At 43.3% G+C, this 72,089-nt stretch overlaps 1 protein-coding gene across 1 annotated transcript; it reads right to left on the reverse strand.

The window, feature by feature from the left end:
* Positions 1-3,044: 3,044 nt before the first annotated feature.
* On the reverse strand, positions 3,045-27,454 carry spata17 (spermatogenesis associated 17). The gene is made up of 10 exons (XM_028820311.2): positions 27,333-27,454; positions 25,306-25,395; positions 22,877-22,958; positions 21,396-21,446; positions 20,415-20,518; positions 17,776-17,899; positions 15,906-16,103; positions 9,259-9,407; positions 6,037-6,172; positions 3,045-4,266 (listed from the first exon to the last, which is right to left on the reverse strand). The coding sequence occupies exons 1-10, from the start codon at positions 27,440-27,442 to the stop codon at positions 4,186-4,188; spliced, it is 1,125 nt and encodes a 374-aa protein (XP_028676144.2). The 5' UTR covers positions 27,443-27,454; the 3' UTR covers positions 3,045-4,185.
* Positions 27,455-72,089: the final 44,635 nt, after the last annotated feature.

Raw genomic sequence — 72,089 nt, forward strand, 5'->3', positions numbered from 1 at the left:
CAGTCCTCATTTCCTTCATAATCAAGTCACCTCTTTGTCTCCTTTTGCTTAAACTCCAAAGGTTCCTTTCCTTTGGTCCTTCTCCTCGTAGCTTAAACCTCCCATAAATAGGCCTAGACGCTCTTCTCTGGACTTACTCTAGTGCTGCTTTGTCTTTTCTAAATTATGGAGACCAAAATGGCACACAGCACTGAGGTTATAAAGCTCTAGGATAAGCTCCCTTGACTCCGCACATCCTATTTTCCTTCTTAATGGCTTCTGCCCAATGTCTGGATATAAACAGTGACCAGTCCACAGCGACTCCAAGGTCCTTGTCTGGTGAGTCTGGTTTTGGCCTGGGGGTCTTATAGTGGCTGAACAATACAAAGCACAATTCGTTGACTCTTTAAGAATTACACGACTCTCCTCGGCTCACGACTTGTGCTTAGTGTTGAACGTTTACTAGAAAGAGGCTTTAGCTCAGCAGTGATGAACGGCAGCCATTTCTTTTAAATGCACACAGCACTCTGCCAATGTAAATGGGAAGTGAATTGAAGGATTGTTATTTTGCATTTTTCTCCTCGGTGGCTATGGAGCCCGGCAGTAACCTTGTGCGATGCTGGCGTGTGTCGCTGGTCTCAGCACCTCGCTCGAGCTGTGATTCTTCACCAGCCAGGATCGCATGATGTATCACGGTGGGTGGCTGATGGCGCAATTACTCACCGACGACTGCTGACACCTGCGCTTGCCTGACACCCGGCCCCAGCGGACACGACGGCAAACTCCGGTCCTGAACCAACTTCTTCCACTTTTCTTTTCACTCAGCTGCTGACCGTGCTGTGTACTGTTCATTATTTAGATAATCAATTTGGCTTAGAAATGATTTGCTGTTTCAAAAGTCTTTGTGTTTTAGAAATTCAATCACATCGACAAGCGTTGCAGAGTCTTGAGGCAGCCATTCTAGTTGAGCGAGTTTATCATCGTGGTGCATTCTTCTCTTCCTTCAGGTTCCCTTCCAGCCTAGCTGATCACTGCTGTTGTTTTAATTACAATAAGACACGGGATATCAACTTTACAAATTTTAAGTGACTAATATGAAGCAATTTTTATACAAATAACCCTCTGGCTAAAAACATTTCACATGTTTTCATAAAGGGAATTCTGCGGGCAGCTCTGTGTACCCTAAAAACTACCAAAGAGCCACAAATGAAAAATAACGTATGCCTCTGTTAAGAAAAAACACTCAAAGGATGGACAAATAAAGAGAAAAGCAAGTCCAAAATGCAGAGTTAAATGCCAGGCCCTCTGGACTCTTGAACCCCTATCATCTGGAGGATCCTCTTCCTCATCCTCAGTCTCTTTATGTAGGCCTCTCAGCCTCCCAGTTCCATGCTCAGTTAGCCTCTGGCTCAAATATCCAGCCCAGGGTCGTTTCTGGCTCAGTCTCGGCCCCACATTTACTCAAACACAACAAATCGGGCCTGTCGTGTTCCACTGTCTTTGTATTTCTTATGTGTTTTGATTTGCCACTAAATTAGCATCTTCTTGCTTGTGAGTGAATTCTGCTCCAGTCCTTTCAGCTGACTCTGTGCTACCTTCTTATCCACATGCTTTAGAGTTACCTGCAAGTTTATCTCACAGCTCAGTCTCTCACACCCCCATTGTTGAGCTCGTTTAATCCTTAAAGGGTTCCTCACCATGCAAAAGACACTGCGTCTCAAAACAAGCCACTTAAAGTCGGAGATGTTTATCAACAGCCTTTGGATTTCGACCGTGCACGCGTTTGCAGTGCATGCTGTACCAGCAAATCACCTGGCTGGCCATTTGGTGTTTTTGTGAAGCGTATCACAGGGCAAGGTGCCCACACTAGATGTGCAAAGCAAATCCGGCTGTACGTCAAGCTCGCTGATATCCAAGTTATGTCACAGACACCTCATGACTATCATAAAGAGAAAGGCTTTTTGTCTTTTACCTTTCTTACCATCTGTTCCTGCTGCTTGAGCAGTCTTCCTTCCCTTGGCCCCGCGGGACTCGTCTAAGCAGAAAGGTCTAAGAGCCATTGATGAGGAAGGCCTGAGGCCCTCCATCACTCTTAGCCACAAGGAACATACCAGCTGTCTGGCTTCATTTGCATTTCATCTCTGAAATAATAAAATTAGTCACACATTTCCTGAGGTGATGCAATACACAAATTCAGGCTGGATGTATTGGAGTCTACAGGAGGGAGCAGGAAAGGTCACAGAAGCAACTGGAAACTGCTAATCACAAGAATGAAGAGGAATTCAAACTAATGGCACCTACTGCACAGAACGCACCCGTAACTCACTGGCTGTGTACACGTCTTTGCGGCACCAGTGTTGTAGTACATATACGGTTTAGCACTGAATTCATAAAAGATGAGAATAACAACCACAAAGGTGGCAGAAATAGTAAAAAAAAAAAAGGACATCTGCGCGTGTGTGTGTGTGGTGTGTCACAAACCACTAAAGATACCGAATAAAGAATTGTAACAACAAAAGACGGCGAGCACCACTGGGCAGAGTGAAGCAAAATGGGAACGAGTGAGCTGAGCCCAAGCAGAAGTGAACTGATTAACAATGTTTGAACAATGTGGACAAGAAGCTCGTTGATGCTCATCGCTTCATTCCTCCATGTTCAGCAGATGTCTGTTAGGACACGACGAGTCATCAAGCAGTTTAGGTGGACTGGTGATGTTAAACTGGCCTTAGTGTGTGTTTGTGTGTGTGATACAACTGTTCGTTAGGGGTGTTCCTCAGAGATCATCAACGCCATTGTGGTGAAGGTATTTATACTGTGAGCGTGCGACTCCGAGCTAAAACCAAATTTGGTGTGAGCTGTTGACTTACAGGCGACATTTGGTTCAGATTTGTGCCTACTTAGGACTTGGCTTTGTATGTGGATTTTGGAATTTCTGGCTTTAAATGATCCCCTGGTTTTGACCCTGCCTGTTACGGATTCACACTTCCTTCTCTTACTGTGTTTATTCTGCCCATGTGGCCTGCTGCTGTCACCACTGGAAGGTCAAATAAAAAATGAAGACAAGCTGAGTAAGTTCAGGTTTACTGCTATGAGTATGCACATGACGTTCTTCCCTGCATGGCCCCACAGACCAGTGACGACAGAAGGAAAAAGACAATAAATACAACGTCAGACATTAAATGAAACATCAGACAAGAGACTGAATCAAGTCAGTATGAGAGGCTCTTCAGTAGCCCTGTGACCGGTGGATATAAACTGTCCTGGAATCTGATAGGCCAAGAGCTACTGGTCCTGAACGAGGAGGGAGACCACCGACAGTATAAAACCATTTATTCTTGTTTATAAGTAAATGTGCACTATCTGTGTCCTGGACAGATGGGAACTGTGAGCTAATGGTATTCGGTGCCAACATCACCTCCCTTGCTAGTGTCCTGCAGCCCCGGACTGAGCAGGTACCAAAACAGGACGTTATATAGCCAGTAAGGATGGACCCCTCTGTGAGCCTGTGTCATTTGGTAAGACTCGCTGAAGACATCCAGACATGCTTGAAACATCCGAGGAAGTGAAGGCTGGATAGCAGAGCAGAGCTCAAAGAGTTGGGGGGCATCTATCAGACACCTGCAGGGAGACCCTGGATACCCAACTGCTACCCTGGCCCCAAGAATACAGGAATATGTGAATGCATTGTGATAATAAACAGTTTATGGCTTTCTTTATGAGTCTCACTAAATGACATGGAAGAAAGAATTCCGGATAATCCAGAAGGCACAAATTGCCAATGTATTGTACAAAGTGCTTGATTCACCATTACTTCATGCACAAATGCAGGCCTGTGTCCGGCTACTGACTGTACAGCTGACCTTGAACTTCACACATTTGGATTTGAATTTGCTGTCCGAGTTCAGTTCCAGTATCTGTGGGTGTCTGCATGCCAAACATTTTCAGTGCTGTGCTTTGGACGGGCTCATCATCTGCCATATGCAGCACGTAAACCTTCATGATCCACTTGACTTGCCATCTCTTTGGCCTCTTCATTTGTTCAAGTTGGGTCAATTCGTTAATCGATTCGTAAACCTTAATCAGCGAGGATGCACTTGTAACATTATCTTGTAATACACAGTCGGGATTTGAGGAAGAACACTTCGGCAGCCACTTGCTTTTGCTTCACTTGTGTTTCTTCTGCCTAATAATTCCATTTGGGGGTCGTCACACAACATTTCCATTGCTTGAATACGTTTTTCCATATTTTTCAAAGAGCTGTATTGGTGTAAACACTGTTTTAAAGGCCTAGAGTAGAAAAACAACAACAAGCAGTTTTAGTCTCGCATCAGTCACATGATGGTATGGTGATTGTTTCAATGTCGACACTTTCATTTTAAAGCACAGCAGCACAATAACAAACCGTTCACTCCCACTGTGAGTAACAAGAAAGACTCATCTAGCATCTTCGACAAAGAATTACACAATAAAACATTTTGATAAACAATTAACTGGCTGAGTTTGCTTCAGGCACTAAGGGTTCAAACGTGATTAGGTCAACTTTAGAACATTACAAATATTTCAGAGAGGGGCAGCACATGTCGCCAGTGACTGCTAAAGCTGACCCAAGCCTCTCAGACTCTCATTTGTACTTTAAGCGTCTACGACATGGCAGTTGACCTCAACACTGAGCAAAACCAAAATGACCAGCTGGTTGTCTTTTTACACGTGTTGCTCCTGCGATGGCTCGCCTTGCAGATCCTCAATCAAAGTGCCATTCTCTTCAGCCAGATCACTCAACGTCGTACTGAGACAGTTAGGTCAGATCTCCACTGCCTTCATTCTCCTCTTCTCCAGAATTTAGTCAGCTGCTCACAAACTATAGGCTATTGTGTGATGGCATGGATTGTGAATCATCAAGCCAGTGACCCCCATGTCAGTCACTTCACCTGCCAGAACGTAGACATATGGGGGGAGTTAAAGTGTTTGGAGTGCGACCTGAAATATCAAAGTTTTGCGTTCGAATCATGAGGCTCAACTCCCTCTGCATTGATCTTCTTGATCCCACCACTGCCTTTGACATCGTTGACCACTACGCCCTACTAAGGCAGTCACCGGACTCCATTGTCCTCACTGGACCATGCTGCTCTCCATGTGTTCCTACCTCTTTGTGTTCAGGTATGAGTCATGATCTCCAGGGCCTCTCTCTGTCCTGGGTTGGTCCATTTCTTTTCAATAATTTGACCACAAGTCCACATGTTTTATTGCTATGCCAACAATACCCAGCACTACATGACAGACTGCCTGTCTATCCAAATGACCTGAATGTCCACTAATGTTCTACATGTCAAGCTGCTTCTTGTAGGATTCCCAGCTGAACTCAGCAGCCTGTTGCCACAACACTTGACCAGGGTTCCTGTGAACTTCTATCTTCACACTCTGCCATCCGCATTGGTGTTATTCTGGACGGTTCCCATCTCTACAGTCATCATGATATCTTCTGTCAGTTCTCTGTTACCCCTCACCTGGATTATGGCAGTCCATCTTTGAACGACCTTCCTGTTTGAAGTATAGCCAAGTTGGACTTGCCAATTAAATAATAATGAAGAACACCTCCTAGGACTCTGCGTACGGACAGAATGGCATGCAGAGGTGCCTGTCATTCTGTTGGGACCTCGCATTTGGAATGGCACTGTAATTGTATTTCTTTATTTCTGGACACTTGAAGCGGGTGTAAGATTTAATTCCAGTGATCACATTCACCGGCCCTCCATTACACTTCACGAGAGGCAAGTTTTCAGGATTCACTTCTGTCACTTTGCAGTTTTCTTTCCTTTTCTTCTCACTGACGCCCACATGGCTTTATTCATGCTGAGTATGACCCATCACCAGTTATGTTAGAGCTTCCCATTTTATGACTTCTATGTTATTCAGTGTTGATTTACATTGGATTTAAATGTACACTTTACTATCTAAAATGAAGGAAAAATGTGACTGAATACAAAGGAAAACCAAACTGAATATTGACAGAAACTTCATGATCTTTCGTCCAATCATGGACTATCTTGATAAGCTCACCTTTTTGCTTTGTAACAACTCCAGGTTTTCATCTCTAAAATGTTTACTGCCATAGGCAATCGGCTCAGGCGACACTGAAGAATGAATAGATGGCTCATATTTTGGATTCTTGTCTGCTTTAGAGAAAGGATAGAATCTGAAAAAGAGAACAAAGAATGAACAACTTCAAAACCAAATGACAGGAGATCAAACCGGTGAATCCTGCCCCATCAGTCCATGACACCAAATGGGGTCACAGTAGACATGGGTAGAGTTAGAAAAGGGGATGAAGGTTCTGATGTCATCTGAGGGGTGTGGTTACCTGCCAAGATGATGTTTGTCATGTTCATGCAAAGGAGAAATAACGTTGCTGTGAGAGCCTTCTTTTGTTTCTAATTTTTATTTTCTTTTCCTGGAGGAATTTTGTGTAATAGAAGTCAATAAACATCGGGGTTAGAAGCACTGAATTCAATTGTGATATTCATTTTTACTTTCTCTTAAATGAAGTATAGGGAAAGTATTGTAATCGTCCAAAGACTTGATGTCGAGATTTTAATGAATCTTGATGTTTTAGACCTCCCTGAGTCAGAAAATACTATTTTTGGAATTATGTCCATGTGTCTGTGTGTGTCTGAGTGTCTGTGTGTGTAAACATGATAACTTGAGTTCGCTTTCACTTAGGTCAACCAAATTTTGCAAACAAGTATACACAGTGGAACCTCAGTTTGCGAGCATAATTCGTTCTGGAAACGTGCTCGCAGTCCAAAGCACTTGTATATCAAAGCGAATTTCCCCATAAGAAATAATGGAAACTCAGATGATTCGTTCCACAACCCAAAACTATTTATATAAAAAATGATTAATACAAAATATAAAGTAAAAATACATAAAACAAATTAACCTGCACTTTACCTTTAAAAAGAATCATGGCTGGTGTGAGTGAGTTTCTAAACTCTTGTGGGATTCCACCCAACGGGACGACACGCGGAAGAGCGTCCCAAAGCAATCGCAGTCTCCCAGCGCTGTAGCAGTTCGCCGTAAAAGTGAATTCGAAAAGATCGCGGACATGCTATAAGTGCCTGCCGTCGATGGGTGATACAAGGAACAAGGAACATTATAAATGTGCAGGGCACAGTATTACTTGGCACACGGTCCTGCCTGACTGCTGTGTCTGTGTATAGGAGAGCTGCAGATCTCAGATAAATAATCGCGCTGTTGCTGTTTCAAGCTGAATAAAGCTGGTGTTGCTAAAGTACTGAGACTCAGCTTCGTGTTTTAGGGTGCAAGATGGGGTCTCGCACGTCACAGCGCACACACACACAGTCACAATGCTGTAGTAAACAGTACACACTCGTACGGATGTTGACTATATGAATGAGGCACGCCGACTAAGACGGAGAATAGGAGACGATTGCCCACAATCCCGCAGCGAGAGAGAGAGAGAAGAACCATCAGCTCAGTTGTGATCACGTGACACTCAGCAGACAAAGCGTACACATTCTACTCGTATTGCAAGACCTCGCTCGTTTATCAAGTCAAAATTTATTAAAAATTTTAGTTCGTCTTGCAAAACACTCGTAAACCAAGTTACTCGCAAACCGAGGTTCCACTGTATTAGGTACGAAACATGGAATTCTATCAATTTTTGGGCTATTTATGTTAACTGGAAGTGGGGCTTTACCTTTTATTCATGCAGCTGCTTTATAATAATTGTTCCATATATTATAAATTTGATTTGATTTGTTGTTGATGGTTCTTTAATGTACATAATATACAAATATAACATTGTCTTGCGGTTTGCTCCTCAAATATCCATACCCATATCTGAATAAACGAGAAAGTCACAGGGAGACCACTCCCGATGTTTTGATATGAAGTCATTTTCTAGTGACTTTACATTATTTCCTTCTTTTTTCAATGCTATCTTGTTTTTTTTTCTGGTGCCACCTTCATGTGGTGTAGTTGCTGGTTGTTGGTATATAATTAGTGCGCCGGTTGGCATGTCAGCATAAAAGGTCACCCCAAATGTTCTGGGTCATTTGAAATTTGAATAACAACTGTGAAAGTTATGTATGCTTTTGCTTTTTGTCTGATTTCTGGCTTTTAGGTGTGAACTTCAACTATGACTTAGGATTTTGCCTTGTGATTTGGCAAACAATCAGTTAGTCTTCTCAGTAACGAACTCCCTTTTGTTTTTGACATGCGTTTATTCTTCTGGTCCCTCTTCATCCCGTCGGCTCCACAGAACAGAGAGATCTTAAAGAAGGTCTGTGGTAAACAAGCCCCAGGCTGAATCTACCGAAAATCCAACCTCAAAGACAAAAAGCTACACACGTTAGACAGTTACACTAACACCGAAGCAAGCCAGCCAATCAGAGCTCATATAAAAATGGTGCCTCCCGGAGAGCACCCGTGTTTTCTGAGGATTCTGGTCTCCTGTGTGAGTTTGGTAAGCCGGCGCCATGTGAGTGTGGAGGTGCGTCCACTCCCGAGCTCGGAGACAGAACAAGATCTGGAAATGAAAGCGTTAGGCTTAGGGTTACAGAGATTTAGGGCTAAAACCTAACGCATGAAATCAAAGCTCATTTTAGATATTTATAAATGATAAGTCAGGTGCATTTGGTTTAACTTTACAGTGCAGACTGTGATTTCCAGATGTGCTGTCTGTGTAACAATATGGCACATACTGTGACTTTGCCAGTGCAGGTGTATGAGTGAGCTGGCGCAGGAGGGCCGAAGCAGGCACACAGAAGAGCACAGCTTACATCGAGAGCAGAAGGAAGGGTGGCATGAACATTCAGGAAAGCAACAGGTGTAGAACTTGTGGTTCTGCTCATGAAAGTGCTCTAAATTACCTTCAGCGTTGACAAAGAGGACGACATCGGCCTTTGTTCCCTAAAGTCAGTGATTTATCAGCAATCACAAAACACTTCCATCTTTCAGGTTTCTTGTTCTGCTTTATTTTTCTTAGGTAATTTCATAGACTGGATGACTGAATCAAACATAAAGAGAAAGTGTTGCATTTCGATGACTCATTTGTGGTCATCTGGCTATACAAGAGTCAGCAGAGCTGCCATAAGACAAATGGCCAGGCTTAAGACTTTTACTCATTTGCCATTACGAGGAAAGTCAGTTCTGTATATGTGCATACCAATATGTGTGAGGACAAAAAAAAATCAAAGATCTATTTTCAGTCGACCACCTTGCAGAATGTTAAAGTGCACCTCAAAGACATGAACTTACAACTTGTTATTCACCCGGCCTCTCTCTTCCTCTCTTTTCAGCTCCTTTCTCGATTCTTCCACGGACGTGATTGATGTTGTGACTCTCAGGGTTGGCTCCAGAGGTTTGAGGCGCTGCTGCAATACTTCAGCAGGATCTCGGAATGGTCCCTGACAGATATAGGATAAGGGGAATGTTTTATTGTGGAGCCTTCTGACACCTTATTGATGACATGGAAAACAGTGAGGCCTTGGAAATCTCCACCAGTTCTCCTGGCCTTAAATTATTCATAAAATCAATTTGTTCCATAAACCAAACTTAATGAACACTTTGTAGAAGTTTATTTACAATGTTTGCCCACCTCCATGAAGTTAACATTCTATACTGGACTTTAGCACACCATCATAGGAGCGAGCTACATTCCAGTTTAATTATATTTATTAAGACTTAACAACATTTAAACATAATAATAATGTGCATAGCCCTACTGCATACCTATACACTAATTATTAAATACAGAAAAGAAAATGCTACAGATACGAGACATTTCACACCCCCCCCCCCCCCCCCCCCCCCCCAAAAAAGTATTAACTTTAAGGCCGAGAAAGTCAATCACACGGCCGTACGATCAACCGCATATCTGTCTCAATGGCAGCTTCACCAGCTTGAGCAAAATGGACAAAATCATCAGAAAACTGGACGGGGCCTTAAACTGCACGTACGAGCAGAAGACATGGCGCCTTCTATTAGTCCCACACCACACGCCAGCAGTCTCGGCAAAACCTCAGCGACCTGTGAAAGGCCGTCCATATCGCTGGACATTTAGATGGTAGTGACAGATTACTCTTTGGGCCCAAAAGCTCCTAATCATATGAGAGGACTGCAGACAAATGACCATTATGCTTCCTCTTGGGCTGTTTCTTTATTTAAAATATTTACAGACTCAAGAGTGTTAGGCTCACTCCTCAAATGCTGACGTTACCTTGTGTTTAAGGCTGATGACAGTGACCGTCATTAAATGAGGCAGCATTTCAGCATTGAGTTTAGGACAGCAGATGCAGAAACTTGTGGGCTGCCATAGCGGTTACTCTGCACTGTTCTGAGTAAGGAGCTTGATACACCAGAATATTATTCATATTGTCTGAATTTCATGTTAATAAAGTCAGTCTCCTGATGTTTAAAAAAAGGCGCTGGTCCACTGCTGGTGGCTCTCGATGCACTAATGAGCTGAATTTGTTTCAATTATAAAGGATATTTCTTTTTCATTTTTTGTGTGATCTATAGTAGGGACAAAATTCCTTCTGCCATCCCTCTGGAAGTTTCAGACCCAAGGAATTCAATGCTGCAATTTCTTTTGTGATCAAAGACCTGGTCATTTCTTTATACCGTTTTCACGGCCATTTTAGGATCATTTGCTTGGTCATCGCTGAGGTGATGAATCCTGTGATGACAGGAGTGGCGTCATTGGTGCAACTCTATAAAGGTCACTGCTTGTATTTCTGGGGGGTTATCTGAGTTGCACTTTGATTTCTGGTTAGCATTTTTGACTTCTATTTTTGACCCTTGCTTAGATTTTTGACCACGTCCCTTTCTCCTGGTCACTGCTCATAATCTTTTTAACTGACTGCCTTTTTTCTGTGTAAAGTGCAATTGTTAGTCAATATAACCTGCATATTTGAAACACTTGATAATATGACAGAAAGAAAGAAAGAAAGAAAGAAAGAAAGAAAGAAAGAAAGAAAGAAAGAAAGAAAGAAAGAAAGAAAGAAAGAAAGAAAGAAAAAAGAAAGAAAGCATAAGAGCTGTCAGAAAAGGATGAACAACGGCAGAGGTGCACAATATATACGGTCAAAAAATGCTTAGTATCCTGTTTTAAAACTTTCACATGGAGCCATCACTGTATAGAGATATATTTCCAGCTGCCAAAATACAAAAGAAAAACATGTGGACGATACAGTACAGTATGTGTCAATAAAAAGTGCAGAGGCAGACAATTAACAGCACAGACCACTTAGAAGTCCACCAAAGTATCCTACTTTGCTCTAGCGCTACCTTAATTGTCTGATCTTACAAAGATAATTGTTACAGTCTCTTCTGTTTGGCAATAGAGGTCATTTCCCACTCTTTAGAGGGTTTGGAAGTTTGTACTAAAATAAAAATAAGAGAACACACACATGAAGGGAGATATACAGCAACATCTACTGGGATTCAACAGAACTGCACATGAATTATTGAATTTAAGGGCTTTTTAGATTATAAGTAATACAGACTGAAAAATTGGACAACACAATTTAAGATCTTAATAGGCTGCCAATAACTTTATTTAAATAGCAAGTTTAAAATTAATATATCAGTTGTACCATAATGCAAAGTCATGGCAGTTAAAATACAGAGATGAAACAATGCAAACCCATGTTGCTTACGGACTCCATTCGTGATCTTTCTTCTGTCATTACTCGCACTCAATCCTACGACTCCCCGGATGCTCCTTTTCCCAACTACACTTTGTTTTCTCTTTTGAGAATCCAATGCTCTTCACGTTTTATTTTTCTAATTTACGCGTCTTTTGCGGTTGTCCCCAACACATCATAATGTTTGCTGATTTCAGAGCCCACGCTACTCTTTACTAGTCTCTAATCACATGCACATTTTGTGCTGATTGGTATATCAAGTAAGAATTTCTGTACACGAGACAATAAGGGTCCTGTAAAACTATTATATAGCACCTTTCACATCTACTGATCTATCATATAGTGCCATATCCCCTTGGAGATTAATAAAGTATCTATCTATCTATCTATCTATCTATCTATCTATCTATCTATCTATCTATCTATCTATCTATCTATCTATCTATCTATCTATCTATCTATCTATCTATCTATCTATCTATCTATCTATCTATCTATCTGTGTCCTTTGTATCCATCTGTCATTCATAATAGTACATTTAATCCTTCTTTTCCATAGTGCCTTACACATCTATCATCTCACTTGCTCTATTCATTGAGGTTGGTGCCAGAGAGAGATGACGTGTGCCAGGTTGGTTTGCACATTCATATAGGACACGCCACAATAAGGACCCTACAAACCTCCAGTAGAATCAGCCTTCTAGGTTAACCAAAACCAACCTTCACGCATAATCACGAAGACATGAAGCTTCCACTGAGTGACCTGTGCTGTTTTTACCTTTTTTGTCAGCTGGTGGGCTGTCATTTTTTCCTAAGGATGTAAGATGGCTGCTACAAGGTGATGTCACAGGGGGCGTGGTCGGGGAGTTGGCATGTCATGTCACGGCAGCCATTTTCTCCACTATAAAAGCAGGGCTGCTGCCATTGTCAGCTCTCCTGACCATACTCTTGTCAGTTTGATATTTTTGGCTTCACTTTTCACGTTTGCTTCATTAACTTTGTGTGATTTTTTCTTTTTTTGCTGAATCATTTATTGTTTTGGCACACTGGGGTCTTTTTTGGGGTCTTAATTATGTAGGTTGACACTGTTGAAGCTGTTTTTATAAGTTTTAATTGCTGTAAGCATTTTGAAAGTTAAGCACCCCACAGTGAGGCAGGTCAAAGTTTCGCATCACTCGGAGAGTTTCAGGACATTTGTCTCCATCTTCCAGTTGCTGTGTAAACCAAAGCAACTCAACGGCATATTGTCAGGCCACTGAAAAATGATTTTACTTTTATTTCTATGGTCCTGTATGGCTGAATCATGATATTATTTTATAATGATACTGATATTAAAAAGACCTTCTCAACGTGTGGTGTATTGACAACCAAAAATAAACCAAAGAAAAAAAAAGGGGAACACAACAAATGGAAGAAGAAGATGCATTCAAGACCTGACCATAATACAGACAGTCCTCCATCTTGGATAGGCCTTGGAACGCTGAAGTACCGCCTATTCACTGAAAATTATCGGCCTGGCATAAAGTACGTTTAAAGCTGGGTTTGTTTAATGGGAGACTCCTTCACATTGCTTTTTATAAATATAATATCCTGGCAGGAAAGAAAGGTATTTGTCACCCCGACTGACTCCTTTCCTCATCTTTGTTTGCAGAAGATGCAGTCATCTTCAATATTCTCAGCCATCTCACTCCTTTAGTGTCTCCCCAGGTCTCCTGCATTGCTCAGCACAAACAAACTCAATCTGCTGATTGTCAGGAAGAAAAATCATTTCCAAGGCCTACGGAACGAGGGAGTGCAGACTCCGGAGCACAGAGCTGTCAGCCGATGTGGAGTGTCGAGTCGCATTTCAATCTCGGCCCACACTGAACCTCGTGAATATCTGACCTGAACAGACGAGGTCTGCTTTTAGGGATCTTTGTGATAGCATTAGTAAAATCAAGTGTGGTACTCAAGCACCAAAAAAAGACAGAAATGAAATCCCTTTTGCAGTGGCGCTCATCAAAGGCAGATGCCACTTAAAAATGGAACACCCAAATATCAAGAGATCTGTTCCAACGCCCTTATATAATTCTGGATAATTTTGTTAAACAGACGTTCACGTCTTTGTGTATCCGATTTTCCTCAGTAGACTTTGTTCATACCTTTAATGTGTCCACTTTGTATTTAGGTGACAGCACTGGTGGCATTTGTGAGCTGATTGTTGGCTGTCATTCTCTGTCTGGGACAATAATTGTGCAAAATGAGATGAAGATAGCAAAGTGAGATAAATGGTCAATTAGTCTTAAAAAATGTCTCTGAGTCTCTGACTTCACATTATCCTGTGATGTGCGAACATTAAAGAGATGCCAACAAGTGGTGCCCACAGCATTTTGTGTGCAAACACTTTTTAACAATCCTAGCAGCTGAGGCAGCAGCACTAGAGAGTTTGAAGGTCGTAGCTCAAAAAGCCTGATCAAAATTAAAAAGCTGGGCTCTGCTCCAATGGCTTCTTACAAAAGAACGCTTTGTTTTGGTGATTTTGGTCTGGACTTCGGAGACCTTCTTGGCATCAGTATCATTTACATCACAGGGGAATCAACGTGGACTTTAAATTGATCTTCCACTCAGAAAGATGATAAAGACTGTGGAGGATTATTTACCTGGCAGTGGGGCTGCTGAGGCAGAGGGGCACAACCCTGGCACAGGAAAGTTCTGCAAAATCTGTGGCAAAGAAGGGTCCTCAGAAATTCCTGCAGGTAAACAGGAGTCACCTGCAGCTGATTATTTTCTCACAGCCCAGCTAAGACCCTTCTGTCACTCCACAAATATGAGGTAACACACATCAAGAAGAGGCCATACAGTATCTGGGGCAGCCTAAAGGTTGTCTTACAGACATCTCCACTTGCTCAGAGACAGGAATGGGACCACTGAGGGGCTTTCTACGCTGGCATCTTTGAGCCACCTAGTGAGTAAGGGGCATTATCAGAAAGAAGCTATGCACATCAATTCAGCGTGGCCATGTTCCTCAATTCTGCTTATGGGTTCATGAAACTCTCGTGTTACGCTTAAGCCTGACACAAACTCACAAGACATGAAAATGCTCATGAGAGGCCAGTCTGGAAAAATTGTCGAAAAATCCAAACTACCACTCAAGCGCAGCAAGAAAAGCAGTGCAATCGGAGCATCGACACATTGAAATGCGCTGATGTTTAACGTGACTTTCAAACTTATTAAAGATTTGTTCCTTGGTCGACTGCTGGTTACGCATGCTGTACACGACGAGATGTAAACGGCTGTTACCATGACTGTCTGTCACTATAAAGCAGAGAAACATCTTACTGGTTATACTATCAATTATGGAGAATCCACTACATCCATTAAACAGTGTCATCTCCAGACAGAGGAGCAGTTTCAGCGACAGACTGCTGTCACTGTCCTGCTCCACTGACAGACTGAGAAGATCATTCCTCCCCCAAACTATGCGACTCTTCAATTCCACCAGAGGGGGTAAACGTTGAACATTATTCAAGTTATTGTCTGTTTTTTACCTGCATTTTTTTATTACTCTTTAATTTAATATTTTTTGCTGCTGGAGTATGTGAATTTCCCCCTGGGATTAATAAAGTATCTATCTATCTATCTATCTATCTATCTATCTATCTATCTATCTATCTATCTATCTATCTATCTATCTATCTATCTATCTATCTATCTATCTATCTATCTATCTATCTATCTATCTATCTATCTATCTATCTATCTATCTATCTATCTATCTATCTATCTATCTATCTATCTATACTCACGTTTCCCATTTGTTATCAAACCCACTTAACTTGCAGCCCCGGGCAGGAATGGGAAGCCCCTTTGTTGCCCAGCTTAGTCCTGCCTGCCCTGCCACTCACTCATACTGGGCCAGTTTAAGGTCACCAGTTGCCACACACTTGCTTGGCATGTGGTACGGAAACTGGACAACAGAGGACAAAGTAAATCCCACACTGCCCGTAACTGTCCAGAGTGTTGATATATTTTTGAAGACCCCAAGGAAAGCCCAAATGCATTTAACATTGTAAGAGTGCAGGAAAGGCTAACATACTTGAAGCATAGATACGCCATCTTTAGCTCCCAGTATCTGTCTTACCTTACCATAGTATAAACTCTAGAAGTCATCCTGTACTTGTGTCCTCTATACTGGAGGCTACGGCTCTTATTCAGAAGGATTATCCTCATTTGCATAATTGTTCACAAAATGTACTTAAAGCACGAGGACATCACTTACTTGTAGTTTCTTTTTCGAGATTGGAGGTAAACGCTGCATTGGAGTCGATGTAAAGGAAGCTGCTGATCCAGATGCTCTTGTCTCGTGATCTGTCGCACAGACCGGAAGTGCAGAGTGGATCTGAGGTCGGCAACGCTGCAACCGGAATTCCATTTCATCAGGGAAAAGTCTGAATGGAGAGTTAAAGACACCTGGGCGCTGAGGGTGGAACAAAAATACGGAGTTAGGCCTGGTGCTCGAAGGTCCTGCGAATTATTATGAGTTAAAACACAGGCATCTGAACTATTAAAGTGAACATCTAAAGTGAATTCAATATCCAGCAATTCTCAATCAATTCAATTTACTGTAATACTGCTCATGTTTCCCTGGCAAACAGAGACCATTGTACACATTTGCAGCTATAATAAATATAAATGTCTTATTTATTGACAAACAAAGCATCACACAATAAAAGACCACACAATATGCGTATACAAGTACAAATACTGGTCTAGATAGATGCAGTATGCATTTTTAGGTTAAGTTTTTACAGATTCTGATAGCAGTAATATACTGTAAATGTAAAATGTTGTACATTACTGTAACATCAGCCTTTGTAGATTATAAACTTTAATGATAAGATGCTATGATAATAAAGCTTGAAGCCCCAACATCCTAATCAATGGATCAACTTCAGCTTCAAAGGTGACAGGCAGCTTAGGCTGCCACCACAATGCATCAAAAAACACTCGGGGTAGCTACTTCAAGTTTTCAGAGTTGTTTCAGGAACAAAGAACAGAAAGGTCACTTCAAGATGAGCTGGAACACACACTCATAAGCTGAAAATGGGGGAGGACCGGAATATTCACTAATGAGGACTACGGTGTAAGATAAGCATAAAATGAGCTCTGAACAAAATTCAAGTCAAAATGCTCTCCTCTACTCACACTCTCCCGTTTAAACTCCATATTGATGGAGATGAGACAACGGATTGAGTCTGCATTCCGTGAAAAGAGTTACACAAAAAACAAATTGATTTGGCTCCACTCGGACACCAAGGCTGGGCTACAACACACCCTACAGGAGGCGGCCTCCCCAGTCCTTCATTAAAGTAACACCAGTGAACAACACAAATCGGAGTCTGGCACAACACATCAAGGACACTAGCAGTACTGGTGCCTCCAGTTCTGAGCCATCCCCTCAAAGGTCAAGTCCGCTTGCGTAGTTTCTACTTAAAACTGTAGGTTGAGGGGATGAGAGTCACATTCTGCACAAAATGTCACTGGGTGCCAAGGTGTGACCCAATTAATTGCATTTTGTGTGATGTTTTCTGTAATGTACCCGTGGAAGCCCATGATGCATGGATTTAGCTACATGATAGGCAAGGAGTTTCTAATAAGATGTTACAGAGGTATCGTTAAAGTCTGTGATTTTAGTGGTCAGTCACTTCTGGGGCAAGGACACCTGGACATCCAAGTTATAAAGTTTGATTCTAGTCAGCTGGTAGAAGTGGAGTGTGCAGTTTGAAACCGGAAAAATTAGGCCTACGACTTAAAGTTTGAAAGAATGAACAAAAAGGAGTTTATGGGAAGCAGGAAACAGAAATTTGAATGTGCAGATTGTGCTTTAATTCACATGTGATATTTGTGCTTGGTGAGGCTTCACCTTTTCATTCATTATTCAATCCTTTTTAGTCTTTCTTGTGTGTCTTGGTCATCCACAGAGAACATGCTGTGCCTCAGTGATGGCTTCATCAGAGCACAAAGTTATTTCTTTTAAAAGAGTACACTACAAACCTAAAGAACTACAACACTCTGAGGCCCTCAAACCTGAACGTCACTCTCATAAGAAAACCTTTCACAAAGCAGGCCTGCGACTTTTGTGTACTCACGAGCTCGGTGCTGATAAGGTAATGCATTCTCTGTGCCTGGTAGTCTTTTCTCCTCTCTTCATTTTCAAGGGCCATTTCTTCCTGCCTCTTCAGTGTTGTCTCTACATACTCATCCAGCTTCTCTCTGTAAGAAAGGTGTTTTTTAATATTCATATTTGTGCTGGGTTTCAAATTATATGTTCTGTATTCTTCTCTGATATTTTGTCTACTTTTTGTTCATGTTTTCCTGTCATGTATTTCTCCATCTAGTAGCAAACCCACCTAACCCACTTATTCATTTAAAAAATACCTCGACAAGTTATTTGGCATCCATTCTGCCTTTGACAGCCATCCATGCTTTCTCCCAGTATTGCAGTGATCCAATATAATAATAATAATAATAATAATAATAATAATAATAATAATAATAATAATAATTCATTACATTTATATAGCGCTTTTTTCAGTACTCAAAGCGCTATCCACACAGGGAGGAACCGGCAACTGAACCCACAATCTTCCACAATCTCCTTACTGCAAAGCAGCAGCACTACCACTGCGCCACCTGTGAGGACAACATCCAACAAGGACTCACTGAGCTATGACTTGCTGTACCAAAGCCCACTACCTTGTTTACTTTCCAAAGTCTCACTGAGTCTATTAAACATTTGTAAATGTCACAAAGCATAAGAAAACAACTGGGATCTCAAAATTCATCGAGAAAAAATAAACCCTGGCAGCCCTTTGCTTCCATTTGGATGCAGGAGCAGGTAGAGCTGGAGAGGCGATGGACGAGCGACTTTGACATCAAATGACTTTGCTGTTATTTTGTGTATTTAAGTTCCTTTTTGTCAAACTCAGTGGACTGATGTTAAACAGCAAGGCAACACTGTTCCAAAAAAGACTCCCGGCACTTCCATACAGTGCATTGCACCTCAGAGGTAGGTGTTGCTCTGATGGTTCCAGAAGGTACCTTACACACGACTCAACACAGACTCCACCCACACATGACTCAACACAGACTCCACCCACACATGACTCAACACAGACTCCACCCACACATGACTCAACACAGACTCCACCCACACCCACTCACACACACTACTGGCTTGTAACCACTGGGTTTGATCGTCCCAATGTGCACACACAGCTCAGGCGCTAGGGACACAAGCCTACATTTGGAGAGGCCGCTGGATTCACCTTCACAGTTTCAGGAACTAACAAGGTTTCAGAAAAGGCGTTCAAATTCCTGTTATCAGTAGTTAGTGGTAATTTTATGTGTGACCATGGGTGACAAGCGGCACTACAAACAGATCTGTGGGTCTCCTTTCATTCTGATGATCCTGATGAAGGTGACAGTGACAACACGCTCCTCAGGAACTTCTTCTTCCTTCTCCTGGAGAATTCCCAGACACTCCTAGGCCAGCTGAAAGAGGTGATCACTCCAGTGTGTCCTGGGCCTGTTCCTTGGTCATCTCCCAGTGGGCTGTGCTTTGTATACCTATTGAAGGAGGCACCTTGGGGACATCAGAGCTACATGCCCAAACCACCTCAGCTGGCTTCTCCAAAGTCCTACCGCACTACTAAGCTCTTCATCCTGTCATGCAATGTGAGCCCAGCAACACTGCATGAGGACCTCATCTTGGCACATGGCAACATAGCAGCTACAACAACAATTCTGTCTTTACACTCGCTCCATATGAACTATTTCTGCTGTGCCACTTTCTAGTAATGTGTAGCAGGGGCGCCATATTTTACTTAAGGCCAAATACAGTATAAACTTGAAACGTTCAAGTTCTGGGGTTCACCAAATCTTACATTTGTACTTGCTTTGAATGTTTTCACACACACATTATCCAGTTCCCCTCAGACACATCTTGGCACTAAGTGAACCATTCCATGTAATGAAAATGAAAGTAATTTAGAATTACAACAAGAAGAAGCCTGTGCCTTTTTAATGATGAAAAGGCGATTCCAAAGCATTTTTAGTCTAAATGCAAAATCTAACGCAGAGCTGGAAAGGGAAGGGATTTCATTCTTGGTTTGGATATTTGCTCAAAGTTCTTATAGATGAGGGGCTCGGATGCGCACCATACACCGTGATCCATCATGAGGCCTTGTGTAAAAGTGTCCGCTGGACATAAAGCTCTGGGACTACAAACTGACTGTTTGAAGGGTTTGGGGGTCTCAAGCAAAAGTGCACAGAGCTGCTATGGTTGAACTCTACATTTCATGTTAAATGTAAATTCTTAGCTACAACATCTGAACCATTTTCAGGAGAACAGGCCATTCTGCCCAATAAGCTTGTCATTCTGTTGTGTGTGTGTGTGTGTGTCCCATTCCTACAAATAATCTGATTGCTCCTATTGCCTTTGGTGTCACAAATGAAGCAGGAAGGGTGAGTGTGAGACGCATGAGGAGGACTCAAAACGTAGGAGGCACACTGAGAGACTCCTTCATGGATGGAGAGTGTAAAAGCGGACCAGAGGAAGTGCCAGTCAAGAGAGCTAGAGGAATACTGAGGAAAGGCACTGATGGTAAACTTAGGGCAAGAGACATCTAATATTTTTACATTCATTTTATTACCTGTCTTCAAAAGATCACATGGCTAGTACATATTCATATATTACAATTTTATTTTTCTTGTTTAGTCTTCTTACCTGATAATTGCATTCTTTACAGTCAGGCCCTTCAAGTAACTCTTAATTGCATAATAATTATGAATGTATTTTCGTACATAGTATGATCTCCATCGTTTTTGAATCTAAAAATTGAATAAGAAAGACAGCACAATTGTAAACTTCCTTTGCAGATACTAAAGTGAAGAACAACATTTACATTAAACTAAACATTTTCCTGGTAGAAAACAATATGCAGCATTTCTCCGCTTGTTCATTGAGTTTGCCTGCCTCCTTGTCAAAAATTCAAAACAACATCTGTTCACCTCGATGTCCATGTCTTCTTATAATGGATGATGAAATCTTTTGTATAAAATCAATTTCAGTTTTATGGTTAACAAATCACATTCTTTACCCCTGTAGTTCATGATGGTACACGTTATCACAATGCAGTATAAAACATTTTTTGACAGACATGCAATCCAAATGTCCACACTGCTCTGAATTCTGGGACACATCATCTAGACAATCGTCAATGCTGTTACCAGAAAATGGTGGCACCCACAAGTAAAACCAAATTGGCATCACTGCGTGATGTTAAAAATAATAAACTTTCTTTGGACATCTTGAATTACAAACTAAACATCAAATTGAGTTCCTTGAGTGTCAAAAGCCCTCAAAAGACATGTCGATTGTTCCAGTCACTTCACAATTAAATAATGAAAGCAGTCATGAGACCAAGACTCCAAGTCAGGCAGATTTGAACAATTTTTTCATGTTTGAAGGAGCAGCTCCATCAGTGATGAAGCCTGACTGGCATTGTGATGGCCAGCCGCAGCACCCTTTGTATTGTGATTGGGAATTGCACCTTCAATGCCGAGTTTATAAGTCACATTCAAGTATAAATTAAAAACTAAGTGCTTGAAGATATTTTGTCCATTCTGTCACAAAGTGAATGTCCACATTACCCACTTATAGCTGTGCCATCTTAACATTCACCCACTGGAATTCAGAAATATTTACCCTAACTGCCATTTCATTGTAGAAATTCATCTTCACAACAAAATATTCGGTCTGGAAAAGAAAGAGGAGAAAAACAAATGTTAGGGTGACATTTGAGATGAATATTCTGTCCCTGAACAAACGTTTGAATGTTTTAAATTAGCATCAGCAACTTTAGGAAATATTTGATGACAGCTCGAGGCCACATAACTCAGTCTTGCCAGGATCAGGGCCTACATGTACAAAATGTCAGGCAATTGTGATAAAAGCAAATTTAAGGAGTAAGGAAGTCTCCCTGAGAGTGACTGGCAGGATCAAAGTGACCTTTGATGACAGCCAAGAGCAACTATGGGACGAGCCCCATAAATGGCGGTCCTACAGCACCTTTATGTGTTCAAGGGACATGTACCGTGTACTCTGTTTGGAATTTAAATCAAGAAAAAAAATCAACGTAAAGACGCCTTAAAGATATTGGTCACCACCGTGTCTTTGAACTCTTCATATTACGACATGACTTTGGACCCCTGGAGTCATGTGTGTGCTGTGACAGTGCATGGGGGATCACAAAACAGATGGGTGGAGGAATGGCTGGGCTGGAAGAATGAAATTAAAAAAACAGAAATCCTCAAATGGCTTTGAACGATCACCAAGCATCTTTCCACATGGCACCTCGCTTAGCCTCTTGAGATTACAAGAGAAAAGCCTCTAAATGATGTAAACGTTTGCATGAAACGCCTGTGACTACAAATTGCCTTCATTATTTGGTTTAATGTAAGGCAGCACAGCGGTGCAGGTGTTAGTGCTGCTGCCCCCGGGTCAGAGCCCTGGGTTCCGATTCCACTCTGAAGTCCCCGTGTGGGTTTTGTTGAGTGCTATGGTGTCCTCTTATGCACGTTTACTAAGTTGGTGTCTCCTAACTCCTCATGGTGGCAATGTGATGAACTGGTACACCATCCAGGGCCTTAGTGTGCCCGATCTCAGTGTGATGTAGTGACTGAAAAAGCAAACTACAAAGGGGAGGAACATTTATCTAAACTTTACTATAAAGTTGTGCCTGGTCAATGCTGAGGAACACCTCTCCAGTGAAAGAGCACAGGCTGCTTTGTTTCTTTCAGCTGATTTCAGTTAAATAGATTTCTGTTAACAAAGGCCGACTGTGACATCTGAGGACTGCATGAAGGACGGCTGATGGCCTAAACATGGCTTCAGAATGACCAGTGTTAAATAAACTCTGACACTGTCAAAGAACACTGAAGTGTGCACACGGAAAGAATGGTGCCATATAAAGACTTAAAGTGGTCATTTAACACCGACAGGACAATGGATGCCTGACCTCAGTTTTTACCTTCATCTATTTATTTGGATTTACGTATTTGTGAGTTTGGGATGCAATCCCTAAGAAGGACTGCAAGTACACAAGCAGGTACATGGCAGGGCACGCGTGCGCACACAGGCACACTCTCCCTCACACATTCCTGCAGTAGCCCAGTACAGATTCATACCTTCATCATTTTCCTGAAATACTTTCTTCCCAGATATCCTCGCCAATTCTTCTGAATGATTATAGCCATTCTGTTTAGATACCTTCAGAAGAGACACAATTAAATTATAACCGATTTAATAATGAAAACGAAAAAAACAAAAGAGTGTGTTTAAATCACAGTCTAAACACAGCAGGCATCCACATTCATTTTGAGCATTACAAAAAAGTGTCAAGTGGCACTTGATATTCTTTCACTTCCATCTTTGTTCTGTTCTGCACAGTCTTTAGAAGAGAAATTGGCCTTTAGTCCACAACAAAAGCCACTGAATCTGCTGCCTGTTGGTTTTATTCAATCATCATTGTATTCTCCAGCCTCTCGAGGTTTTTGTAGTTCTCTCCTCTGTGGCTGTTTGACTGCAGCGTTGGTTATTAGCCATCCTAACTATTTGAGACTTATCAGCTGTCTAAAATCAAGAGCAGTTTTAATTCATGTTTAATTTATATTTATGTGTTTATTACTTTTGCAATTTTAATTTTTCTTTCACTTCTTGTTGTATTGACAGAGGCAGTATGTGAGTTGATAATGACCAGGAGATTCAAACAGAAGCCAAAGTCAGAGCTGTAAGTCAAACTGATCTTTCTTCCAAAATAGAAATGCCAACCAAACATCGAAAATCAAAAACACAGCAAAGCAAAAAGTCAAAAGCAAAAAAGGTATTTGCAAAGCATGAGAGTTAGGTTTATCCGCAAATTCAGATACCCTGGGATTGCAATGGACAACATTTAGACCGTTGCTATTGATGACAAAATAGTGTGCAAACCAGAGAATGCTGGGTAATGTTACAATGGAGACAACAGATGCAAATATTTAGAAATAATGTTACAATGGAGACAACAGATGCAAATATTTTGAAATGGTGGCATCCATAAGTAAACAAAGATGACATTGCGGCAAATCGCTACAAAATTACAACTTGGTCAATGTGCTTTAAATGCTAATGTAAAATTTTAAATCCTTGGGTTCCAAAACCTTTAATTAGATGTTATAGATCACTGAAATCCATACTGGAATTCTCACAAAAAAATGTGTAAACACTGCGGTCATTTGCTTGAAGTGCACTTCTTATCATGTGTACAGAGACCAGTGACATTTTTAATTGCATGTCTTAATCAACATGTAATACTCTGGCATCATTACTCATCAGTAGAACTACCTTTGTGCTAGAGAAATAAATGTTAATGTCATTGTTCTTGTGTCCCAGAAATCTAGCGGTGGATGACCATGCTAATTGATTGCTACCAGTTTTAAATTGGATATTTTCAATGTTAAGAAGTGATTTGTAAGTAAATTACACTAGCCTTACCCCATGGGCACTTGGCATGGGGTCACCATTAACAGGTGCCACAGCTCACTCCTCCTCAGGTTAAAGCATCAATGAGGCTGTAGAGAAGGGGGCAGAGGCGCCTGGCGCCTCCTACTGAGTGCTGTAAACTGTTGATCAGCATAGCTGCCATGGCAGGGTGTGCTATGGTCATAGTTTGACCAGGGCTCCATTCGTGGCTTTACTTTCTTTTCTGTTTATCTTGTTGTAGTTTTTTTTAATACTTTTTTTTCTGTTATATGACACTTTTCTCTTTTCTCTTCTATTGTATTGTACCTGACTGGTGTTTTATTATTCATTTTACTTTGTCTTCTTATGTTAATTCTCTTAATTATATTCCTTATTTCTTATGTGTTGAGCCAAAGGGGTGGGACCCTGATTGTTCAGCTGTTGACTGTCTTTGGCCTTTATGAGGCCCGAGATGCCTCAGCCTTATGCTTTACGGATATCCTCTCCCTTTTGGGGCCGCAAGCTGACAACCTACGGCAGTCTCCTGGCCAAGCCTAATTTGTCCTGCTTTTGGAGTTTTCATATTTAAAGTACTATCTGTCTATTTGTATATCAACAATATAGTGCCTTTCATCTATCTATCTATCTATCTATCTATCTATCTATCTATCTATCTATCTATCTATCTATCTATCTATCTATCTATCTATCTATCTATCTATCTATCTATCTATCTATTTCTGTACAGAGCATTGAAGTGTTTGTGTTAAAGCCTCCTGGAATTGTAGTGGTCTTATAAATAGAAATGAACTTTATAATCAAAATTCAAGTTGAACTGAATTGAGAGAAAAAGCGAGAGTTGAAACAAAGTCTGTAAGCCTTGGAGAGAAGCCGTTAAGGCCGAAGCTCAGTGAGGCTCTCGGCTTTGGCTTTTGTCATTTTATTTTTTTTCCTCCCCCGACCACCAGGAGGCGCTCCTTCAACATGATCACATCCACAGATTTCCATTCTTAGTTCTGACACATTTCAGTCCTCCGTGCTGAAGGCACTGATATCATTTCTGTACTTTTTACACCTTAAAGGCTAAGAAGGTCTGAATGAATTTCAGGAAGGGTACCTAAGGTATCCATGCACTCTGCATCCTCGGTACCAGGCCTGGATCATGATGGCTGCCTTCACCTCCTTTGCTCTGTCCTCTTCAGCAATCCTGTAATGAAATTAAACACTTCATTATCTTTTCTTTGTATATACTGTAAGCGGCTGGTTTATTATTATCCTACAGTTAAATTCTCCATTCATTCTCAAACCTGCGTAATCCAGTTGCAGTTTGAGGAGGCCAGGGTGTATCCAGGCAGCATCGGGTTTAAGGTAAGGGCTGATCCTCCTGAAAGCCCACTGAGACCCTGAGGCAGGTAAGGCTCACCAGGTAACAAAACCAGCAAGCCCAAAGAACCAGCAGGAAAAACTCGAAAGAGAGATGGGAAGGACATGCAGCCTCGCCACAGACCACAGCCAGGTGCTACATGGAGTTTGGGTGGGGTGGCAGCATTAACCTCTGTGCCACTCTACATTTCACTTGAATATTTATTTCCTTAACCAAAACATTGAGCCAGCTAATTGCTTCAGGCACACAGGCAGCTCAAAGCAATGCCAGGCTATGGTGGAATAAACGTCAGATTGTAACCTTGGCATCTTTGGGGTGTTGGACAAGTACGTTTAGTGTGGCACTGTATGCGGTGGCTGGGATGGACCACTGCTTTCAATGTATCTTTGTGCCTTCTTGTCAAACACTCAAAATCCTAACTTGTGCAGGTTGCGGTTAAACGTGTGGAGTTTGCGTGCTGTACCTGTGTCCACATGGACCATCTCTGGCTTCTTCCCTCATTCCACAGTCAGGCAATCCGGGGTCAGCGCTGCCTGTGCCGGATGCTGCCCAGAGAGGCCCGAGCTGCCTGTGACCGTAAACATGGAGACTGCCAGCTCGATTCATGGATGGAAGGAATAATCAGAAATACAATTAGAAAACAAAAACCTTTGTGATGGAATCGATCCAATTAGATCTGCAACAAATCCAATATTTTATCTTGAACAGAATGTGCCCGCTCTCAACTAGCAGAGCCCATGGGTTCACCTTTAGTCTTGGCTCTGCCCTCTTCCGCTGGCACTGATGGTCCTTTGTAGTGCATTGGTCTGCCCAAAACTGTAATTAAAATGTTTTAAAAGCTAAACTCTTTCACTTTTCTGAATTACAAAGAAACAAATTGAGTGCCACCAGTTTCATAATTCCTAATTTGAACTGAGTGGCGCACAGCATTAGCGGGTAGCATGTTCTCTCCGTGTCTGTGTAGGTTTTCTTCCCATTAAACTGCACATGTCACATTCAGTCCCGATGACATGTCGCCCCGTCCAGTGCCACTTCCTGCCTCGTGCGCAGTGCTGTCAGCATTGGCTCCTTGAGCTCCAAGGACCAGGCGGCTTTCCAGCTGCTCTATTTGGACGCGCACTGCACCTGTCGCACCCCACCGTAATGTTCAACAGGGCGCCCCACCGTCGGGGGACAACTCTTCTCGTTCGTTTTTTTTCTTCATTCTTCAACTTTCTTGGCTACTTGGACTTTTCGACTCGTCAGGGTGTTTCAGGCACACATCTTGGCGTTTTATTGATTTAAGAGACCGACGCGCCGGTGCAGTTCGCAGGGCTCAGACGTCAAACAGAAAACGAAAGGAGATGTGAGGAACTCATGGGGACAGGCGGTAAAAGCGGAAGAGTTAATGCGGCAAATAACGAAATTAACGTCTAGAAGTTAAGGGGCTTTTTAAACGACAAGAAGGGGACCCTGGCCGATTGTCCATGCCGCGTGAGTCACGAGTGTCACCTTAAGCGTCGTCCGTGTTGACACGGGCTGCCATCGCGTGGGCAGAATTTACAAACGTGACATCCAGCAGCGGCGGCTCCAAATGAAGACAACAAACCGGAGCCCCGAGTAACCGCGCCGGTGTCCGGTCGACTACTACATCTGGGTTTCAGTCACTCAGGTCGGTCACCTTATCGCCAAGGAACAAACCAAGTGGCGGCCGCTCGATGTTAGTGGTCACAGCCCCAATCTCGATCGCACACGTTTTCAGGAACAACGCTGCACGGTACCTGTTTCTCTTAAAATACTCTTCTTGGATGTCCTCCACCCGCTTCAGTAGTTTCTCTAGCGTGGCCATGTTTCGGAGTGTGTGATGGCGTAACCATGGAGACGCGTCCATGTGGGCCGGCAAAAGCGGAGGCGGGACCGCGGAGGGTGGGTTTTGGGTGGAGCTAAGGTTGGAGGTGAAATCCGGCGACCGGTAACAGAAAAGAAAGGAATCGCGTCCCAGGCTAAGATCCAGCAAGCCCGGCGACCTCGCGGTTCTCACGGGGGTTCAGACACGAGGAACACGCACGACCACCGCCGGGGCGTCAGTAAAAAAAAAGAAACAAAACGAGCAGACGCTGCAGGGGAGCTGAGAGCCTCGCAGCAACGCGGATCGCATCGGGGCTGAGCTACTGGCCGGCAAAACCCCGGGGTCCCGACCACCCGTGTGCTGATTCGAAAAGAACTGGACCGTGCATGTGCGGTTATGGAGCGAAAAGAAAAGGCACGTTTAGAGCGTTTAATGAAATGTTAAAGTCAGATAGGGACTATCATTTCACTAATTATATGGGGATTAACATCTATCTATCTATCTATCTATCTATCTATCTATCTATCTATCTATCTATCTATCTATCTATCTATCTATCTATCTATCTATCTATCTATCTATCTATCTATCTATCTATCTATCTATCTATCGCGCCTTTCTTATTCGTAATTCAGTTCCTTTCACACACTGTTAGAAGAGACAGGGAGAGTTGCTTTATTGTCTTTATACTTCTGCACAATGAAGTCCAGTTGCCATTTCCGTCTTTATAGCCAAGCATATATAAAAAGTAGACACAGCAAGCAGCACGGAGATTACAGGAAGATGGCTGTTGAAAAGAGTTGCATAAATAATATTCATAATGTGTAAGAAACATTAGATAGATAGATAGATAGATAGATAGATAGATAGATAGATAGATAGATAGATAGATAGATAGATAGATAGATAGATATTATGTAAAGGTTCTTATTTTTATGCAATATATATAGACAAAGCAACATGTGTGACAGACAGTGTGTAACGATTCGGATGTGATGCTCAGAAGTAATAAATCAGTAAATCAATAAACAGAATTTACTTAAGAAGTTGAAGTGTGTGTGTGTGTGTGTGTGTGAGCTGCCCATAGCGAGACCGAAGGGTGTGTCTGGTCGTCTTCGAGGCAGCCAAGCTGACATGGACAACACGGCTCTTGCAGTTCCTCAGTCTGCTGGTCTCATGGCCCACCTGAAGCGCTTTCCTGATTTATTTATTCATATTTGTCTTTATCTTTTCTCAATATAATATTTGAACTATTTCTTCTACACATTTTATATGACAATGTGGTAAATAAAAATGTGGATGATTGTGTAGTGAACGTCGATTATCTAGCGCCTTTCCTATCTATTGTATCTCTTCTGTTTTGGCACCTTCAGATGTATGTGTCTGATAAAGTGTCGAGTCTTTGCTCTTTTGGGTGCCTTCTCTGCTCCTCGCCCTCACACATCTGAATGTCCTCACAGACTCGGTGCCCATTGAGCAGGTCTTTGCCCACAAGTGGTACTCATAAGTAATCCTTTCAATAAATCTGATTGTCTTCAAATTAAAACACAAGTTGGTGTCTTTGCAGTTCAAGTTGTCTTTCTACTCCCGGCTTCTTGTCACTAAGCTCCAACCTTTGTTGAGACTGTCACTTGATGTGCTAATCGACATGCCACACGTCACCACTGTCCAACGCCACTGATGGCATACCTGACTGCATCGTCCTCTAGTGTCCAATCTCTGTTATAGGGTTGTGATTGTCCTGTGAAATTCTTACTGGCATGTGCCAACCAACATGCCACACTCCAGAGCCTCGTAGAGGACTTTGTGCACCTGAGCGTTGAGCTTACATTTCAAAGTTGAAGAGAATGCCAAAGACTGAATGAAAATTCAGCAGTAAGACTTCTGTAACGTGACATTCTCAAATGTCTTTAATCCAAAGCAGGGTGCCAGGCTCTTGAAGTGCCCCCTCAGCCCTGAGGCTTATCTGGACCTCAGACGCAGGAGGGCCGCTGTGGTGGTGGGTTTTCAGACCGGGTATTTTCTTGCTCGGTGACCCCTGCCTGCTACTACTGAGACAGATGCCTTTTGCCTTCATTTCTGCTGACTGCATTTTGACATTCAGACCCCCTTCATTGTTTCTTATTTCCATAATCGATGGGCAAACAATAAAGAAGCTGCCAGCTACCCTGATCCTGTTTGTTCCCATGTCCATCATCTGATATCTGCTTTAATTAAAGAAAACAAGTGACCACCCAAAAAATTAAAAGAAAATCAAGCTGCTCCAGACCACAAAACATTTGGATGGGACCCTCAGAGGAAAAGAAAATCAACAGCTTAGAAGAGTCCAGCATGGCAGCCTGTGAATAGATAGATAGATAGATAGATAGATAGATAGATAGATAGATAGATAGATAGATAGATAGATAGATAGATAGATAGATAGATAGATAGATAGATAGATAGATAGATAGATAGATAGATAGATAGATAGATAGATAGATAGATAGAATACCATGGAGCTGTAGAATTAAATAAGCAGGTTTGGTTAACAGCCGGGACTGGTTAGACTGAAGTCAGTGGTCCTCCTTACTAGTTTGAGACCCCCAGTGAGACGGTCATCTCTTGGCTTGTTTCATGTCTTCTTTAATGTCAGGAACTGGAGGGACTCGACAGGCACAGGAATTGGCAACTTATGAAGAAGATGGCTGACTGGAAACCTCCAAGGGCCAAGTCTGCCAGCCCTGGCGTCTCCACATCCTTCACGTGTATTGTCCTGTGTCCACGCTGTAGTGCAAGTCTTACTTGCAGGTGACAATAACACAGCACCAGCAAAGACACCCACACAGTGTCAATGGCATGAAACAGCTACAGATACCCGGTGCATACAGGACCGATTTGTTAACGTTTGCCATGCCAGCCCTTTGGCCTGTTACGACTTTCCTGATGATTTGGTTTGCCCAGCCTGGCGTACCACGTGTCTCGAAGCCACTTATGAGTTTTCATAACGTTGTGAGACGCTGTCCTCGCCTTGGCGCTGAGCCACTGCCCACCCTAACTGCAGATCCCTGCGCCATCAGGCACATCCACAGAATCGGAGTGATGCTTTGTTCTGCACCGGGTGTTTATGGGTATAAAAACCTTAAAGGCTGCCCAGTAAACACCGGAATGGACCATCCCTTGAGCGGCCGAGCCAATCTGACTGATTTGACTTTAGCTCCCTGCTGGCAGACTGAGGCACATGCCAGTTGGCAGCTGTTTCTGAGCCCTTAGTCTGCACATGTCCAGCGGTGACAGTTCAGGTTCCATTTAAGAGGGGGGCTCCTACAGGTCAGCCGATGGCCCCCCAGGTGCTCTCCAAGAGCCGTGAGCTGCTGATGGCCAAGTCCTTGTCTTGTTTTTGTTGGTCCTCATTTGCTCGGCCCAACTGGCAGGTCAGGCTTGTCAGCTGCTGGACCCCCAAATGCGCTTGTCCACCCCTTTTTAATCTTTCTGTTTTGCTGCACTGTCTGCTTTTGGATGGCATTTGAATTTTTTTAAAATGGGCCTTTTCTTGGATTCTTAAACCTAATTGGGCTACAGCTGACAGTTTTCAGAAGATAAATGACCCGAGCTGTTTTTAGAAGGTCCACCACAGGCCTCAGCAGTTTCTTTATGAATTGCCTGAAACAAGGTCTGCCCGTCCTTGCTGGTGCTGGGCCTGAGCGCCTCTCTCTGCCGCGGCTAACGTGCACTCGCCTAACGTTCACTCTTCGGTGTTGGATTTTTAAGTAACTACTTCAATATCTTGAGTCAAATGTGCCAATTAAAGATGAAGAAGGGGCTGCTGCTCAAACAGAAGAGTCCCCATCTGATACCCAAGGGTAATGTTTAATTCTGCACTCAGTGAATGGCGCTTCGTAACTTTAAGCCTTACGTCCACTCCTTGTGAAGTGACAGAAACTGTTGTCAGAAATAAACTAGAAGAGCACTTTAGTGAAGTGATGAAAGCCAACGTGGATCTCAGAGGCGCAAATCTGGAAAAGCAGAGCTGCTGTGCCACTGGAGGGCTGTGAAAATGACAGACTACGAGTCAGTGATGTGACTGCAGCGGACGGCAGACATGACTTCAGTGTCCTCCCAAAAGATGTAGGCGAGTAAAGCAGTGGCCAGTTTAGAAGCGAAAGTGGCAAATGTGCCAGAGATGCGCCCATGTTGGTGGACTGGCAGCACCAACTTGGGTGAGTGAGTGAATGAATGAATGAGTACGGGGGGGGCGCAGTGTGAGTGCAGGGCACGTCTGATTATATCTGATTAAGGACTGCTACCATAGGCTCAATGGCCCTGAACTAGTTTAGCACTTACAGAAAGAGAGTGACCTGGCAAACATACGTAAAATTAGCCTGTGGTTCAAATTACAGCAAGGAAACACACATTGGAGATAGAGAAGGTAATAAAAATGAAGGGCAAAATCAGCTAGCTGGAGGAAGTGAAGAAAGAAAAATGAGAGAGATCAGGAAACATCGGAGAGCTTGGCAGACCTTTGATCCGCCTGCACTCGACGGAAATGAGGAGACACACCAGAGATGGCCTAATTCACTGGCACCATCAAGGGGCACATGCATCGCTGGGGAGAATGGAATATTCACTTCTTAGTAAGATGGCGACGAGCTTCAGCTGCTGCTGGCACAGCGTCTCATCTCATCTCACGACACATAAAGGCCAGCAGGCTGCTGAAGTCCTTGGCTGTTCCCGCTCTTTGACATTCTCCCCTCTTTGCAGTTGCTTTGGATCTTTGGCCATTTTTGTTTTAGAATTTTCGTGGTTGTAAAATTTTGCTCAAGTTTACTGCTTCTAATTTTTGATTAACGGATTGGCTTTGGTTTTTATTCAGATTACTTTTATTTCTTTTCTTTTCTATTTAGATATTCCTTTGAATATTGATTACATTCAGTTAGATATTTTGGTATTCTTGTAACAGCCTGGAGGTTTTTTCAATTCATGTGGCTTTATTGCACTTCATTTTATAAATGACAGATGAAGTTTGGTTTATCTGAGCCAGGGTCTTAATATTTGCCCCTTTCCTTTCATGGGTTTTTGCCAGTTGAGGCCTCTGAAGTTTGGTAGGCCTCAGGCCTGTTTCTCAAAGGGTTTCTGTTGAATTTCTTAGGCTGCATCATAGCAAACAGAACAAAAACTGTCGTCAAAGCCCTTCACACATTTTAAAATTCCTAAAATAAGAAACAAAATAGCCAGGCCTCATCTTTAAGAAAAAAAAGTTTGTTTTTCTAAATGTAAGAAATGTGGATCTCATTTAGTGTATACAGAAGGAAGTAAAACAATGAAATGTTGTAACTAAGTTAAAATGTCCTTTCTGAAGAGGGGGATTTCTCCCTCCTTTCTCCAAAGTATGACATCACACACGGAAAGCCACGCCCACCTCCTCACCTTTGACTGGTTGCCGTGGATACCAGTGACAAACAGGATGAACTCTACTTGAACAAGCAGCACAGTCCAGAATAAAGGAGCCCATTGTATTGAAGTCGGACCTTCAAAAATGGCGCTGAGTCTTCACAGCTCTCTGTGCTCAAAACAGGAATAATCAAAGGTGGTCTTTGTGGTTTCATTTTTTTTCTATTGCATACCCCAATCATTCACATATTTTGAATCCTTTTTTGGGTTCCTTAACACACTGCGTTCTGGACAGGCTGCATATTTCATGTCTGTTCACCATTATTAGGTGGGCAATGTGCCATTTTGAGGAGGCAGATACATTAAAGACGATGTAGTCAAAAACCACATAAAAGTCCTAAATTAAAAAAGCAGTCCTGCCTTTTGTCGTAACTCAAAACACAGAAAACCTAAAGCAGAGGGGTCGAGTATTCTACTAGAAAGAAAGACGCTAACAAGGAGAATTTCTGTGGCTATTATCCACAACCTCGGACAACCAGGACAATTGTCACAGTGGTGACGTCATGGGCTACTCACTTCTGGACATTTGTGGGTAGCAAAACCATTGCAACTATAAACAAATATAATGATGACCATAATAAACGTCAATTGCTTTGTGGTAAAATGTAAAATATTTTTCACTTTCCTGCATACGCATCTTTAACAATGTGTGGGGTGAACGTTTCAGAACTGATCTGCTACCACCCTGATAGCCCTCAGGTCATGTGTTTTGCTATCATTCAGACCACCAAGCCAGACATTCGGCATCCATATTTGTCTTGGACGTGCGCTCGCTGCCGCGTGTCGGCACAACTGATAGCTCCCGATGCTGGCGCTCCAATTTACACACTCCAAACACCTGAGCTGTGACCTCCTTGTGGTGCGCCCCATCCATCCCGATCAATCAGCTGGCAGACCTCAGCTGTAATTGCCTCTGAAGCAGGATTTCGGAAACGGACACTTGTAAGTCGTCAATTTTTTACCTCATTGCTGAAATCTCAGCTGGTGGACATGATGAGGCTGATGATGTTTCGACTTCAGCATTTGACCTTGTCATCACCTAATTTAGACTGATAAACAATGAATGAATTGGCAGACCAGTTTCATACTGGCATGTACTTCTGCTGTCGCATAGAGGAGTAAATTCGATCCCATGTGCAGGTCTTAACAATCAAGTGAACTGCCCCGATCTTATTGTTCAGATTTCCTTTTGTCTGACTCTTTGTCTGTGTTTATCACTTCTGTCTGCGTGATTCCTGGTGCCCAGCATGCAGTCTGCCATACAAAGCATGTGCTTGTTCGTAGCTGTAATGGTCTTCTGTTTGCACCAGCGCATGCTCTTGGCTCTTTGGGATGGCCACACATCCTTCACTTGTTGCATTATAACAAATTATAAGGGAGCTGGGAAGTCCAGAAGGCTGACCTGAGCTTGTCGGTTCTGTAGCTGAGGCCTGTGCCTTCTACAGGAGTTCTGCATCTCGAGATCCCAGTGTTCACTCCAGCGTATTGGAGTTCAGTTCTACAAAGAGGGACTGGGTGTGCACACTCCCTCAAACATGGCATCTCCCAGCCAAAAGAGACAGCAGAGGATCAAACACTCGAAAATCAGACAAACAACACTTAGCTGAATTTTAAATCCAGCTTCAACGTCTCACAAAAAACTTCCATTAGACTAACATGGCCATGTCATCAAACAAGAGTCTGTGGTCCAACAGGGTCGTTGCTGAAGGTTTTGTCTGTGGTTGAGGTCTTGGATATCCAGCTGTGTCCAGGTGGCTTGGTTTGGAGAAAAGGTCCAAAGACTTTCAACAAGATACCGCTTGGCTGTTAGCCATTGTGGTCGATCAATGGACCAGCTGAGAGTGGGTGACACAACTCAGTGCCCTCTTTTATCATCTCATTCCAATATCAGCCCAATACATATCCCGATCTTCTGTCACTAACCTCAAAGGGTGTGAAGATTGAGGGTCATCCTCAAGAGATGTCCGGCCATGAGAACACACTGCAGCCTTTGAAGTGGACTGGTTCTGCTACATGTTGACCGGGTGTGAACAAACCTCTGAAGGCATTCTCATCTTCAGCACACTGACAGACCACAGTTTCTGATGCCCACCTTATATGCAGACAGAGAAAATGGAAGAGTTTGACATTAGAGGTCACAAATGTCACAGCTGCGACGTTTTGAATGTGACTCGATTTTAACACTGTCTTTTCTTCCTTGAGAATAGAGTATGATTGAAGAAACCTTCACTATTTCCATTAATCAATTTTCCAACCTGCTGAATCCGAACACAGGGTCACGGGGTCTGCTGGAGCCAAACCCAGCCAACACAGGGCACATGGCAGGAACCAATCGCGGGCAGGGTGCCAACCCACCGCAGGCCTTCACTATTTTCCATACTGAAAAGAGATAGCAGGCTCCCGGGTTCAACTTTCCTGCCAGATGCCCTAACGTGCTCAGCGCTTCTAGACCATAAGAATTCTGACAAACAAGAGGAGACCATTCAGTCCACCAAGTTTGTTTGATTAGCTGATTAGCTGAGATGTCCCAATATCTCATCATTTTTCTTAAAGGTTGTCAAGGTTTCTCAGTAGCTTTTTTCCAGAGTCCCACAACTCTCTGCGTAATGAAGATCTTCCTGGCTTTACTTTTAAATGCACTTCCCCTTGATGTCCACCAATGTCCTCGAGTATGTGATTCACCCTTAAGCCAAAAGAATGTTGCTGGATCAACTTTATCAAAGCCTTTGAGGATTCTAAATATCTGGATGAGGTCCCCACGCAGTCTTCTCTGCTCGAGGCTAAACAGATTTAATTCTTTGAGACTGTCCCAGTAGGACATGTCCTTATGTCCTGGGATGTACCTGCTTGCTCTCCCCTGCACAGCTTCAAGTGCTGCTTTGTCTTTCTTGTACCATGTGTGCCCACATCTCTTATGATGTGTACTGCGCCTGCACTGACCTCATGGCTGGTAGCTCACACAATACAGCCGCCTGTCAATGTCATCCCAGCATCCTTTGCTGTTACTCGTGTCATCATGCAGAGCTTTCATTACAGCAGGCAACAGTCTCTTATGTGCCACATTTATGGTGGCCAGCTGTTGGCTTTGTGCAGACTCGGGAGCCATGTGTTCTGTGAGCACTGCATGTGTCGCTGACTTTGGTGGTCTCCAACCCCATCCCTGAGATGTGGTTCTTAGCACACCTGTTTGTAGAAATGTCTGGTAAAAGTGAAGCTTTAGGGGTGACCTGCAGTTTACAGGTGATATTCATTTGAAAGTTCAAATCAGAAAACTGCCAGCAGCCTTCAAGTGCTTCTCTTTTGTTAGAAATGGACAATCAGAACTAAAGGCTTCATTAGAATAAGAGAATACAGACTGGCGTACACCGCCACTTCATTAGCCACCTCTGCAGTTTACGGTTTGGAAACCATTCAACCTGCTGTGTTTGTGTCTTATTTTAGAGAAATGACAAGAAACCAATTTGAATAATCACATTGAGCTTCAGACTGCCAGGTGTTCTATGTCACCAACTGCCACCACCTGTCACAGACCTCAGTTTGTCTTGCTTAAGTCCTGACCACATCTCTTTTCTGTGCTGATTGGACAGGTGAAACTTCAATCGACTTGCCCCGCCCCTTTACAAATGCAATATAGCAGCCATTGCTGTCAAAGTAGTGTCATTAGGTGCCAGTCAGCTGCTGACATGTTAGAGTTCTCTGAAGGCTCCCCTCAGTCCTCGATGGTACGTCTCGTCTCTGTCATTTAGACATGCCTGGTAATGTTGAGTGCTGCATTTTAATAATAATAATAATAATAATTCATTACATTTATATTTTGCATTCATTTTATCTTATTAAGTAAGACTGTAAATTCTTTCAGGCCAACGAGACGTTGGAGGTGCCTCTTCAGCGCAGTCTGACTCTCACACCCCACACCTGCATTCTGTACCTGTCCATCCTGGCTGAGTCCCATCAACATTTTGATGAGCAAATGATGGCACCTTGCACTGTTACCTCAGTCTCCTAAATAGATTCTGTATGTGCAGCTTAATGGGATGAAATCTTTTAGCTTCGGTTCATATGATTTGGCATATTTTATGGCTAATTGATCCTTTTTTAATGACTACATTCAGCAATTTTCGAAAGAAATGGAAACCTGAAAGTCCCCTAATCCACCCTGCATGGTCCTTAGAGCAGGCCTGCTGTGAGCTTCCTGATTGTTTGGCTCATTTGCCTGAAGTACAGAAGAGTGGACAGCGACTGACCACTCCAGTGCCCCCCAATGTCAGTTTAAGGGTGGTCAACACTGGCTACCCAGTGGGCTACCCTCACTTTAAATGTGAAGGCAATCCACCATGACAAACGAGCTAGAAATAAAAAACAAAGGCCAGCCTGAGATCATTTAATGGTTCAGTCCGCCTGCAGCGAGTATTCAGAAACGTCACATTCCTGCCACCATCCCTCCAGTTTATAATTCCTGGTGTATATCGCCTGACTGATTGGATCTTTTGGCAGGACCCAAGTGCTGCTGAAGATGAGGATGCATCTTCTGTGGGATTTTTGACTTCTTCACAAGTTAACATGTTGACCGACGTAACCATTGAAGAAGTACAAAAGTAAGAAGTTCTCAAGCAGACTTTCTCTTTGCTTTCAACCTAAGGGATTTGGTGTCACATGCAAACCTGAATACAGACTTGTGTTTTATTAATAAATGCATTTCTTTGGAGATATACGAGGCTTATTATTCTCAATGAGAGTGACCACTAGGAGGTGCTCTTTCCACAGTATATAACTGGAAAAGTGGCCTCTTGTAGGCTCTTATATCTGAAACCCCAAAAAGATGGCACCTTCTCTCCTAGTCTGTGTTTGTTTCTTTATGCCCACCTCCTGGCGACAGAAATGTTGAGTTGATGGGGGACGTCATGGGAGCATACAGTCCATGAGTGTACCATGTGATCAGCACAATGGCGTCAACAGAACCTCCCAAACCAGAGAGCATCATCACATGAAACAAGCTGACATGGTGCTGTAATTGGTGTAGCGATCACCAACATCAAAGCCCACAATGATTACCACCGTGGCATTTTTAGAGCAGTTGTAGTGAAGCACTGCTGTGCCACGTGTGGAGCAAATCTTTGAATCCCCTGTCCTGGCTTTGAGTTTGTTCCAGTTGTCCTAATTTTCGTTTTGTGTAATTCCGTTTAAATTCCTTTTTATGCAAACAAATGACATTTTTTTCTGGTGATTTTCCAATAGAGAATTACAAGACATCCTGTCCATGAAAAACCACTTGGTTTGCCTGAAGGAGGCCTCTGTTCTGGATTACTACGTCTCCGGCTTCTGGTGGGCCAAAGAAAGTAACTTCTCCCCAGAGCAGATCCAGGCATTCATGAGCCTCCTACAAATCCTTATGGAGAACTTGAGAGGTAAGTGAGAAGCTCTGAGCCTTTGATGGCAGAAACAACCCCAAAGCTGCCTTTCAGGAACGTCTTGAGGTGAATGGCTCAAGTTAGCTCTAGTTCTAGTTAGGGGGCCTCACAGTCAGAAATAAAGAAATGGGAAGAGAAAATGGCCAGTTGTCAGGTGAAAGGACGACAAGGCGAAAAGGGTCTGATGAAGTGCGTGGAGCTGAGTGGCCTGCTCTTGTCCGTGGTCTTTGTTATGGACCTCCTATTAGTCCACAAGTCCTTACTTTATTTTGAAGATTTTCACACGTCCCATTTATGTGTGGAGGCCTGTTGAACTGGGGTGACTGTGGAATCGCGAACAGTTATGGATAACTTGGCTTCTTTAAAGGAAGAGGCTAAGGGCACTCACTCAGAACGAGGTCTTCTTTGGGGAGCCGGTGGGCACACTCCTCAGGCAGTGGCTCAAAAGAGAGCGCATTCTGGTATAAATAACACAGGCAGAAAGGTCGTTAGGTGACACAGGTATTTATTACCACTGAAGATTATTTTAAGTGATCAAAGTTGACGACTTTCTAAAGAATTCCACGTTTGAAGCTCTAGATGTTTTTAAGTCGGACTGTCCAGGTTCCTTCATGGTGCAGATTGATGAGCTCGGACCTCTCAGTATTCCCACAGTCCCAAATCTGGGAGGCTATGATTTGGCAGTGAGTGACACTTCTGCCACTCTGTCACCGATCTGAATGTCTTTAATCAATATGGCGCCTCTTCTGAGGTTACTTAGTGAATCGTGTGCTTTGTGTGGGCACTGGCTGGTTCACACATTTCACACACTCTCCTTATCCTTTTTTTTTATCAGAGAATTCCTGTAGGAAGCTCCTAAAGTTTTAATTTCATCATATTTGGAGATAATAAAATGGAATATCGCACTCCATTTACAGATAACAACGCACCTGTAAGTGAGCCCTGAAAGGCCGGGCATAAGTTTTTTAAATAAGTTGGGCTGAACAGGAGTTGGCCTTGGCTTTCAACAACTTCGAACTAGACAACAGTAATAATAAAAATGAATAATTAACAGCCTATGGCCCACCATTGGACCTCTCTGGTCAGTAGTTGGTTTAGAAGCGCCCTGAACTGAACTGGGTTTGACATTGGGCAGTGCCAGGCAAGTCTACCAGTATTCCAGACAGGCCTACTCTGATTGTTTTATTGATGGAGTAAAGGGGAGCTGTCCTCGATATTGGGCGCACTTTGCTTTCAGGTATCATTCTTAGCTTTGAGCTGAGCCTCCACATTTGGCTATCTGCTCAACTTTGACAATGAGTGAAGAAAGCGTGAACTTGGACTTTGAGGAGAAGAAGCCCAGCTGATTTTAAAGTCTTAGTATGGCTGATTGTGATGGTTTGTGCCGGTCTGATGCTTCGGCTCAACCTTTCGATCAATCAGGAATGTTGTCAGCGCTGTTTATTACAATTTTGTGCAATAATAATTATGTCCATTATGAATCTGATTACAGCAAAGAGCATGACCATTGCTGACAACCTTCGAGAACTTGCAGCTGCCATGAAGGAAGTCAGCAAATCCGAGAATGATGAAAATGACGGGCCTGAGCTCTTCAGTTTGGACGAGTCGACTTGTATCATTGACTTTCTGAAAGGAAGGTGATTGTCTTTTGGCCTTCTCATGTCTGTAGAATTTTACAATAAGGCAGAAAAATATGGAAGGAGAAAAGCAGCTGAGTTTCAAGTTTCAAGAAATCCAAAGATCCAGTGAAAGCAGCAGCAGTCCTACCTTCTGTTTAGTGAGCAGTAATTCAGGAGAACTTTCACCCAAGAGTTCGCTGTTAAAACTGAGGGTCAGCACTCGACACACAGTGGACAGTCCAGTCGTGGTACAGTTTGTGGTAAAGCGAGTCCAGAGAGCGTTTAAATTGTTTAACTATTTCCATCCATCCATCCATTGTCTCCCGCTTATCCGAGGTTGGGTCGCGGGGGCAGCAGCTTGAGCAGAGATGCCCAGACTTCCCTCTCCCCGGCCACTTCTTCTAGCTCTTCCGGGAGAATCCCAAGGCGTTCCCAGGCCAGTCGAGAGACATAGTCCCTCCAGCGTGTCCTGGGTCTTCCCCGGGGCCTCCTCCCGGTTAGACGTGCCCGGAACACCTCACCAGGGAGGCGTCCAGGAGGCATCCTGATCAGATGCCCGAACCACCTCATCTGACTCCTCTCGATGCGGAGGAGCAGTGGCTCTACTCTGAGCCCCTCCTGGATGACTGAGCTTTTCACCCTATCTTTAAGGGAAAGCCCAGACACCCTGCGGAGGAAACTCATTTCAGCCGCTTGTATTCGCGATCTCGTTCTTTCGGTCACTACCCATAGCTCATGACCATAGGTGAGGGTAGGAACATAGATGTTTAACTATTTAGTGATTTTAATGTTTTAACTCGCGCTGGGGTGTGCCGGCTTAACAAAGTGATCGCCATCTTAGCAGTGTGGGAATCGACAGACACCACCTGTGAGTCCAAACAAGTCAGGTGGATAAAAAGGGGCAGGAAGAACGCGCTTGTGACATAACAGAAGAAACAGCGATCGCTTATCTGAGGCATATCAGAGACAGAATGAGAAGAGCCGACAATGAAATGCGAGCAAGACGGGGGGCCGCGTGAAGGTTCAGTGGCAGAGCAGTAATCTGAGCAGCAGAGGTGGGGAGGGACCAGCGGTGTGGAGAGACAGTGGGATGTGGTGACATCCAGCGATAGGGCAAGGCACCCAGGGAACTGAAGGCAACTGGAAGAGATGGCCGTTAGGGTCTGCGTGGTGGACTGTGGCATTCAAGTCTCCTGGTGTCCCAAAGAGGATAAAGACAAAGCAAATGAGTGGAAGGATTACTGCTTGACTGTTAGAAAATTTTAACAGATTCATTAGATTTAGTAGTTAATTCATTTATTGAATTATTTGTTTGATTGCACCGTTTTGCACTTTTTCAGCACCATAAACTGCCATTCCTTTGCACATGACGTCTCTCTTGTCTGCTTACTCACCCTGGTCCATCTCAGTTCATGACAATCGATGTTCTGGGATTGAGAGTAATGCCCATGGCTGTGGGTCTGAGGCATCACACGGTTAACCCAGAATTGCACCACACTGACTCACAACAAAGGAGGGATGATCACAGGGAGTCCGGCAACACCACAAAGTGTGTATAAAGGCTCAGCTAAGTGCAGAGTCCTTGCCCACCACCCGCTCAGTGCCAGTCCCACTCCCTCACTGCTGTCTTCTTGCCCAAGTTCTCTCCTATTGCCAAGGTCATATTTCAAACTGTAGTCAGAATTTCAGTTTAAGCTAAACGCAGGCTGAGTTGATTGCTCTGTGTTCTGTTCTGGCGGACTATCAGGTTTGAAATATTTTTGAATGTAAGCTGCTCTCCTGAATCGGCGGATTTCTGTGTAAATGAGGGGATTCTTGTTTTTCTTTTGCAGTTTATTTCAGCATTACAAACTCTATGAATTTGTCCTCATCCACTCAAGAGCTGATCTCTTTTTGAAGTTTCAAGTAGGTTTTCCATTTTTATTTATTTATCAAGATTTATATTTGCAATCTCCTATGTACATTCACTATGTTGGCCTCACAAATTCTCTTTCTCTCTGATAGTCTATTGGCCACTTTCTGGGTTGACTTCTCCCTTGAAATGTTAACCTCCAACATGTCCAACATTACAAAAAGGCAGATTTTTAGTGGAGTCCATAAAGTCTTCAAGAAATAAAGTAGAATAAACCTCATGTGTGATTCTGTAGCTAAAGAATGACGGTGCAGCTTTGAGTGATTTATAATAAGGATGTCTGAAAATTAGCAACTTGGGGTAACTAAGTAATCTCAGCGAGCAAGGGGTACTTGAATCGCAAAAACAGCTGAAAGAAATAAGACGAGCATCGGCCATAGTAATGGTTAAGACTGCACTGTGACGCCTTTGTCATTACAACGCACACGTTGGTAAAATTGTGCGTCAAAATACATCTGGGAGCATGCAGAGCGCCATTTCATGAGCTGGCATCCGTACAGCAGGTACACAGGATCGAACTGGCCTAAGCAGGTTTCATGATGGACATTCTAAAAATGATAATTCAGACTTGCTTTGTATCTCCGTTTCTGTTACTTGCATTGGGACGTTCATCTTGTACGTGTCCCCCTTTACAAAGGCCGGGCTTTGAGCCCACGTCCCCTCAATCCTGTGACGTCAAACAGAAGCTCCGTGCCGGTAGTAGCGCTGAAGTAGCTACAAGCACAATGGCACTCAATTCCATGGCCACCCTTGAGATTTAGGCAGAGATGTTCAGCCGATGGCACTCATGATAAATGATTTCCCTCAACTTTCTCATGCATTTAACATTAAATTGTTTGAAGTAAAACATAAAATACTTGTGATATGCTGCAGTGACGGAGCATTGTTTGAAGTCATTTTAATTCTTTCATTTTTAGGAAAACATTGACGTTGACCTATTTATTAATTCCCTGCATGCACATCCACTTGAGGAGGGGCTGAGCCAAGACATGTACTCCTTGTTCATTGACGTCGGCACCCCAGAGCCGCCTGAGGAGGAGGAGGTGACGTCTTATTAATGGATTTAATTTTAGGAGAAATCCTATAAAATGGTGGCCTTAAGTGGTGTGTGACCCATTCATCCGCTTCATTGAAACACTTAAGGATTAGGAGACTGGGTTCAGATCCATTCCTTGCATTAAGTGCCATCCTCTTAGGTACAAATTAACAAATGAGGGGAAATTAGGAAGAGTTTGAGCTTGCCAAAGGGTAAAACCCCGTTTATGGTCAAGGTATTGCCTGTTTGGAGATGCTGAAATGCCCCTCACTGCTGCAGCTGAGATTCCATTAAAGGAAGCCTGACGTGAGAGTGGTAGGGGGTAGAGAGCTGGGCGGAGCCAGGCAGGGGTCACAGGTCATCCTCCAAGTTGTGGATATTAAAACCGGAAAGGAAGTAACTGGACACTAGGCTTCTCTCGCTTCTTCTAGAACTTTCTCCTGGATTTCCTTTGCTTAATCCCGGTGGGCTTAAATGCATAATCACACACAAGACACAGTAGAAGTGCAGGTCAGCTATTGGCTCTGGTCTCATAGCCATAAGTTTTAGAAAGTGGACAGGCGGATAGATATGTGGATCAAATCTTAAGACCCACACTCTTCCAGCCCCAAATGATGCATGGGGGCAACTCTGTGAGTGAAATAATGAGAGAGGCCAAAACAAATACCTTAACGGGAGGATTACCATCACGGCCTGCCAACCAGTCTGAGGTTTTCTTTAATTTTCTGTTAAAATATGTGAAATACACAACAAAAGATTCAGTTTATAATTGTCATTGAACCTTCAGTGACAGGCAGCTCCGGTGTTATTGGGTGAGTTTCATATCCAGTCCCACGAGTGGTCTGATGATGAGTGAGGCAGGTCGGTGGCACTTTGTAGGCTCCACTTTATCACCAATGCCTCTTTACAACCCCGGAGAAGTGACACACAACAAGAGGCTTAACTGCAATGTGTGACATTAAATGTTCAAACGCTGCCATCAATGCGTCACTTGACGTGCAGGCCAAAGTTGTGAGGCCGAGTCATGGTGGGGCATCTGGGAAATGAATTGACCGTGGTTTGGGGCAGCCTGACAGAAGCTGACCTTTGTTTTTATTCCTTTTAGATGTTACCTGAAGAACAAAAGTTGGATAATGTAACTGAAAGTCTGATAAGAGACCCCTTGGAAGGATTCACTGTGGAGGATGTCAAACTGGTTTTGCAAAATATCACTGGAAGTGTGGTGAAAAACCTGCAGGTATGGAATAAAGGGGCGATAAAAAGGAATTGAGATGTCCTGACTATTCTTATTAACATTTTCTGCGTCCGTAAAGGGTGGACAAGAAACAACGACTAGGCCTACATGACTTCCTTGGACACCCTGCTGACAGGTCACTCCTTAGGTGGCAACTTTGTTTCCTGGCCTTTTAAAAAATGGCCAACTACAAGAGGAGACCCCGAGAAGTGCTTCAGCTGCAGGGGGCACAGTTCAGTGATTAGTTACCAGTTTATCAAATCTCTACCTATCTGTCTGTCTGTCTTGTAAGCTACAAAACCCAAATTGTTGGCCGACGATTGACATGCCAGTTGTTCTGTGGATTGAATTTGGAATGGCAGCCACAAGTGTCAAGTCTTAGGGAATTTTTATTCAATTGCAATTGAAAGGAAAATCATAAAATTAGTAAGGAAATAAAATAAGAGCCCTGGAGCCCCCTAAAAGCGCAGTCCATGTCGCTGTCTGTGCTGTCTCATTCATTCTTAAAATGGCTGCCATTGTATTTAGAAGCCGTAAATGAGAAACTGGACAAACAAACAGATGGAGTCCCATAAAGTAATGTGGAAAGTCACGCCACAGGTGGCACACGTACCAGCATCTGTAGGAACAGGTGGCACTGAGCCCTCATATCAGCTCTGCCTTGCAGTGATTTGGGAAGACATTTTCTTTTTAAAGTATATCGGTTTATTGGTAGTCATCATTCTGTCACTTTTTATACCATTAACAATAATTACAGTGTAAAACCACACAGAATCTTGTGATGTTTTCTGCATCACTGGACTTGGTTGATGTGCTTGAACTGCCATACTGTCCATCTGTCTGCCCGCCCGTCCTTTTACTGAACTTGCTTAATTCAACATTAGGGCTTCAAGAAGTTCCATACTAATATGAATATTAATTACAGAAAGAGCTCAGACAAGCACAGAAATTTCAAATCTCTATTTCATTTTAGTGTGTAGAAGATTTGAGAAGTCAACATGGCCACTAGAAGGGCTCCATATCTGAACTGTGAAGGTAACCTGGCTGTCTTTCTTATATTTTCTAACAGAGTGAGATCAACAAGAAACTTCAGCAGCAGGAAGAGGATTATCTGGCCAGACTGGAGAAGGTGATCAGATCATGAACCTACAACGGCCGTTGAAAATGTTTGGCAAGCATCTTAGCTCCATTAAAGAGACAGTTAGGGTTAGGCTTCAGATGGCACGCAAACATCGATGTACGGTATGTCGACGTTAATCAGGCTGCTCTCTGGTTGTTCACATTTGGTGAAATATGAAATTTGACAGAATTGTGAGAGTGGAGGTGGTAGCTGAATTTTCACTTTGCTTACCATTGCATTTTCTGTTATGTTATGCTTGAAATACAAGCCACAATTAAAATGAAAGACTTGGAAATTAATACATAATTATTAATCCCATCCATCAAATTTGGTGAACTTTCTAAATCCAACATGGAGCCACCACAGCTTATCTCACAGGAGCCAGCCTTGGAGAGGACAGCACTCCTTGTGTCACACACTTTTGAGCACACGGGCAGAGAATATTACACTGTGAAGTGGCAGTGCCATCCTGAATATCCGGGTGGGCAGGTCTTTGCCAACTCATAGGTGTGCACTGTGAAGGTGGCTCATGGATTTCCAGGTTTGTTGCTGAAGGCCACTCAGCTGATGTTGGTTCCTGGTGCAGCTATCTCATGGTTGTCGAAGTCAACGTGGTTCTCTTGCAGGAATTCCTCATGGTAGTGACAGTAGTATCATTGGCACATTGTAGGCTGAAGAAGATCCATTGACTTTGGATACAAAATCTCAGGCCTGAACATCTAAAAGGACATTTTGAGTTTGTAATGGTGATAACCGGCCAGAAGTAGTTTATTTTGTAGCTTCACTCCCTCATCTCCCACATTCATTGCCCAAGTTGCATTTTCTTGTGTTAGCCACTTGGACTTCAAACCCGTGTCTGCAGAGATACTGATGTGGTCAGTGGCCCAGAGCTCCTGCAGCCCAGTAAAGGACAATGTCAGAAAATCGAGGAGAAGAGCACTGGTGACAGATGAGTTTGCGATGGGACAGCCTGGTGGCTCACTCTGCTGTGCAGGTGGCACCTCGACATTGTTGAAATTGTAATTCTGGTGCAGGTGGCTTCTTGACTTGTGACCAGTCTTCACTGCCATGGCTGCCCTGTCCTTCCGATCAGCTCGGGGATGTCGATTTCTGCCTTGCCAGACAGTGATCCACTTTCAAAGATGAGCCAAAGTGAATTGTGCATGACAGCTCTGCAGATGCGTCACTTTCAATTCATCTTTGTCACTTCTGTCACTTCCACAAAACGCCTTCAGCGTCCACAACTTTCTTCTTATTCTCCTTAAAGGTTTCCTTCCTTCCAGTCGTATTGGATTTGTCTGAGTTGCATTTTCTTCCCTGGTAAGATGTAAAGGTTTTTAGACAGCTGGTCCACTCTGCCACTTCCCTGTTCTTCATCTTTTCTTTAAGAGGCTGACTGGGCCCACGCCAGGCTTTTTCAAGGGAGCCAAGGTGGGCCCCATCCAGAGTTGGCTCAATATGGCCTTGAACTGGACAAGCAAGCTAGGAGGTGGAAGGAGGAGAAGACAAAATGGCACATTGCATTTCTGTAAGAGATGTGGGAGCTGCGCAAAAATCTGTTGTGACCGCGAGCCTCTGAGGGTCTGTGTTGGTAATGTGATATGGGACATTGGCTCTACAGGTGGGGGAGTTCTGAGGGACTTTAATGACAGCCCCATTTAGGAGGGTCTAGGGTACAAAGAAATTCTCTAGTACTTTGTAGAATAACATCAAGCCCATCAAGGGTGGGCAGTGAGAAGCCAGCAAGGAGAGTGAAAGTCTGAACATCACCAGATGCTTCTCCACTTGAGAGAAAATGAGTCCACTTGTGAATGTGCACTGCTGGTAAGGACTGTAGCCTAACCTGGCAGCAATGGGCACAAGGCTGGAAAACATTCACAGTGGCATTCACACTGAGTCACCAACGAAACCAACCTGCACGTCTCAGAGGATGTGGAAGGAAAACCCCTCAGACATGGAGAGAACCTGCTGAATCCACATAGACTCTGAGCAAATGCAGAAGCTGAAGCCAGGATGATGGACGCTCTGTGTCTGCGTGTCTATCCTACCAGGAAGCCAGGCCATTAGGCTAATGGTTGCCCATACACTGATCACTTTGTATTTTATGTTCGTACTGTGATGAGCGCCACTGTGAAGAGCACTCAGTTAAGGCCTCATAATTAATTGATTGAGTGTCCCCTGTTGATTTGTGCAGAACGCTCCGGAAGTAAACCCTGAGTGACAACACACCAAGGTCATCGTCCCTGGCAGATGTCTCCTTGTCCAGTTGGGTTTTCACTCCCACTCCCGGTTTGCTTTTCTGTGATAACGGCTGTGGAGGTTTATGTTCGGACCCTGATGAAGGAGTGAGGTGTGGACACATTTGAAGGGTAATGGAGGCTGACTGGCGCTCCTTCATGTTAGTTAGTAAACACTACAGCAATGACAAGCTGAAATTCAGAGCCAAGCCTGCTCTTCAAAGTCCAAGGTCATGTCCAGTAAGCGGAGCGGAGCTAACTCATAGAAGTGACTTCTCTCCTGCTTCTCAGGGGTCCTCCTTGCACCTCACACTTGTGTCATCTCAGTGTAACCTGCAATCTAAAAGGTCACCTCCATGATTTGCTGTCACAAAGCCAGCCAGGAAAGAAAACCAGAGGCTGGTTAAACGGCGGACAGCCCATCTCGGGCAGATGTTTGGTTACTTCTTTGACGTCTCCTTCGCTTTCTTGTGTTGTTCATCTAGTGTGAGATCCAATGTACTTGAGGAAATGTCTGACGCCATTTATACAGAGAAGTCTGAGTTTGATTGACGGTTTCTAGACCCCACCCCTTTGTTTTAATGACCAGCTGGACAAAATGCCCATGCCAAGACCACTGGCACTGTAATCCAGTGGATGTGCCACTAGAAGCAGTTAAGCACTGAGCTGCATGGTGTAATTACATGGCACAACACTAGAGGGAGTCCTGGGAAACTTTTTAAAGCTGACTGTTCAGCCATTAAAGACAATGAAATAAAAGCGAAAGAAGAAAACGCAAAGCAGTGTGGAGAATTCAAGAAACATTTGAGCAAAGCAACTTGTTAAAGATAAAAACAGACATAACTTTTAAACAATCTTTAACCAAGACAAGCCACTTCTAAATCCACCCAAGCCAGAAAATCCCCTTTACAAAGAATCATCAAGAAAAAGATTGAACTGAAAGCGCCTGTAGATGGAAAATCTGCAGAGCCTTAAAAAGGAACTATTAAAATAAAAATCCCTTCAAATAGAAGACATGTTATAAAAAAATGTAATAAATGTGCCACCTTTCGGTTTTAACAGCAAGTCACATGGCAGCCTGGCCACAGCCTGTGCTGGATTTTCCAAGTGGTGATTCAGCAAGCAAGACATGAGCTCCTGTGCTGCTTCCAGGCGCACACAATCGACAACTAAAGTGAAACCCACCTGCTCACGATGAAACGATGAAAAGACATCAGTCAAACTCATGGAGTCCATTGATCGTCTGGCCCTGCTTCACACAAACCAACCCTGTGCCAGGCGACGGTCACCCGACCTGCTCAGACCAACGGCGAATCCACAAACTCCAGACATGTGAGGCCGCGGCTCTAACTGCTGTGCCACCAAAACAAATGACAGTCCTCTTGTACAAGACGAGTCACTTTGGAATTTGGGTTAACTATGCAATGACAGGGCCGGTCCAATAAATACGACAAATACATGACTCCATTAACATTCCACATCGATAGAATAAATCAGTAGAACCTCATTAGCAAAAGAACCGAAATGAAGCAAAAAGGGTTGAGCACATTAAAAGGCACATCCTAGGAAATAACTGACCAGCCACCCTAAAGAGATGATTTAAAAGCAATCTAAATCTCCCAGCATCCCGCTCAAAAAGCCTTGTATCTGGTCCTTGAGTGCCCCTTCTGGCGGCAGAATCGCACCGTGCCACTATGCCATGCCTCAGCCCTGCCTGTCTCTGATCTGCTGTCATCAAATCATACACTGCAAGTCTCCAAAAGGTCTCACACCTTCATGAGCCGACTTGGTCTTCTTTGGTAGTAAGATGGATTCTAGCTAAAAACCAAAATAACTAATTTGTGCACAGAAAGAAACAGAGCACAACGGTGCTGAAAGACGCAACGTGTCACCTCGGGCAAGTCAGCTCTTCAGGTCGCTCGTCCTCATCCTCACTCGTGCGCCATGGCCCTGAATCACACGAGTCTCTCTCCTCTGGACTTTCTTGCAATATGGAGACCAAATCTGCACATGGCTCTCGAGGTGAGGCCTCACTAGTAAGTTAAATAGCTTAGGGACACTTGCACTGCACACATCAGGGCACTTTACAACCTAACCTCCAGCTGGTCTTCTTAATGGCTTCTGCCCGCTGTCTGGATGTAGGCAGTGACCAGTTCACTACGACTCCTAATTCCTGTTTTCTGTTCTCCCATTACACATTCAAACCTCAGGATTTTACTTTACACATGTAAGTTTTCCCTTTTACTTCCATTAAATTTCATCATCCACAAATCAGCCTGCGCCCAAATTCTGTTTGGTTCCTCTGTGGCAGTTCGGCCGATTCTTCGTCATCCACCATGGCACCTGGTTTAGTGTCTTTGTCCGACTTAACCAGCCTTCTATGTCGATTCTTACACAGATCATTTCTACATGCAGCTGCCCAGTACTGACCCCTGATGGACTCCACACCCCCAAATTGTGATACGGTTCCTCACCCCCCGTCACTCTTTGCTCCTGGTGTTTCAGACAATTCCGTACCCTCCAACGCTCTATAAATATACATTTGCTGTATTTGAGAACAAAACCATTTTTGGTGAGCTGCAGATTCTTCTTTTTCACAAGCTGTTGCTTCATTTGAACGATATTTTTAAAGCATGCCAAGCAGCAAAGAGGACTTTTAAGAAGTAATTTGGTAATTCCAAGGAACTTCTCATGAAACAATGGCTTTGTGACTTTGTCCCTGTGGGAAGGTTAAAGATGTTCTTTTCATGCTTGTCTCAAATGGTAAAAGTGAAAATGACCGCAGCACAAAACGGGCGCAGGAAGGAGGAGGCTGAAGTGAGAAGTTGGATGTAAAAAAGATCGGAATAAAAGCAAGCCGGATTGAGACCTCCGGTCACAGGATCTCCACTGAAACCAAGCCTGACCCTCAATTAGCCATTAGGTCAGCAATATGTTTCTTCCAATTTATGCAGAGTAGCGAGAAGGAGCCCTGGCAGCGATCCGCGTTTTCATCCCTTTCAGTTGATTTGAGAGTTGCTGCAAGCCAGTGTGTATGATTAAATTGTACGTGTTTCAAATAAAAGAGCTGGCATTTTGAAAAAAAAAAAAGAAGGAGTTGGGAAAACTGGCAGCGCCTGAGAACCCGTTTTTTGATTTAGTGGTGACAGGGACTGCAGCAATTAATGTCATTTGGAATAATCCGGAAAGAAAGACAGCAGGTACTTATTGGGCCAACACGCGGCTTTAAATACACAAACTGTCAGCGAATCAGGCTGTCTGAGCGCAGCCCTCTGGTTATACAAAGTGCCCAGCAGACTGCCAGGAGTTGGGCAGACAAGCAGATGTGACTATGGTTCCAAGCATTTGGCAAAAGTGCTCAGCGTCAAGAAGAAGCCTACAAGCCTGGACAGGGCATCAGCTGCAACGCAGGGAAATGGGCCTGCGAGTGTCAAAACCGCGGCAACGGGCAATCCGGAGCGGAAAATGTCTGAAAGTCAGGCTCGTGCGATCATGCGCTGGCTCGCCAAAATTTGATGCTGTCACGTTTAATTAACAGCTACTAAGGAGAACAACTGAAAATGCACAGCTAAGTGATTTTTAAATGACAACCGCACCGTATATCTGTTCTATTTAGAAAGAGCTCCAGTCGTTCATGGCTGATAAAAAATACACAAGATAAAGTTTTTTTTAACAGTCGAAAGAAGATGAGCCCTAACCGATAATTAAACAGACATCGTCAGTAAATAAAACACAGAAGACATTTTCATTGTCTTACGTTTCTTAAATATCAGGCCACATAACACCTTCTTCCTTTGGATAACGTTCAGTCTCAAGCTGCCTGTTTCATCCATCTGTCAGATCAGTTGTGTTGTGAACCTGACATGAAAGGAACCAAAATGACCTCATAGGCTCTTTTCTTAACGGGATGGGGTAAGAAGAAATGTCAAAGCCAACAGTTACCTGTCACCCCTCTCTGTCCTTCTCGTACCCCACTTACTCATCCCTCTAATGGCAGGCTGCTTGCCGACTGGGACTTTCTTTAATTTTCACTCCTTAACTTCAACCAAGTTTTCCACCAACAGAGGACTTCCTAAAGTGTCCTTTGCCCCATTAGGGGACATCAGCTTGACAAGGAATGGGCAATCCTGCTCTGGGTAGCGCTAGCAATCCTGCACAGCCCTTAAGAAGGATCTGGAGGAGATATGGAGGCTGAATGGTCTCCTCTCATTTGTCAAATTTCTTATTTTCTTAATCAATAATCAGACAGAAGTATTGAGCTTAAGCTTTTACTTAAAAATGATATTTATTTGCATAATAACCAACAGCAGTGTTATTTGAACAATACAAAGAATTATATAGCCTGGGTGGGTTCATGTAGTCTTCCCAGATGGCTCAGTTCCTTCGTTTCAGATTATATGTCCTTAATTGAAAAGAAAGATCTCTTGGTGAAGACAGAGCTCCTTGGAAGGTGTCCGGCGGCTAAGCAGACTGCAAACTCCTTTGAAATTCCTGTGTCTTTGCTCAAAACCCCAACTGAACTAGAGGCAGGCTAAACTCTGGACTCTGACTCTTATTGAAAGACGTTCTAATAAAAGGCGTTCACTTTCTCTCCATTTCCACCTAAATTAACCACACACAACTCGGCTTACTATCCCTAGCAAAGCAGCAAACACTTTTACACTTTCTCAAAACACAGAAAATCATCACACAAATTCACAGTCGAGTCCCATGGAAATCCAAAGCTGCACAAAGCTGCAAGCGGACTGGAGCTCCAAAACATTCAATGGCCATGCTTCATCTTACAGCTTTCCCACAATACACTTCACTCCTGTCCAACTTGACTTTCAGGCCTCAGCTGTTTAGTTGAAATCTGCCAGTTGAGAAAGTTAAAATACCATTGTAGGCACTCACCCTGCCATTAGACTCTCACCAGGCCAAGTGAACGGTCAGGTCATTTGTCTTTGTGGTCCCTTGGGGTTGAATATGCTTGGCCATGTCTGAATTTGTTCTTTTTATACTTAACTGAAAAGGAATGCAGCAGAAAGCTGGAATTAGGGACCAGCAGAAGAATCGTTACCAAAATAACAAGTGAAGAGTCGTAAATGGGAAGTGGGGAAAGAATTAACCAGGCTTGGGACACGAAACTAAAATTGTAGGCAGAATTTCAACAAATATGAAAGAGAAGGCAAAATGTTAACTCAAAAGTGACGTCAAGAAATGGAGCTGTAATTTATTAGTGAAAAAATGTTCAAAATAACAGATGTATTATCGTTTTAAGGTTTGGGGCACATCCACAGATTTGGACAACCAGGAAGCTTGTCTTTAGCTTACAAATGTTTGGCAACTGTCAACAATAAACTCCACAACATGGTGGCACTCAAAAAAATGCAATAAGGAGCTGCAGAAGAACATATTTAAGATTTACATCATTAAAAAATGATCCAAGATAGAAAAAACAAATATCACCAACCTCCAAAGCAGCGCATGAAGCAATGCATCAGTTTGACTAAAAGTCCAAGGAACGGCCAAGAAGAGTGAATTTCCCAAGCAGGATTGTCCCACCACTGTGCCTACTGGGAATGTCAGCAGATGTCATCCTATGACTGCTGGCTGAACCAATGACGGGTGTGCTGAAGAGACGTTGCACAGCCTCAGGTGTTCTCCCGCTCTCTTGATGTCCAGGAAGTTATGGGATGGTTTTAGTCTACTGGCTTGCTGTGCAGCTCGGTTCACCTTTAATGGGTGCGTTCAGAGCACTGAGCCCACTTGCACTTCTGATATGCGCTAAGAACGTGGTGTGCTCTTCACTGAGAGGACAATCTGGGGCTTCTGTTCAGATACCTTAGTGCCGTTTGCGGCAAAGTGCTGGAGGGTGAAGTGGCGGCTCAGTTCAGTTCAGTTCACTTTAATCTCAGGCTCAGCGTCCCCTACACACATTTACAGCTGTAAATGACCAGCCCCGGCTACATTTCTGGACACAAACACATAAACGATGTGACACACAATTCAAACAGAAACAACCTCAAAGGTGAATGTGGACTTGACCTGACAATATCAGTCCGTGAATTTCAGAATTGACTTTGGGCCCAGCAACGGCTCAGGAGAGGAAACCCAAAACACCTAGGGGTCCACAGTCGATTATAAGAGGCAAAGTGCCAGGCCTGGTGATGCAGGTCAGCTTTGTGGGCATTCTGCCATACCACAGGTGCAGGCTACATTGGGTATACAGGAGACAAAGTCTGTCATCTTTGATTGCCAAGGCTCTCAAGACGTCCATGTCACTGCCAGGGGCAGCAATACCAGTCCACTCTTTGTTAGGGCTTTGTCGTAGTTCCGTTCTGCACTTGAGTTTTGTTCTAATTTGCCCGTTCATATTGTTTGTTTTTTTGAATTTTTTTCTTATTTCTATTAGCGGTCACCATGTTCTTCTTCTGTGTTTATTCCATTCCTCTGCCTTTTCCCTTTACTGTATGTGAAGGTCAGGTTGGCCAGAGCAGCTCACGGGGCAGCCATTGGAGACCCAATTTAAAAGCCATGTCAGCCCAGGTGAGTCCGCCCTGTTGGCTCCACTTCAGTAAAGACGCGCTTAGACTTGTCGTCACAACATAACAAATAATGATTCAGAGTTGGAGGATATGGTGCATCAAGGAGACGGTAAAAGGCACGTAAGGCCCTGGAGGAGGCGCTAATCCTGCATTCACTTGACGTCTTTGTGGCTCTGGGAGAACATGAAAGTGTAGAAGGACAAGGACCTGAAGCCATCACCAAACAGCTGAGCACCCTGTGGACGAGAGCACATTGTCAAATTAAAACCGAGGCGATGCTGTTGCTTTTCTGTAATTCTTTAACTCAAGTGTTACCTGCCTCCCCATATTACTGTGCACACATACCACACCTTGCGCCCCCATTTATGGAGTTTGCTCCTGAAGAGAACAATTAGCGGTGAGTGACATTTAATATCCGTGATATTACGAGCAGCCGTCTTTGTTAAGAGAAGGTTTTGCGGCAGATTAAATGTGCACAGAATGCAACGTGGACAGCAGGGCATTACAAACAAATGTCCGGGAAACGAGGAGGTGAGGCCGCCTTTGAAAACCCAAACCGACTTCATTAGTGAATCCTAATTCTTGACTCATTAGTTTAGTAATTAAGACGTGTGCAGGGTAAGCGGCCTTTTATTGTAATTAGTCCATAAATACAAACAGAGCTGAATAGATGAATAAACAATTAAAGAGGAAGTCGGCAATAAGCGGTGACAAAAGCCTGCAGCAGCATGAAAACAATCGCCTTCCCAGTCAGCTTTGTTAACAACGACGGCAGAAACAGCGAGCAGATTTCTCCTCGGTGTTAGTAATTGTCTGCACAGCAGTGACAGATGTGCAATTTAGTGGCTTCTTCTGGAAAAAAATGAACAGTTTGTCCAGCATGTCAGCGCACTCTTTTTAGTGCTTCAGAGGTCCTGGCCCCATTATGGATGATTTAGAAATTGAGGCGAGTGAGGACCAGCTGCCCGGCTTGAAAGCCGTAGTTAGTAGGCCTCATCTGCATTCTGCGATTCACTTACCCTGAGAAATTGTTGAGGCCCCTCCGGCCATGAGATGAGTACTGGATGACAGAGCCTTGATTTGTTGAGAGAGAGAATAAATGGGTTTTTCTGAAGATGAGGAAATATCACCATTACCGGCCAATTTACGGCTTTTTATCTGTTCTTCAAATATGTCACTTTTGTTTCGGTTGCATAGTAATTACCGAGCGGAAAGGAAAAAAGGCAACACGGTTGGGTTTATAGGTTCAGATGGGCTATGAAATCCTATAATCCTGATAAATACCCATTTATGATACTCACGGATGAAAGATTCATTTTAATTTTGAATAGCTAATGCTCATCATAAATAGGATGCAGGACGGCATTTTAGAGTTTGTGATTATCTGAGAAGCACATCGCCCAGAATTTGTGCCTCGACCTTTGAGTGATTGCATTAACCAGAGGGGTCACGGGAAACAAAAGTCCTGTGGGCTCGTTGCCGGCATTTGGCCGTGTTGTCCGTCGGACTGTAAGACACCTTTACCTACGCACCGTATGGTCCAGACAGGGACAGGACGTGGCCGGTAGCGGGTGACAGGGACAGGACGTGGCCGGTAGCCGGTGACCAGCTGACACCCACAGTGAAGAGGAAGACACTGATAAGCACAAGACAGTTGGTCGGGATGCCAGGAGGACACATGAGGGAACAGACAGGTGGTGTCGAAAATAAAATCATCTAACAGCAGCCTGGAAAGGAGGGGAGACCCACACAAGCACCAGCTTCACCCTCTGCCTCTGGGTGGTCAGCGTGGGTACCTGTCAGTACGGAGGAGCTGCTAAAAGTGCATTGAAACAGCACAGTGCTGAAAATGACATGTTTGAAACTGGTGAGAGAACTGGATAACAAAGGCACCACATTATAAAGAGACAGATCTGCAGGGCACAACACAATAGCAGATACGTATGAAAGGCACTATACGACAGAGAAGGAGCGGTGAAACTCATTAACTAACAGAAAGATATGAAAGACGGCATACATTCATGAAGAGATGAAAAGCAATATACACACAGTATAGTTGATAAGCTATGAAAGGCACTATATAATAAATAACTAGATATGAAAGGCAATAGATAGATAGATAGATAGATAGATAGATAGATAGATAGATAGATAGATAGATAGATAGATAGATAGATAGATAGATAGATAGATTTATTTGATTCCAAGACACATTTACAGTGTTCCAGATGCCATCACATACAAATTGCACAGGATTAATTCAAAATAAAGCAGGAGAAATTATATAAATAACTAAACAAATAAATAAATAAATAAACCTGGTTATAATATATACAACATTTACATATTAAAATATCAATAACAACAGAGCCGGAGGTTACTGCATGTTGCAGTGTATCATGGTAGCAGATAAGAAAGCCCTCCAATGGTGCCTCCTAGAGCATGGTGGTGCTTGTGCTTGAGGTGCTCCTCAGATTGACCAGCAGCTGAGGGTCATTGAACCTGAGGGGGGAAAGACAAACTGGAGAAAGTTGCCCAGATCTCCATTAAAATGCTGTGGGAAGAATCAGCAAACCAAAGAGGTCGAAACAGGTGGGCTGTGGTTGGGCATAAACACAAAGTAAGAGCATCAACCCCCGAGTATGAGATGTTTTCAGGACCTTGTGGAGGTGAACGGTCACCCAAGAACCAGTCCAAAGAAGGAGGGAGGTAGAAGCAGTTGTGGCTCAGTTACTAGCAGGACTGAGACTCAGGTTTGATCCAGAGGCACAGGGTCTTGTGTGGTATGTGGCCCTTCTGATGATGAAATGCCAAGGCTCCATGGAAGGGTGGAGTGTGGAGTATCCAATGATTATTGGCATTTTGTCTGAATTCCGAGCAGATAAGTGAGACCCTGGTTTCTGACACTCTGCTTGCAAGCCCGTACTGCTCCAATCTTCAAATTGTTTGGTTTTGATAAGGAGTCAAACCCTCTACTTGTGCCCTGCACCTTTGACATACCGTAGCTGACATTTCGACATTACTAATATGATCCCCTGTAACATTCCAAACAAATTCAGAGCAGGAAAGTTGCACTGCAGAGTTGAGTGTTGCACCATCAAGTCAGTAAGCAGGGACATAAAATGAATTTGGTAATCAGTGGTCGTGAAATCAACAGAAGAAAAATAACTAAAACCCCATCAGAACCCGATATTGTGCCCATTCAGGGTTTTAACACGTCATCACAAGCTGAGTGTTTGTTTCTCGCTCAATTTTAATATTTGTTACAATTGATTTGTCCAAAGACCATTGGCTACCGGGCCTGGGCAGGACACATTTGCTGTTCATGAAACAATCACAGCTTTGGGTTGCTGTCAAATCTCAAAGACAAAGTACCCTCAGATTAATTAGTGGCTCCAATTTGTCTTGAGCAGATTTGGAAAGTGAGTGGGATTCATCCCAATAATGTCAGAGTGTCACTACACCGGCCCAAGGGGTGACTGCAGAGTCCTAGCTGTGAATGGAGTTGCTAAATGCTCCAAAAAGTTGTGATGTGGACATCTCCAGAAGAATCAGGTTGCAGAAGGCAGACAGCCAGTTCTTCAGCATAATTAGATCAGGGGTCTACCATGTAGGGGCATGGAGAAGTTTGACAGCCCCAGTACTCAGATGAAAGAACTGGCACTGGTGCACCAACAGAGCAAAGCCTGAAAGATCTAACAGTAGAGGGATAAGTGGTGGAGAGGAGGACAAAACTAAGACACACAAAAATAGAAGCAATGATGACAGAGGGGGTCTGGCCTGTGGCCCATTAAATGTAGTCATGAGGGGGAAGACTAAAACCTATGCAGAGATCTAAGTTGATTGTTGTTTTGTATTCATGACAACTTGATATTTTTGGAAATGGCATTCCAGCAAAGAGAAGAGGATAATGTGAGATCTGGAGACCACTGGGAGATGAAGGGTAGGGGCTTCTATGATGCCCTGCATAAAAGGGAGTAAAGAACTGAGGGGGGCCTCCTTAGAAGAGAATAGGAGCTACAAGAGAGAAATGAGGGAGATTTAAGGAAGACGCCATGGACCCCCAAGTACCAGACAAAGTCACAGTTTGCTCTCCCTCATTCAGGACATGGCCCAGAATGCCTGCTGTGCCCTCAGTGTGAACTCGGTGCTCAGCATTTGTTAATTTGTCTTCTTCTGCTACCCTATCCATACACCATAGCTGTACTTGACTTGAGCTGAGCCCCCTCTGGGATGGGGGACTGAAAGACAATCTTTGCACTTTTCTACAAGACTGAACCAAAGGGTGAAGACTTCCATTTCTGCAAGTTTGTGAGAAGCCCCCTACCTTTAAAACCCTTTATGGGTTTGTGAGGTGCTGTGCTGCTCTGGATTGGTGTTTTGTTTTGTGTCCTGCCATTTTAAATGGACGCTGGCTGACTTTGACACTCTTTCCACTGTCTTTGCAGTGAGTTTTTAAACCTCACTGAATCCTTTCAATTACAGACCTGCTCTAGATCAGGGGGTCTGCTTCAAGACTCAAACGGGGTCAGCGCCAGCTCATCGGCTTCCTGCCGGTACTTCTGAACGCAGGGCAGCCTTCACAAGTCGGGCCACATTGTTAACGTTCTGTAGAAGTCCACACGCAATTGTGCTTCTTCTCCAACTTCCTCACATGTACTGAAAGGATCTGCTGATCCAAGCTGTTGGCTAAGATGTTGAGGAGCGAAAACAGAACATGAAATCCTTCATTTTGAAGCCATGTGAATGTATAAGTCGTCTGACAATTGTTACTTTATTAAAATAAAATAACGCCGTGGTTTTATTTTGCATTAAAGTGTGACACTAGATACCCACAGGGGGCTCATTCTGCCCCATTCTAGTGCTCATGGCAACCATACCCTGATGCTCGCTGTGCCACACACCAATACCTTTGGCAGCATGGGGGACAAAAAGTGTGTGCCACTCCCTCAGATGAGCATCCTCTTGCACCCTGAAAGCCAGTCAGATAAGGACACTAAGCGCTCATGTGTCTGCTCTTGTGCCCCTGAGTGACTTTCTGCTGATTTGAATTTTGTCACATATTTTTATTTTGTTTAGACAATGAACTGAATTTCTTAATTCTAAGAGTCGTGTGTTAACTCTTCTAGATTCAACGTCTTGGGCAGAAGGGGACACCAGTGTATACTTTATTTGAGCAGAGATTATCAATAGAAAAATAACATATCGATGAAGTAGATAAAGTTTGTAACACCAACTTCTAGCAGTAAGTGTTTGTTAGTACTGCACACTTTTTTAGGACTGAAAGTGAAAGTCAGGTGTCAACTGAATGTCACCTCAGAGTTTCAGACGCCCCTTACTGATTCTCCACTGGCGCTGGCACTCGCTCCAACTCTGCTGGCTCAAACTCCATTTTCACAGCAGCACTCGTGTGAAGTAAATATTCACTGGACCGTAGCATCAAGTAGTACTTGGGTGTTGTACCGTGTTAGCGATTATGGATGCAGTGGGAAGTCGAGCTAAATGACCCCTTGTATTGGCTAACTAAAAAAATTACAATATGTAAGCTCTCAAGGCAACTCAGGCATCTTCTTCAGGCCAGACGTAGCATCAAGGAATGTGCCAGGTGGCCATTGGACCCTGCGCTCCACTACTAGACAGCCGTTTCAAATGAACTTTAGCAGCTTTAGTCTTAATTTTGTTCTGGGGATAAATAATACGGAGAACATGGGTTCAGTGCCTGAGAGGATGAATCAGGAAATCTTTATGGATATTGGGACACATTGGGTTTGAGAGAAATGAGACAGCAGGTATGATGGGGACGTGGGCACTGGAGGAAATGGACAACCGTAAAACTAAAAGGGTGATTTCTGCGAGGACACTCATGAAGTCGGACATTTGTATCAAGTCAAAGCTGAAACCTAATGTGTGGATGTGTTTTTACAGAAGGATCAAAGACAAGCAAACACCATTCCTATTATATGGGGAGCAGCCAGCATTGTCTGTTTGTACTGTAGGATCAGGAGATGTATGGTGCATTTATGGTGCATATGAAGCGTAAAATAAAATGGAAATATGGTGACAGGAAAGTGTGATCCTTTGGTGCGTGAAAAGTGAAAGAAGGTATCCACTTCTACTTTACTTTTAAAGAGACGCTGGCAGCCTCTTCAGATCTCAGTGGGAGTTGTAATGGCAGGTAGGCGTCCTTAAAGTCCAGTCCAGTAGATGGCAGCAGCGGATCATTAATGCTCTTCCAGTGTGCCACTCAAGGTGAATGGAGAAACTTCAGCTGGGGACAGACGTCTTCTTAAAGGACAAAGAGCCCCAAATGAAAAGATGACTTCCAGTAGTTATGTCCACTCGGCCTGCGCACGTAAGCTTTCTAGAAATGGCCAGGATTTGGTGAAAGGCGCTTGAAGGTCAGGGCTGAGGTTGGATTACGCAAATAAAAGAGAAAAAGGAGTGAAAGGGGAAAGTTCTGATGAAGTGTGCAATGCCATTTGTGCCAAAATAAAATACATTAAACTGCAAATAATGAAATAATCACATGAAAAAGGACAGATATAAATGAGTCGTTAAATTGTGAAAAACAACTCACATAATCCAATAAACACCATCTAATTCTTTTATAAAATACAACATCATTATTTTCTTTCAGTTCCTTTACATTTAACTATTGCTGGTTTTGTTTCAAAGCAGCGTCATCTCTGTTTAACAATGGGACGCTCCCGCGGCAGCTCTGTCTCTGTCTCTCTCTCTCTCTTTCAGGCCTCCTGTCATGGTGGCCTTGTCTCCCGTCAATGAAGTCCAACGGGCCGGACCTCCTCCTAGTGCTTCCTGCTGATTGCTCTTGCCTAGTTGTAGATGGTGAGTTACTAAAGATCTTGTAGTGCTCCGTTTCTTGTCTTCAAACTGGAGCTGCAATAGTAAGTTATGCAGATGACATACCCGTCGATAATTTGACGTACCGTAATTGTACCGAACAATGGGTGCCTTTATTAAACGAGACTAAATTGCACTTGAAGCGCCTAGCTCCATTTTCCTGCTGTTACGATTGTAAAACCACAAACACGTATCGAGGACACGACGCTGCTCATCTTGTGCTGTTCATGTAATTCTGCCGCCAGGCTCTCCTCACTGTCGCTCTCCGTCTTTAGCAAAGTCAAGTTTATTGTCTTATGTACAAAGTACAATGAAATCTTACAGTTGACATATAAGATAATAATTACATAAATAAACAAATTGTTAATGCAAGAAACAAGCAAAGAGAAACAGTTGGGGCACCAATGGTGAGTCTCGTATAACTGAAGAAGATGTTAGCAAAGTTTAGAGCACAATGGCGCCTTTCACTGTACGGTAACGTCATTTCAGATGCAAGTCCATTCATTGACTGGTGAGAATTTGTGGTGGTGGTCTGATTAAACCCTCTTAGGTGGAAGAAGCAGCTCCAGATGTGAAGTCACAATTCCTTTTGAGTTCTGAGGACAAAGAGACAGGAGGGGAAGAAAGTGACAGCTCCCTCCTGTGGCCCGGGGTGCAATTACCAGTATATAAGCCATGAAGTTGTTCAATGTGAATTTCCCCTTGGGATTAATAAAGTATCTATCTATCTATCTATCTATCTATCTATCTATCTATCTATCTATCTATCTATCTATCTATCTATCTATCTATCTATCTATCTATCTATCTATCTATCTATCTATCTATCTATCTATCTATCTATCTATCTATCTATCTATCTATCTATCTATCTATCCTAATTGCACTCGTGCAGCAAAATGAAAAGTGTGCAAAGCATACAGCATGAGTACATAGAGTAGTGTTTCTATGAAAATGTCTCAAACTATGAATGACTTCTTCAAGAACGTCAACACTTTGAAGACGTGTCAGCATTCCCAGTAAATCATCGCTTGGTTGTTAAATGATCTCTTCCTGTTCTGTCTGCTAAACTATCAAACCTCAAAATGCTTCCACGTCTCGGCCACATGGAATGCAAGGAGTGGAGCTGAGAAAAGCTTCTTGGTGTCGGACCACCTGCAATCGCTAACCAATAGGAACAGAGGCTCAGATGATTGACAAGTGACGAAAACATCTGGAATGCCGACATTAAAGAGGGGCCTTTCACAAGTGTGTCCTTCAGGAAAGATTTGAAAATAATGGCACATTAAAAAAGAAAAAAACAGCAATAAATGAATGTGAGGTCATCACATTATTGAGTCAAAGTAAAATTGCATTTCATAATAATTAGAGGACTTTTATTGAGTTATGTGTTATTTTTCCACAATTTATTGACTCGTTCATATATATTGCTGCATTTTTCATATATCATTTTATTTTCCTCATAATTGCCATTTTATTTATGTAATTTTAATGCAAATGGCATTTTATAGATAGACAGGAGACAGAACTTTATTGGTCTTTTTCCAGAGGCTCACCACTGCAGCAGCTGACTATGAGAGTTGTGAAAGTTGTGGATTCAGCAGATTAAACTGTCACCCATAGTCAGCTGTGAAAGTTCAAAGGTTAAATGGCTTTCTCATTTCTAAGCAAAGAGTCTCCACAAAGTAAACGAGAGGACCACTCATGTGACTAAGGACCTGGTGCCATATTTGGGCTAAAAGTCAATGCCGTAGCACTTCGTATGTGACTTTCTCGGTGGAGGTGAGCAGAGGACTAGAAAACTGAAAGTCACCAGCCATCGATTTTGGGAACTGCAGGCAAAGCGTCATTTAGTCAGAGAGTTAAACCTGAAAGCGCTGCAGTGGCCCGCGAGAATCACACCAGAAAGCACATCTGCCACAGACCCCGCGCACATAAAGCGTTCATACAGTTTGACGCCTTCCTCCAGACAGACCTAACACAGAGCTCAACATCACAAACTGAAAACGCTGACCCAAGCCAAACATCTCGAGAAACTTGAGGGCGGAGGACTTTTTATAAACTTTCAAGTTAAATAACAGCACTGAGGCAGAGTTTTCCTGTTTTTAGTCTTATTTGAGGATTGATGTCTACAACAATCCCAAATGAAAGATACAGTAAAAGGGCACACGTCATTTATGTGCATTGAAAGTGAAGATGGCTCTGGTGTAGAAGATTATGTGAATGATTAAACAGTAGCATTGATTTCATAGTAGATTAAACTGAGTAACACTGCACTTTGCTAAAGTCGAATGGTCATTAAATAACAAAGCTGCCCCTCGCAGAGACCCCCAACCAGCTTGTTTGATGCTCTTTGTCTACCAGCAGTCATATCTGTGCTGTCAAAGTCTGAGGTCTGACGCGTGCCGATTATGATGCACGACACCGGGAGCGTCCCCTGAGGCAGCGTGACACGAAAGCGATCAAGACTTTGTGTGATGGTGCAGCTCTCCTCATTTTAAAGAAAAGGAAGGAAACACGAAGGCCGAGCGTGTCGCCATTTAATGGAGTTTGTCTATTGTTGCCTGGCATGCTGACTACAGCGGCACTGAGGAGGCCTTGTCTGTTGCATGCATGTGAAGTCTCCTGACATGAGCGGCGTTAAATCAAGGGACTGACACGAGCTGATGGCCGTCTTCTTACCTGCCTAATTCTTGATTGACCACCTGAATGGGGGAGCTAAAGTGAGTTAAACTGGAAATGCGGCACCTGCAACACATGGCACATGTTAACGGGTCACATTTCTGTGTCCCATAGCGCTGAAAGACTCTACTTGACAGTAGGCGTTAACTTGAAAATAGGGGCCACGGCATACAGAAAAACAAATGACTGTGGAACAGCAGCTTTCTGAAAAGGGTTTGCAATCAAACGGTTGGGTCTGCAGCACTGAGGCCACCACTCCCTGAAGTCCGAATGGCTTAGTGAAGAATACAGAAAGAGCCAAGGCGCCATAGTGCAAGTGCTGCTGAAGTAACGAGATGCTGCGGCTCAGGCTATGATTTCTGATCAGTCCAATGGAAGATGAGGTTCGTCTCTATTTAGTTTATTTGTCATTTTACACGTAGCCTACGAGTAAAGCAGCAGCAGAACTAAGAGTGCAGTTCGTTTCTACAATAAAGGGCATCACATTTAATGGCAAAGTATTTGTAGAAACACTTAACCGCCTTGCATTCACTTTTGGTATTGATTGAAAATTGGGGCTGAAGAAATTAATTCTCACTGGCCATACTTTTTGGCATAACGTCTTTCCGTTTTATTTGTTGCTTTCTGTCCCGTTAATCCAAGTGTCTGTTTGCCAACATCGGTGTTTCATGGAGAATGAACGGTGCGAACTACAGTATAATCTGCCTCAAGTGAGGTGGACAAATATGCTGAAGAAAAACTTTTTATGTCATGAAATGTAAGGCGGCGGCATGGTGGCGCAGTGGGTAGTGCTGCTGCCTTGCAGTTAGGAGACCCGGGTTCGCTTCCCGGGTCCTCCCTGCATGGAGTTTGCATGTTCTCCCTGTGCCTACATGGGTTTCCTCCGGGTACTCCGGTTTCCTCCCACAGTCCAAAGACATGCGGATTAGGTGCATTGGTGGTCCTAAATTGTCCCTAATGTGTGCTTGGTATGTGGGTGTGTGTGTGTGAGCGTGCCCTGCGATGGTCTGGCGCCCTGCCCGGGGTTTGTTTCCTGCCTTGTGCCCTGTGTTGGCTGGGATTGGCTCCAGCAGACCCCCATGACCCTGTAGTTAGGATATAGCGGGTTGGATAATGGATGGATGGATGAAAATGTAAGGCAATATTGTCATCACTGAGTAGAAAAGTCTGCTTATGCTGGAAGATCCACATTTTAGGTACATAAGGACCTCGGGTTATCAATGAGTTCCTGATGTTGTATGTAAGTTGTAAGTTGTCTGTTAATGGAAATATCCACAAAAATTAAGAATTTTACAGAAAAACATTTCACATATATTCAGATAATGGCAGTGAAGCAAAGTTACTGTACTTGAAATCACAAAACACAAATAATTTCAAGTTAAATGAGCCACTGGTATGTGGAGCATGTTGATCTTATGGTTAAACATTCCGCCAGTTTTGATCATGACGCAGAGCTGGCACGACAAATCACCACTAAGTGACGATTGATCCCTCAGCAGAGAGACACTGTCACCTCCATTTCCTTTACATGGCACGGCTGGGCTGCGAACTTGGGATGCTGGGAATTACAAGCAGCAATGTTCTACTAGCAGGCAGTTGATTGAGCTGCTAATCTGTGACTAAGCTACACTCAGAGACACAAAAGCCACAAAATAATTAAAAATGGTCTGCTGCACTATTCCTCTCCCTACGTGTTTATCCATGTCAACACCAGTTTGCTTCTTTTGAAAGTGAAAAATCAGAAGTTGCTGAATGAAAACGAATTGGTATTGATTTCAAAGTTTGTTTGTACTGGTGGAATTGCTATAAGTCGAGACCACCTGTAGATGTCATAGGTGAAGCCTGGGTTAGGGTATGACCCAAAGCCCAAAATGTATATGATGACAGTTCAAGCGATTGATCATAGACAGAACTATACTTCATGTGCTTCCTCATCAACACCTGCTTTTAGTTACTATTTTAGTTCCCGCCTGCTCAGAGGCGATGAGTCGGTCACAAACACAAGAAGAGACAGCCCTGTCCTGTGATGAAGATACAAAGCAGTTTGATTTGTTTATGAATGATCCACAATTAAGCTCAGAGATTAAACTTTCATTTTGCTGCCCAAGTTCTGCATGACGAATTGTGGACTGGGACATTTCTGTGTTTTCTCCTTATTGATCTTGCTAACAGGAGTTTGTTGTATTTCTATTTCTTCTTCATGAACAAATATTAGAAATGATTTACTGGATTAATGGGCCATAGTAACCCTTTCAGAAGGCAAGCATCTCCAGGCTGCTGTGGATATCACAACAGAGATTGGGAAATGGGAAATGAATATGTGTGGTCTAAGCAGAATGACTAAAATGGAAGGAAACATCTGACTTGGCAGTCCCAGTCCCACCAGTGAGGCACTATACAGGCAAATTGCCATTGGTATGAAGGAGCCCCAGTCGCATTTCTTGACACCCTTCTCCTGAACAATTCTTTGGCTGAAAGTCCTCCATGCCAATGTGTCACAGAGGATATGCAGCTTTGTTTATAATGGCACTCAGTTTTGTCTTCATTCTCTCCTCCATGACCACCTCCATCAGGTCCAGAGGGTATCCCATAACTGAGTCCGCCTTCTTAATCGGCATGTTGATACGGAGGGCCCTCTCTGTAGTCTGTTTTCTCCAACCAAGTGTGACCATTAAGTTGGGCCTCTAGAACAATTGGTGCTCTTAGAGTTAATGTCTCATGAATGCAAAATGATGAAAAAGAATAAATACACGGGGAAGGGAATGTGCAAGGGGCAGAGTATTGAATTTACAAACAGAAAGCAGGACCTAAATAATACAAGGCTTCAGCCAAGTCTGCCTAACCACATAACAACTGTAATCATCCTTCACATCTTTTATGTTCTACTCCGGCCTCAGCTCTTGTCCTGACTCTAACTTGGCAAGGGGATTATTATTTCTGTGTCATTTCTATAATTCAGGCCTACTTAACATTAAGATGCCTAAATATTTCCAAAATAAAAAGGCCTGAGGCCTAAAAGTCACCAAAAGAGGAGTGAGCAACGGTAAAACCCCTGTGCCACAAAAAACAAAGCATTGACTGCAAGATTTTAATTGGATTAATTAAACTAATTCTAAAAAAGCCCAATATTGGAAAACTATTTTTGAAAAATCCAAACTTTGACAAAAAATCTCTAAAAAAAAGCAAAATACAAAAAAGCACAACTAGATCAAAATATGAAAAATATTACAAAAATATAGTGTTCGGTTGAAAATTTACAAAACTTAATCCAAGAAATAAAAGAAAAGCTTAAAAAATCTAAAATCATAAATCAAAAACCATAAAGTTGGTCAAGAAACACAAAGGAGGTTGCCTGAGGCATGCTGGGCCCCAAATTAGGCATCTGTGTCAGGCGGCCCTGCCTCCTATGGCTTAACATAGAAATGAATACAAGCATAAAGCGCACTAACATCATTGACAATGAGAAAGTGATTTATAAATAAATAAAGACAAAACAGAATGAGAAAATTAACATGAACCAATACAACAAAATAACAAAATGAACAACCCAATGTATAGGAATTGGGGACAGCCTTGAATATCTGCGTTTGCACTGTGATTTTGCCATTTGGTCACCGCTGATTACTGAAAATCCCTGGAGAGACTTCCTCGTGCCGCCCATTGCGCCCGCACACAGAGACGTTTAGCGTGTGACGCCATAGTCGCCATTTCCTGTTTAACTGTGTGGACTTCAAACGCTTATCAGCTTTGCTTTTGTTTAGGGAACACAAACATTCCAAAAATGTCACAAACTGTAAATGAAATATAAATAAACGCATCAATCATTCACTTCTGAATGGAGAGATTTGCCCAGACCCCTGGCTCTTGACGTTTTGCCTCTTCGTCACTGATTGATCGATCAGATTGATTGATTGATTGTTAAACCTTTTCTGAAGTTTTGATTAAGATGTTTTGATGATTTTTGCTTTAACTTTCCTCATATCTTGTCCCTATAAGTCTGAGCAGCCAGGCCTGCCATTTTGTTTTTTCTCTTTGAAGCCCATGCAGCACATTTCACAGAACTGAAAGGGAAGGCCAAAGCCGAGTTCGTTTTTTACTTGAAATGCTCTTTATGTTTGCTTTGCCTCAGAACTCCGATCTGCCCGTGACAAAGGCATGGCATGCGTTCTGCAGGCTGACATTACTTGAAATTCTGTGGCTCATTCGGTGTTTCCAAAGGTTTTCTGGCACAGTCCTGATTTAGGATGAAAGTTCATATTTCATTGTTTTATATTTTCCATGTCTTCACATGTGAAGGAGGCCTCCAACTTTCTCTGCAGTCTTCTCAGATCACACAGACACCGGGGCCTGTCTTAGCAGGTACTGCTCTTGTACTTCTCCGTTACGATGCCACATTGCCTGCTTTTCTGGGACTTTCCATTGTCTTGCCAGCCTGCCACTGTGGCTGCAGCAGAGCAGGTGGTCCGGGCTCTCGAGGTGGTCTCGCAATGACTGAGATTATCTTAGCTTCACAGGCCAGGCCTTACAGAAGAGCAGATTTTCAAATGCATGGTCACTTGTCACTGTAGGCTTGGTTGAATATTTTCATTGTGAAAGTCAGCAAATTTGATTTTGGCTTTCCTTTATTCATCTGACCTGCAGGTCATTTTCTACGGAGGAATATTTAAGAACAAAATGAATAAATAAATAGTAAAATGTATTTTTTGTTTTTGTTGCTTATTTCTTAGCCCTTGACTCTGGTCTGGGTTAAGCGTATTAGAAAATGACTTATTTCTTTTAGTATTTCTTTAATCTTTTCTCCACTTGTGTACTTCAGTGACACTGCTTGCAACATGAAATACGACATCAGGTGCAAACTCTTGTTAAAGTCACATGGGCGGGCTCTTTTTTGATTGGCCAGAACCTTCATCCATCCAGGGCCACGTTTGCGAAGCTGCATCAGGTGCAGGACCTGGCGACGGACTCAGAGCTTCTTTATTTAAAGTGGGCGCCTCACGCAGTCGTGGCTCTGACAATTCACCAATCAAAGCACAGTACTCATTAGCGCCCGCCCCCGCTCAGCTTTGATAGGTGAAGATATTTTCATTTCAAGGCATATTTCATGTTGTCTGTGGTGTCACTGAAATTAATAAATTAAAAAATAATTAAAGAAATAAGCAGCGACAAAAATATTTCATGACACATTTAATTATTTATGCTTCATTTTGCTTATATATTGTCACACTTCACAATACATTTATTTATGTGTGGATTCTTCATTTACTGAGTTTTGTCCAAAATATCCCTTCATAGTTAGCCAGTCATATTTCTGAAATCCTCTCATGTTCTTCCAAATCAAATTTAGTTTATTTCTTTTGTAAGTCAAACAAAATGAAAGTCACAAGATCAAAATGAATGGAAATTGAGCTAAAACAAAAAGGGGGATTTTATGTTCTCGTTTTTATCTGCCGAACCTTGAGACTTACCTGAAGTTCATGATGTCTTGTAGGCAGCCACCTGCGTCTGACCACATCAGCATGTCAGAAGAGCCATTTGACAACTTGTCGAAGTCGTCTGCCTGAACGATTCAAGGCTCAAACATGCATTTTATTCTTTATTATTTTGTGAGCAGACATTGCAGGTAATTCTGTTATTCAATACTGCCTAATTCTTTTATAGCACTGCTTTGGTTCATCCATCCGTAAGTGAAATGTTCCTTTCTGAAGTCTGATGTTCATTTTTCCTTTTCCTCAAACATAATATTTTTATTTTCTTCCGTTCTTTGGATTATTCCATGATAAGAAAAGTAACAAATCATTCCGATTGTAACGTTTCCCAAACAGATACATATATTCTGAAAGAACAATGGGCGGCCTTCATGTAGTCATGTGGAACAAAGAGGTCGACTAAAGAACGACAAGAACGCCGCGCTTACCTGTTTGACAACAGCAGAAGTAGACAAAGAGAACCCTGTTTGCTTTTTAAACTTTAAAACGACACAACTACATCTAAAAGTTTTGCTCATTTTTAGCTGTTCCTAACAAATTTGGTGTCACTTTTAATGCTGTTTAGAAGTTTATCTTTATATAGACAACATCTTTGCATCCTATGAACAATTACATTCCAAATTTAACTTTCCATCCACAGTTTGCTTTCAGTATCTTTAGTACTAGGGTGTTGTACCGTGTTAGCCATTATGAATGTAGAGAAAAGCCAAGCAAAATGACACCTTTTATTGGCTAACTAGAAAGATTACAATATGCAAGCTTTCGAGGCAACTCAGGCCCCTTCTTCAGGCAAGATGTATCTTCAAATTAGAAACTTCATTAAACAGAACCTGCCCGATTTTCCTCATCTCGCACCTTCCTGTATGCTGGAAAAAATATTGCTCAGTTTCGAGGACTCAGACAGCATTTCTGCAATATATAAAATCATTTTACAGTCCCTCCCTTTCAAAGGTCCAAGAGGACAATGGGAAAAGGATCTCTCACTCAACATATCAGAAAAGGAGTGGAAAGTAGCAATGCAGAGAATTCACTCGAGCTCCATATGCACAAAGAATATAATTATTCAACTCCAAATGATATATCGAGCACATCTGTCTCACTTAAAACTGTCCAAAATGTGTCCAAGGCGAGATCCAACCTGCGAACGCTGCAATCGAGCTCCAGCCTCACTGGGCCACATGTTCTGGGCCTGCACCACATTAATGTCATTCTGGACCAAATCTTTAAGTGCCTGTCAGACAGCCTGGGGGTCCCAATCCCTCCTAATCCCCTAACAGCTGTGTGTGGGGGGCTACCAGAGGGGCTTAAAGTGGAGAAGGACAAACAAACTGAGATCGCCTTTACAACTCTATTGGCACACAGACTTATCTTGCTAAACTGGAAGAATCCTAACTCTCCTCTTGTAAGTCAGTAGGTAACTGATGTTTTATATTATTTGAAATTGGAAAAAATCAAATTCTCAGTTGAGGTTCTGTGCCAAACGTCTTCAAAACCTGGCAGGGTCTGATCAGTAATTTTCTAGGATAAGCTCTTAAAGCATAGAGGAAGCAGATTCTCTCCCATTTCTTTGTCTTCTCCATTTCTCTTTATCCGCCTATTAAACTCATCAATTTATTTATTTTTACTAGCTTTAAGTTTTACTCCGTTGGCCATGCTCTCTTTCTTAGGGATGGGGGTTGATTTGTTTTCAATCCTACTTTTTTGTAAAAATCTGTTTGTATGGAAGGATGACAATAAAATTAATAAAATTTAAAAAAAAAACGAAGTTTATCCCAGCGTTTACAGCGTTTATAAGAATAACAGCCCAAGTGCACTTTGTGGTATTCCTTTGCAGCTTATTGTGCTGCAACTAAAGGGTACAACATAATTCACACTCCAGATGTAAAAGTCTGAACGAGAAACGTCTGCCATTTACTTTGGTAACTGGATCAGGAATATTGAGTGAGAAAGTTATGGACGGTGAAATCAACGCAGCAAAACAACAGCCACAGTATTCCATTGTTTTCTTATTTCATTTTTTGAACATTTTCTCTGTCTTTCCATCCATCCATCCATCCATTCTCTTCCGCTTATCCGAGGTCGGGTCGCGGGGGCAGCAGCTTGAGCAGAGATGCCCAGACTTCCCTCTCCCCGGCCACTTCTTCTAGCTCTTCCGGGAGAATCCCAAGGCGTTCCCAGGCCAGTCGAGAGACATAGTCCCTCCAGCGTGTCCTGGGTCTTCCCCGGGGCCTCCTCCCGGTTGGACGTGCCCGGAACACCTCCCCAGGGAGGCGTCCAGGAGGCATCCTGATCAGATGCCCGAGCCACCTCATCTGACTCTCTCGATGCGGAGGAGCAGCGGCTCTACTCCGAGCCCCTCCCGGATGACTGAGCTTCTCACCCTATCTTTAAGGGAGAGCCCAGACACCCTGCGGAGGAAACTCATTTCAGCCGCTTGTATTCGCGATCTCGTTCTTTCGGTCACTACCCATAGCTCATGACCATAGGTGAGGGTAGGAACATAGATTGACCGGTAAATTGAGAGCTCTGCCTTATGGCTCAGCTCCATTTTCACCACGACAGACCGATGCAGAGCCCGCATCACTGCGGACGCTGCACCGATCCGCCTGTTGATCTCACGCTCCATTCTTCCCTCACTCGTGAACAAGACCCCGAGATACTTGAACTCCTCCACTTGAGGCAGGATCTCGCTCCCAACCCTGAGAGGGCACTCCACCCTTCTCCGGCTGAGGACCATGGTCTCGGATTTGGAGGTGCTGATTCCCATCCCAGCCGCTTCACACTCAGCTGCGAACCGATCCAGAGAGAGCTGAAGATCACGGCCTGATGAAGCAAACAGGACAACATCATCTGCAAAAAGCAGTGACCCAATCCTGAGCCCACCAAACCGGACCCCCTCAACGCCTTGGCTGCGCCTAGAAATTCTATCCATAAAAGTTATGAACAGAATCGGTGACAAAGGGCAGCCCTGGCGGAGTCCAACTCTCACTGGAAACGGGTTCGACTTACTGCCGGCAATGCGGACCAAGCTCTGACACCGGTTGTACAGGGACCGAACAGCCCTTATCAGGGGGTCCGGTACTCCATACTCCCGGAGCACCCCCCACAGGATCCCCCGAGGAACACGGTCGAACGCC

This window comes from Erpetoichthys calabaricus, chromosome 15 (genome assembly GCF_900747795.2).
Source record: "Erpetoichthys calabaricus chromosome 15, fErpCal1.3, whole genome shotgun sequence".
NCBI classification, from domain to species: domain Eukaryota; kingdom Metazoa; phylum Chordata; class Cladistia; order Polypteriformes; family Polypteridae; genus Erpetoichthys; species Erpetoichthys calabaricus.

Bases quoted from the DNA above. Each gene is read 5' to 3' on its own strand.
- spata17 (XM_028820311.2), bottom strand. From the start codon at position 27,442: ATGGACGCGTCTCCATGGTTACGCCATCACACACTCCGAAACATGGCC. The intron at 25,396-27,332 runs GTACCGTGCAGC...ATTTCATTACAG, and splicing joins GAGTATTTTAAGAGAAACAG to GATTGCTGAAGAGGACAGAG. The intron at 20,519-21,395 runs GTAAATATTTCT...TTCAATTTTTAG, and splicing joins ACAATGAAATGGCAGTTAGG to ATTCAAAAACGATGGAGATC.